The sequence below is a fragment of the Camelus ferus genome, chromosome 22 (assembly GCF_009834535.1).
Source record: "Camelus ferus isolate YT-003-E chromosome 22, BCGSAC_Cfer_1.0, whole genome shotgun sequence".
In the NCBI taxonomy this organism is placed as follows: domain Eukaryota; kingdom Metazoa; phylum Chordata; class Mammalia; order Artiodactyla; family Camelidae; genus Camelus; species Camelus ferus.
In genome coordinates, this window is record NC_045717.1 from 6,125,089 (window position 1) to 6,195,867 (window position 70,779).

General features: G+C 51.1%; 1 protein-coding gene across 2 annotated transcripts; it reads right to left on the reverse strand.

The window, feature by feature from the left end:
* Window positions 1-19,919: 19,919 nt before the first annotated feature.
* On the reverse strand, window positions 19,920-55,956 carry NEURL1B (neuralized E3 ubiquitin protein ligase 1B). 2 transcript variants are annotated; one of them, XM_032465092.1, is made up of 6 exons: window positions 55,764-55,956; window positions 35,864-36,409; window positions 27,279-27,998; window positions 25,099-25,224; window positions 24,678-24,755; window positions 19,920-20,132 (listed from the first exon to the last, which is right to left on the reverse strand). In XM_032465092.1, exons 1-6 carry the CDS (start codon window positions 55,792-55,794, stop codon window positions 20,119-20,121), a joined length of 1,515 nt encoding a protein of 504 aa, XP_032320983.1. In that variant the 5' UTR covers window positions 55,795-55,956; the 3' UTR covers window positions 19,920-20,118. The 2 variants fall into 2 exon arrangements, with proteins under 2 accessions (XP_032320983.1, XP_032320982.1); XM_032465091.1 differs by having other exon boundaries at window positions 19,920-24,755.
* Window positions 55,957-70,779: the final 14,823 nt, after the last annotated feature.

The following is a 70,779-nucleotide window of genomic DNA, read 5'->3' on the forward strand; positions in this document are numbered from 1 at the left end:
TAGTGATGGCCAAGTCTAGATTCTCACCCAGGTCCCTGGCCCCAGGGTGGGGCTGAGCAGTGTCCTGCAGAAAGGCGGAGGCAGTGAGAGGGCGGGCACGAAAGGCAGAATGGAGTGTGGGCTGGGGTGTAGAAGGCTCTGGAAACTACAGCTGGTGTCCTCCCTAGGAAAGCTCACTCATGGCTCCTCCCTCTCGGGGCGCCCATGCTGTCCCCAGGCTTTGCTCTGAGCCCTCCTCACGACCTCCTTCCAGGGCCCCTGGGCGTGCCCTCCCTCACCCAGCACCACACAGGGTGGGGAGCCTGGGCCACGGCCCTCAGGGAGTGTGGCGCAGGGGTGAGACTGACTCCAGGCGCTGAGCTTGTGCTCCGGGGGGGTGCAGGTGATCAACCTGGAGGAGGGGAAGCACACCTGCACACAGGTTTTGATGCTCTGTGTCAACCTCGTTACATTCCAGGGGCCTGAAGTTCAGGCTGGCAGAGTGGGCAAGAGCCCTCGATGGGGTAGGCTCCCCAGCACGCTCTGAAATGACGGCCTTGGTATGGTCAGGGGCCCTGGCTGCTACTGTCAGGAGGTCTCCCCATTGGAGGCCACAGTGCTGACGTTAGGAAGACCAGCACTCTTGTCTGGGCTCTGCTGCTTTCGAGAACTGTGATCTTGGGCAACTTCCTTTACCTCTCTGAGCCTCACTCTACCCTTCTGCAAAATGGGACCAATCACAGTTCCTCCCTGTTAGGACTCAGTTGGGAATCAAGAGAAAACATACATGTAAAGCCCTGAGGGCATATGAAGGATCCCCCCACAGACAGACACATACCAGCCAAGCCTGCGGCCTCCGCGAGGCTGAGAAGAGGTGTCATGCGATGCCTCTGCAGACTTGGGGAAACTGAGTCACTGAGCCCAGAAGTGCCTGCGCCCAGGCTTCAGCCTGAGTCACAGGCCTAATGCTGGGAAACCTCCTTGGAGCCACCTTCAGAAATGCTTCAGGCCGCTGTCTGCTGGCTTCAGTGACCCCCTCCCTCCCTGCCCCATCAGCCAGGCCAGGCTGGGTCCCATAATGTCTCTGAGGAGTGAGGGATGCTCTGAAATGCACACTTACCCCCCCTTACAGCTGAGGGAACTGAGGCTGGGAAGGGGGGTGATTGCCCTGGGTCCCGCAGCGGTGTTGGGGTAGGACCCTGATTCACCCCCTGGCTAAGGGTGTTCATCAGAAAACACTAGGGTGGCTGGACTACCCCGGGGCCGGCTTCCACCCCCAGCTCAGCCCGTGGATCAAAGGCAGCACTGCAGGAAGCCCTTCCCATCCCGACTTCCCCAGAACTAGGACACACTTTGACGTCAGCACGTCCACATTCCTGCCCTCCAGCCCCAGGGCGGGGGCACTGATTTCCTCCCACCAGCGCTGGCATCACAAACAGGAAGCCAGGTCATGTGGGCGGGTCAGGGCAGGGCACCGGGAGGTGGGGGGGCGGGGGTCCCATCCCAGCATCAGTTCCCAGCTGGCGCCTACCTGGCTCAGGGCACCCAAGGAGGGCCAGGGAGTCATGCTAGAATGTGTCCCCAGAGTCATACAGTTCCCAAGGCACGTACGAAGGCCCTCAGCGACCTTGTCCCTTTTGGGCTTCACAAAGGACCGCGCGCACTGATGACAGTGATCTCGCCGATGAACAAGGACGGCTCACGTGGGCTGAGGGCTTACTCCAGCCGTGGGCTTTATATGGGTTCTCTCACTTAACTCTCAGAAATGACCCTCTTATCTTCATTTAACAGATGAGAAAACAGGGGGCATTGGCAGGTTAAGTCCAAAAAGTCTGCAGCAGGGGCTGGAGGTACGTAGCTCAGTGGTAGAGCATGTACTCAGCATGCGTGAGGTCCGGGGTTCAGTTCCCAGTACCTCCATTTAAAAAAATTAACACCCCCCCCCAGAAAAAGTCTGCAGCAGTGGGGAGTGGGCAGGCCAGGGATTTGGACCCCGAGTATTTTGGCCCGGAGCTGCTGTATGGAGCCCCGGCGGGTGCAGCCTCCTCCTCATCCCAGCCTCTGCCAGTGCAGCGCTGGAAAATGCCAACCTGACGGTGCTTCTCCTGGGCTGTTCCTGTCCGGGCCCTCCTTTACCCCAGGGACAAAACTCCATGCTCTGACGATGGCACCGTACGCCCTTTCCCTCCTGCCGCCCCCACCTCCCCGGCCAGCGTTCCTGCTTTCAGTGTGCCGAGCCACTTCTGGTTCTCGAAACCACTCTCATCTTTCACTGTGACCGCATTTTATACAGGAGGAATCCAAAGGTCGACGAGGGGACAGAATGTGGATCAGGTCACAGAACCGATGAGGGGCAGAGTCAGAACTCACACCTGGCCTGGCGGGTCCAAGGCCTTCAGTGCCGGAAGTTCCCAATGTCACAGCGCAGAGAAATGGCCCAGGGCCTGTTCCCACGGCAGCTTCCTGGGCCCAGGCTGGGAGATGCAGGGGATGGGGGCCTGGGAACCTGCATGGTTAGTGATCTCCCTGGCGAGTCCCTGCTGAGTCTCTCCCACAACCCTCTGCAGCCCCCAGGGCGGTCTGAGTGACCCCAGTTGTCATAGGAGCAGTAAGACATGCTGTGGGGCTTTTCAGGCTGGTGGGTCCTGCCCTCTCAGGGCTCACGTCAGCCAGAGGCCACCTCTGCCCTGGAGCAGCCCTGACTTCCCTCTCCTCTCTCTTGGGTTCCCAGCTGGCCCGTCCGTCCGTGCTTCCCTCATTACGGTCCTCCCCTCCCCTCCCTGCAGGGGTGTTCCCCGCACCTAAGGAGGGGCTGCTTCAGCCTCCAGTTCTCACCGATGGTTGTGTTTCAGGACGCCTGGACGGCTTTCAGACACAGGCTGCCAGGCCCACCCAGGATTCTCTGATTTGGAGGGCGGGGCGGGGCGGGGGGGACGGCGTCTCCGAGCGTGCATTTTTGTTTATCTGTTTCTGTGATGTCATCTCACATCCCTATAATTCCTTCAGCTAAAGAACAACTTCTCCAGACTCCTAGACAAGGACCTGTGAACTTGTTGTATACCTTTAGCAATATCTGATCACCAACTGTATTCAGGATTTATTCTTGAGTCTTTTCTGGAATTTTCAGCTTAGCCTCTTTCTTGAAACTTTGATGTTTCATACATATTCGGGCCTTCTCATAATGATGTGCAGGGACCCATGCTGCCCTGCCGATGGGAGGATATTGTCCCTAACCTGACTGTATCGCTGATGGCATAAAATGAAGTCATCCTGGGTCCTTCAAGGTTACCTTTAATATGGGACGCTTTGGGTTAGTTAAACAATCTGATTTGGAAAAATGAGCAGAGGATCTGAACAGAAATGTTTCCAAAGAAGACATACAGGTGGCCAACAGGCACATGAAAAGATGCTCAACGGCTCTAGTTATTAGGGAGATGTAAATGAAAACCACAGTGAGATAGTCCTCCTGCCAGGAGAACGGTGACTCATCGAAAAGGCAAGAAAGCACAAGTGCTGGAGAGGGTGTGGAGAAACCGGAACCGTCATTCATTGTTGGTCAGAATGCAAACTGGTGCAGCCACTGTGGAAAAAAATATGGGCTCAAAAACTCAAAAAACTAAAACTGGAATTTCCATATGATCCAGCAATCCCACTTCTGGGTGTTTATCTGAAGAATAGGGAAACATGAATTCAAAAAGATACAGGCACCCACTATGTTCATAGCAGCATTATTTACAGTAGCCAAATGTGGAAACCACCTAAATGCCTATCAATAGATGAACAGATAAAGAAGCTGGGGCATACGTATATACAATGGAATATTATGCAGCCATAGAAAGATGAAATCTTGCCATTAGGGACAACATGGGTGGACCTTGAGGGTATGATGCGAACTGCGGTAAGTCAGGTGGAGGAAAACAAACACCGCGTGATTACATTCATGTGTGAAATAAAAACAAACAAAATAAACAAACCAAACTGAACAAAACCAAACACATAGATACAGAGAACAGAGTAGTGGTAACCAGAGAGGAAGGGGGGCTGGGGGGAGGGCAGAATGGGTGAAGGGGTCAACTGTATGGCTTCCTGCCCGTGCCCCCCTTTCTCGGCTCATGTCTGGCTATCTGTCTGCTCATGGGGACAGATGGAAACTAAACTCTTGGTGGTGAGCACGCTGTAGTGTATACAGAAGTCGGAATATAATGTTGTACACATAAAATGTGATAAACCAGTGTTACCTTAAAAAAAAAAATCTCATTTGGTGGCACGCAGTGTCTCAGAAGGCTTACGTGACCACCAGCAATCACTGCGGATATCACTAAGTGAGGCAGTTTGGGAAGCTGAATGGGTCCAGACAGACTATACGTCTGTGGCTGGAGAGCACGCGTTTCTAACACGTACCCAAATCACACTTTGAGGAGCACTGGAGAGGAGGAGGCCAGCTGGAGGGGTGGCAGCTGGCAGGCAGCGGGTGAGCAGGGGCTCAGCGTGCTCCACCAGCTTCAGCCGTGCCTCAGTTTCCTTGTCCATCCAACATGGGGAAGAACAACACTCACCTCTCTGAGTTGTGAGGTTTGAATGGCACGAGAGAGGTGGGGACCAGGATTTATTTTTCTTGCCTACTCAGAAGTCCTTTTTCAGGCTGGGTCCTTCCACAGATGTTTCTGAGCAAATACATCTGTTCCCCCCCACCCCCACCCCGAGGTTTTTGGGCTCTGGTTCCCATGAGGGAAGTGAGGGTTTTGCCATCACCCTGAGGTCCGTGGGAGGTGAAGCACAAGCTCCGTGGGGCAGGGGCTGCTGGTTCTCCAACCCCACTTGACAGATGGGGACCCAGAGGCTGAACGTCCACTGCTCACACAGCGGGAAAGCGGTAGGGAAGGGAATCAAACCAGGTTTTAGTTTCCAGCTGCTCCAAGTGCTTCTTAAGGAGGCCACCACTCTCACAACTGAAGGAGGGGACCCCAGGAGACCGTCCTCTAGGCGATTTCTCAGTTGACAGCGCCCCCTGGTGGTCGGTGTGCAAAGGCATGGAGCCTGGCCCCAGAACCCAACAGCCTTCCTCTGCAGGGATTCACTCCTTCCTTTATTCATCCGTCCATTCCACAAACACTTTGAGAATGCTTACTGAGTGCTCGTTGGGGATGCTCTGGGACCAAGACACACGGGCTGCTCTGGCCACTCTTTCCGTCCCTCTGGGAGGACAGAAGTTATTCACATACCCACGCAGATGTAGAAATACAGCTTGTACTGAAAGTGCAGGGAGGAACAATTCCGGGTGTGTGAGCGTGGGTGCTGGAGGGACTGGCCTGTGGTCAGGTCGGCCAAGGCCTCTGGGAGGAGAGGTTTGATCAAGAGTTAAGTAGGATAAGAGGGTGGGGGTGGGGGGCAGCCTTCTTTTGAATTAAATACTTTTTATTACCCTGTTCTCCTTCCGTTAATTTCTTAGTTACACATTCTGTTACTATGCTTCTGGTGATTATCATAAAGATTGCAATTTGACTTCTATATTTATTCAAGTCTGGTATTAATTAGTGTTGTCGCCATCTTGGACAATGCAAGGACTTTGGAGCCCTTTAACTGCATTTTCTGTCATGCTTCTTGTGCTACTGATGCAAGACATGTTTTAACTCTACATACATTTAAAATTCCATGAAATGTTATTCTTGTTTTGTATAGTCTACCTTCATTTACATAAAACCTTATAATTACCCTTTCCTTGTGTAGCTTTCTCCCTCTGATGTTTCCATCTGAACTTACTTTCTTTCTGCTAAAGAAATTCTTTTAATAATTCCTTTACGGGGGATCTGGTGACAAATGGTATGTTTTAGTCTGCCTGTACCCAAATTTTGTCTTCGTTTTGGAAGGCAATATCCACAGCATAAATTCCAAGCTGCAGGTTTTTAAAAGCTTTTCACCCCTTTTAAGGCATTTCATTGTCTTCTATCTCTGTTATTACTGTTGAGAAGTTAGCTGTCAATTTCAGTTTCCTTTGAAACTTTTTTCCCTCCGATTGCTTATAAGAGTCCCTCTTTGTCTTTGGTTTTCAGCCATTTTTCTGTGAATTGCCTAGGCGAGTTTTTATTTGTGTTTGTTTTGCTTGGAGGTTCTTGGCATTTCTTGAAACTTTGGCTTGACGTCTTTCATAACTTTTGTAAAATTTCAGCTACTATCTCTTTGAACATTCCTTCCACTCTTTTTCTCCTCTCCTTTCGGGACCAGATTTCATATACGTGCTGTGGGCTGAATTGCCGTACCCCACCCCCATCCGTATGTTGAAGCCCTAACCACAAAGTACCTCCAAATGTGACTGTTTTTGGAGATAGGGCCTTTAAAGAAGAACTTAAGGTAAACTGAAGTCAATAAATGGAGGTTCTCCTTTACAGGCGGTCCCAGGAAGATTCCAAGATGACTGTTGTGCAGAGGCAAGGATGAAGATGGCTGGCACACAGTAGGTGCTCAATAAGTGGTTACTGGACAAGTGATGGGAAGCAAAGGAAGCAGGAAAGAGGAGTGTGAAAAATCTCTTGGAAAAGTAAAGTTCAATCTGGACTTCAAGAGTTAAAGCAAGATACATTCTAGCTGATTCAGTTACCTAAATATTAAACTGTATAAATGTACTGGAAGATAATGCGGGTAAATATTTATATCATCTTTTTTTATTTGTTTTGTTTTGTTTTGTTTTTTTGAGGGGGGTAACTGGGCTTATTTATTTATTTTTATGGGAAATACTGGGGCTTGAACCCAGGATCTTGTGCATGCTAAGCACATGCTCTACCACTTGAGCTACAACCTGCCCCTAAATCATCTTTCAGTTGAAAAATTAAAGCTTCACAGCAAAGGAAAAAACATACAAGAAAAAACTGGATAGCTTTGGCTACATCAATTAATTTTTTTCTTCTATTAAAAAAATCTAAATAAAAATTGAAAGTCAAATAATAAACGAGGAGAAATATTTTCAACATATATGGCTTGCAAAGGATTATTGTTTTTAGTGGCACTCTTATGAACCAGCAACACTTTGACAAGGGAAAAGGAAAATTAATTCACAATAAAATAGCCCATACTCAAATAATAAAATGTATGTGCTTGCCAGTAATGAAAAAACTATATATTGCAACATCAGTGCGATGTGAAATGTTTAAAGTATCTAATGGATCAAAGATGAGAAATAAATAATACCCAGAGTTGGTGAAGTTACCAGAAAGCGGATATTCTCACATTGCTGGCAACGTAAATTGTTTCAATCTTTTCCGATAGCATTTGACAGCTTAGATCTAACATCTTAGATCTCTGTATATTTTTTGACCTAGCAATTTTTCTTCAAGGAATTTATCCCATGGGAGCAGTTGTGAGATGAGCAAAAGAGAGCTTCAAAGACCTGCGTGATAGGAAGTAACGGAAAAATTTGCATTCAATCAAAATGCTTATTACTAGGGGAATGATGAATAAATTATGGATCTTCCAATCAGTGCAATACTGTGAAATACTTAGAATAAATGGTAAACACGTACAGTAGCAATTCAGAAAACACTAATACATGGTATGGACCCCTGAGGAGCAGTTGCCCCTAGAAGCCACCACTCAGCTGAGGAAGACTTAGGGCCACAGGAGGAGAGCAGGGCGAGAACCCGACCTCCCCATCCCCGACCCAGGGACCCTCAGGATAACGCCATCATTCCTCAGTCATCTTCCAGGCTTTCTCTCATCCTTGTCCAGCCCCTTAGCTGACCAGACCCTTTCCATCTCCCCTCTTCTCTCTCCCTCCCTGATTGCCCTTTCCCTTCAATTCACAGACCAAGCCATTCTCACTCACACGCCCACTGACACATACACACACCCACACTCACTCATGCTCATACACACTGTCACGGACACACTCCCATAAACTCACATGTATTCCCACACACTCACCTTCAGCCCACACGCACGCCCACCCACAAGCACACACTCACACACAGTAACCCTCGATACTCGCATGCAAACACTTTCACTATATCCCCGTGCTCACACTGGCCATATCCACACGCACCCCCACACACTCACCCACGTTCACTCACACACACGAATGCTCACCCACCCACATATCCTCGCACACACACTACAACAAGCCGTCCGCTCACACTTGGAGCATTCATACTCACACGCACCCATCCACGATCACTCACTCACATGCACTTACGCACACGCACACTCACTCCCCACGTCCCCCACCCCCACCCCGGCCTCCGGTCCTCTCTGAGGTCCACAAGCCCGCCTCTGTCCCTGGCCAGCAGCCGCTCTGAGCCTCCCTTCCCCTCCCGCCTGACTGGACCCTCTCCCCTGAGGAGACGGCGCCCTCTGGCATCTGAGGTGGAAGATGTTTCCGCCCTCATGCTGGATGGATTGGCAGATTCCTCCCTTTCCCCCTTTGAGACTCCGTCATCTGGCTCTGTCGCCCTCTCCCTCCTCAGGGCTGCCATCGCCAGTCCCCTGGACGTCCCCTAATTCACAGATGCCTGAGCTCAACTGGGGAGACGCTGATGCTCACGGGAGTGAGCGACCCACCCAGATCCCGGGCCTCACAGCTTCAGCCCTCCGCCTGCAGTGACATCCCCGCCCCTCGGCCCCAGACACCCACCCCACTGCACGCAGCAGATGCTCATCTCAGAAACCCCTGCATCTCCGCGGACACCTCAAGTTCAAATGCCCAGCTCCCGCCACCACCTGCCAGCTCTCACACCCTAGAACCTCACCGTCCCCATTAACCCACAGGCCTCAGCCTGCTGTTGCTCTCACCCCCACCCTCACCTCCTTCCCTCCATCCCCGGCTTAGATTTCAGGACCATTGCAGGAGCCCAGCACTCCCTCTGCTTGGCCTCTCCCCAGCCTCACTGTCATTGTCCACAGCCCTCTTCAAAGACGGAACACCTCCCATGTGCCAGGTGTCAGGGATAAAAAGGGAATGAGATAGCTGTCTCTGCTTTCACCCTTACCTTCTAATGGGGTGAGGGAGAGACAGGAAACCAACAAAATGTGATTAAACGCTACGGAGACACTAAACAGCGTGCTGAAATAGGCAGGAGTCTGCATCGCACAGTCATGAAGGTATTTCTGAGTAAGTGACATTCAAGCTGAAACTTTGAAGTGGTAAAGCCTTGTGGGCGCCCGTAAGAAGCTCTGGGCCCGAGAGGAGAGTCTTCGAAGGGTTTTAAGCAGACTTATATAATCTGGTTTATGTTTTAAAAAAAATCCCTCCAGCTGCTGTGTGGATGATGCCCTAGGGTGGGGTGAGGTCAGAGCGGGTGGAAAGCACTGACGGGTCAGACCGTGTGCACAGCTCCCAGCCAAGGCGGTGAGAGCCGCCAGCATGATCCAGGGGGACGGGGTGGGGTGGGCTGGGGAGGGTGGCTCCCCTGAAGAAAACTGAGGTGCTGTTTCCAAAATAAGGGGGAATAAATCTGGGCAGGAAAAACGTAACAGCTGTCCACTTCAGGGACGAAGGTGGGGGATATCACAGGAAATATCCTGCAGATGAAGAGCATGAGGAAGTAAAGGGCCTTCTACACCTGGGATAAATGGGGCTCAAGAAAACTGCTGGGGGGGAGTTACAGCTCAGTGTAGAGTGTGTGCTTAGCTTGCACAAGGTCCTAGGTTCAAGCCCCAGTACCTCCATCAAAATAAGCAAACAAGCCTAATTGCCTCCCCCATCTCTAAAAAACCCCCAAACAAAAACAAAGAAAAACAAAAATATAAGGAGGGAAAAACCCTATAAAAAATTTTTTTTTAAAGAGAAAGCTTTATTGAAGGAAGGGCTAACATAGGTCTAAAACATGGAGGGGTGTGCAAGCCAGGAAAGAGACATCTCCCTTCCTTTCTGCTGATGTGGGAGGAAAGTGGAAGGAGAGGCAGGAGCTATCTTTCATGGTTTCTTGAGGATGTAATGGCTACAGAGCTGTGGTCCACGGGGTCCAGTCTGAGAAAAGCCCCACAGGGGATCAAGGACTGGAGTCCAGCAAGCAGAGAAAGCAGTGTCAGCATAGTGTAATTCCTCCACTTGTGTCTCTCAGTCCCCATGGGAAGGACTCACTTCCTACCTTCCGAGAGGAAGACCTCAGGATGGGAGAGCCTCTGGGTGGGGACCCTCCAACCCTGTCTTTCAGATTCCTCCTGCATGTCTCTTGTGCGTCCCCCTACTCTGCCTTTCTTCCGAGAATCCTCCCCAAAAAGTGGAGCAGGGAGACATGAGACGAAGTCAGCAGCTGTAGGCAAGAAAGGTTCAGAGCACACTCACAGAGGGGGCATTGTCCCATGTCTTCCTCACCCACCATGTAGTCATTTGCTTAAGTGAACATATACCTGTGGGTGCCTATCTACCAAGAGCTGGCACTGTTCTGAGCATCAGAGATTCAAGAGTGAGCTAGATATTGCCCCTGCCTTTGAGAGGCTAATGGTTCACTGAAGGTGACAGGGAAGTAAGCAAATTCTTACAGATTAACTGAGCCTGGTGGTGTTGGGGTGAGGGGCAGGGTCTGCCAGGGAAGGCTTTCCGGAGGAGGTCATTGGAAACTGTGAGGTTTGAATGAAAAGCAGGTGAGTAGGCGTGATCCAGGCAAAATGTGTGTGAGTGTGAGTGTGTGCCCTTGGGGTGTGGGTGGGGGAACATTCCAGACAGAGAGAGGAGTGTGTGTACAGAGTATAAGACTCTCAATCCATAAACCCAAGCATGCATGAAATGAGCTGATTTTCCCCACAACTTCATTTCTGTTTGCAGACCCCATTCCACTGGGGTTCCCTCCCTTTGCCCCAAGGTCATGGCCAAGTTCCAGGGGTTTGTGTCACTGCAAGATGTGGACGAGGAGCAGGCGTAGAACACAGACGATTCTCAATTCCATCTGTCCACATTGTAACCCAGAATGGTCCGAAGAACATCTACTGTGCGCTGAGTCCTTGTACCCTAGTTGCTTCCTGCCCTGTGGCATCTTTCCTTTGAGTATGGAGGGAGGGAGAGATCCCAGGTAAGGGAAGGAAGTGCCAGGGGTCAGGGAGACTCAGTTAATATTTAAAAAGTAGAAGCCTTCCATATTCGTAAGGCAGTTTACTCTGGCTAGCGCATAGCAAAGTCTGGGGTGGTGCTGGTGGAGATGTAAGAGGGGAGCACAGTCAGGGTGGACCCCACACATCCTTCATCCATGAAGAAGCGGGTGGCCTGAGCCTGACAGGTGTCACTGCTCTCTCGAGGTGGGTGGGCTCTTTAAGACCACCTGAGGGTCTCATAATTTCACTCTACCCAGATCATGCCCTGAGAGGTCTTCTGGGTGGTTTGGGGTTATTATGTACCTGTTCTGTTATTAGAGAAGCCAAGAGTAACAAGTATCAGTGACTTTGCTGGGGTCATAAAACTAACAGAGCCCAACCCAGGGCACAACTTCTTCCCTGGCAGACAAATAAGGAATGACAAACAGCCCTTGGAGACACCCCCTTCTGATTTAATGGAACTTCTTAGCATTAGCTGGGCAATTTTGCAATGTATCAGGAAAAAAACAGCTCTAGGGAGAGGTTTAACAGGTGAATCAGAGCTTAAATGTTTTTTCTTTTTGTTTTCTTTTCTTCTTTCTTTCTTCTTTCTCTTCTTTCTTTCTTTCTTTTCTTTTCTTTTCATTTCTTTTCTTTTTTGTGAAGCAGGAAGGGAAAATAAAAGGGGCTATTTAAAAAGAAATATTCAAAAGCTATCCTCAAGGTGGAGTATAACATCCTCTCCAAACTGGCTCCTTCTCATACCTTTAATGGTTTTGTTTGTTATTGGTTTGATGAGTCACTCAGGCTGGAATGAAGCTGCCTCGGAGCCTTTGCACATACTGTTCCTTCTGCCTGGCAAACCCTTCCTCCTCTTCTTCACCTGGAGACCATCTGTTTCCCCTTCAAGGTGCTCCTCCAGGGTTCCCTCCTCCTGGAGGCCTCCCCGACCTTCTCAGCCAGGATCAGAGTTCCCACATTCTCCTGGGCTCATCCCAGTCATAATGCTGGCCACTCTTGTACCATCTGCTTCCATTTCCGCCTCTGCCCTGTGGCAGTGAGGCTGGTGAGGGCAGAGGCTGTGTTGCGTTGGGTGCTTATCACTGGGCTCCACTTTGCCCACTCGCTTTAGAAGATCGTCTCGCCTTGCCAGCTCTCTTCTTATGCCCACTGTCCAGATCCTTCTTGCATTAAACAATTATAATAGTATTTTTCTTATCACAACAGCAATGTGTTCCTGATAGAATTTTTTTTTAAACATGCAGAGAAGCAAAAGAATATAAAGCCACTCAATTCGCCACCATCACCTCTTCATCGAGATAACCACAGTCCACATTTTGGCATATTCCTTCCAGCTCTTTCTCTATGTCAATCATTCATGTATATTTGAATGTTATCAAGTTGCTTAAAGGGTCTGGAACTCTTTTTATTTCCCCCTTAATAACTTATCAATATTCTTCTTACGCTAAACTTGTTCCAGGGAGAACTGAGTCGCAGGTCTGGCGCTGTACGGAGGGGAAGAGGAGCTCTGACAGGAAGCTGGAGGATGAGGCCCAGGGCTGTCAGGGACGCCGTGCGCAGAGGCAGGGCTAGAGCCACCCCTGTCCAGCCTCACCCACGGGCTTTCCACTCCACACCTGGCCATCAACCAGTACCATCCCCTGCCTCCACGATGCAGGCTACTCGTGCTGGGATTCTGCCACGTCCACCCGAAAGATGGCTGAGTTTACCATCTACAGAGCCAGGTCACAAGCGCAGACCAGACTTCCTGCATCAGCTGAGTAACAATTTCCTCAAGTTGTTATGGACTGAATGGTTTCCCCGCCTCCATCCCCACCCCAAATCATATGTTGATGTTCTAACCCCTTCAAAGAGACTGTATTTTGGAGAAAGGGCCTTTAGGGAGGTAATAAGGTTACATGAGATCATAAGGGGGCCCCCTCCTCTGATAGGACTGGTGTCCTTATAAGAAGGGGAAGAGACACCAGAGCTCTCTCGCTGTGCACGCATGCAGCGGAAAGGCCATGCCAGGACAGCCAGAAAGCAGGAAGAGAGGTCACCAGACAACCCCCCACCAGACGGTACCCTCACGGACTTCCAGCCTCCAGAGCTGTAAGAAAACAAATCTCTGTGTATAAGCCACCAGTGTGTGGTGTTCTGGTTATACCTGGTCATTCTGGTTACAGCAGCCCCAGCAAACTAAGGCACAAACGCAAGGGCATCACCCCGATGGCCAAAGAGGCAGTTTAAGAAGCACTGCCATTTCTTGTCTATATTTGAGGGGGTTTTTTTCTTTACAATTTAAAACACTGTGGTAAAATTACAGATAAACATAATATTTACCATCTTAGTAAGTGTATAGTTCAGCGGTATTAAGTATATCTACACTTTTGTGCAACCGTCACCACCATCCATCTCCAGAACATTTTTCATCTTCCCAAACTGAACCTCCCTGACCATTAAACAACAGCCACTCCCCCATCCTGCCAGCCTCTTACACGTTCTGCCCCCATGAAACTGACTACTCCAGGGACCTCACGTAGCAGAACCATATGTCAGTGTCTTTTTGTCACTGGCTTCTCTCACTAGCATAATGACTTGAGGGTTTCTTTTTTACTGCATTTTCCTGTATTTTATTTTAATTTTCTATTTTAATGTGCCTAACATAGGATTGCACGTGTGGGTTAAACGGACCTGGTCAGACCACTGGCCTGAGGTGGGGACCAGAGTTAGGAACTATATACCATTCCACCAGCGCTCTGGTGTCTGCGGAAGGAAACTGTTCGGGTCCCAGCCCCGGCTCCAGCCCAACCCCAGGCTCAGATGCAACCTCAGTGTCAACCTAATATGCCCTCCTCAAGCTTACTCAGATCTGCAGTGCCATTTACAGGAGCCTGGCTTCCCAGGTCATCTGGTGACACCCCGAGGATCTGCTGGGGTGGGGGAGGGGCGGTAGGTCCATCCAGCACTTGGACCTCGACTAACCGTCCAGCGGTTTCTTTCTGCTTTGGTCTCTGCTGCCTCTCACTGAGGCCACTAGAGGGCGAAAGTGCTCCATCTTCTTGGAGAAAAGGCCGATCCCTCCTAAGGAGCCCAGAAAGCCCTCTTCTCTGGACCTCAGGACTTCCAGGTTCACTGCCTAATGGTGGAAATGAGCGAAAGGCGGTCCCCAGGGGATGGCGCCCTTACTGAGTGTCATATAGTCATCCTTCCTCCCGACCCCCTGCCCAGGCTACTTCACTGCCCTTTGCCCATCCAGTTGTCCCTTCTGGAGCCTGGCCTGCAGGAGGAAGGCTGCCCAGGAACCTCCAGCCAGAGGAGTCGTGGGAACCTCTTGGAGGAAGAGAGGCTGGTTCATAGCAGGAGGAAAATGTCTCTGGGGACCTCTGCCCCACCCTGGACAGCTCCTCCAACATGCTGCCCGGCCGTCTCTGTGCCCATGTCACTGTCTTCCGCAGCCCGTGCTCAGGCTGAGCCTCTCTGTCGGCCAGCTGCTGTCCACTCCCCAAGGCCCAGCTCTTGTGTGACCTCAGGGAAGCCTCCCCCAGGACTGGCGCCTCCAAGAACATTTCCAGCTAAAACAACCCCGGGGAGGGGAAGGCAGCAAGGCTGGGACGGGAAGGAATGATGGTCCTGGAGTCAGCTCTAGACAGCCTTGGGATGACCAGTCAGGGAGACAGAGGCTTGAGGGGGATCTGAATTGCTCAGAATAATGGAGATTTCTTTTTGTGTGTGTGTGGGGGGGGGCAGGGATGTCATCATAAAAGGGAGAGTGTGGAAACTGGGGGTGGCTGGGGAAGGCCAGAGACCTCTCCCTGGGAACTTCCCTGAACATATGTCCCACGGTGGCCTTGGGCACCTTCTCTCAGACCGCTGTCTCCATCCCTCTGTGATGGGGTGGGACTCCCTAAGGGAGGCCACCGAAGGTGCGGGCCAGCACTGAGGCTGCGCAGATGGCCAGGCTGCAGGCGGCTCCCTGCTCAGCTCAGCCGGGGGAAGCCTGGCCCTTCCCACGCCCCTCCTGGAATGCAGGGCTGCTCCGGGGAGTTGAGCAAAAGTGTGACTTTCCCTCTGGAGTCTGAGGTCAGTCAGCCTCCCAGGCCTGGGCCAGCATTCTTGACAGGGAGCCAAAACAAGCAAGGGGCGAGGGGCAGGGACCAGCTCAGAGGTCCGAGAGTCCCCACCGTCTGGTCGCCCCTCACTCTCATTCCTTGTGGGCAGGAGGTGTGCTAAGGCCAGAAATTCCACACTGTGGGGAGGGAGATGTAGAAACCAAGGTTCTACTATTTGGGAGACGCTGTGCTGGTCACTTGTGGATGCTGCTAAAGGTGTCACGGGGCTGATTCCTTGAGGCAGTACAGGGCCTGAAGGGAGGTGCCCAGGGGGCTGTTGGCCCGGACCCAACTGGGGGTGGGGAAGTCGGATGAGGGAGGGAAGTGGTGTGGCAGACCTGTAACACTGGTAAAAACAGCAACCACCATCACTAGCGCCTCCTAAGTGCAGGCCACATCTTGACATCCTTCACCCTCCACAACCCCCCAGGGGGCTGATGCCCTCTCACCTCAAAGTGCCAGAAAATGAGGCTCAGTATCTCAGCCCACAGCAGAGGCTGGCCCGGACCCCAGGCTTGTCTGTCTCCTGAGCCCGCCCTCTCATTTCCGCATGTTTGACTGCATCACGCTAGATACACCTGCTCGGAGCTGAGACGCCAGGATGCAGCCTCCTCAGGACCTGGGGAGTGGTCCTACAGCTCCACCTAGAGGCAGGGAGGCGAGGCGCAGAGAGCGGGCCTCCCCATCACACAGCTCCAGGCGACACATCCACGCAAACTTTGGGGTGAACGGCACTCCCTAGAGGCACCTTGGGGAGGCCGAGTGTCCCCGCTTGTTGGGGTCAGAGTGAGGACATGAACTCTGGCCTGTCCGGTTGACTCCTAAGCAGACTCCTCAGAGGATGGCTGAACCCTTTCCTGGAGCCCTGGGGAGAGGCAGGAGGGGCGTCTCAGGCTCTCAATTCAGAGAGGAAGGTTTAGAGCTGGGCAGGTCAGAGCCAGCAGGGGAGCGGGCTGAGGAGGGGGGACCAGACTCTGATGCAGCTGCCCCAGGGGCTTCTGGAAACTTCCCGCTGGGTGCCCTTAACAGCCAAGGTTGGGGCTCTGTTCCCATAGCTGGATGCCTGGAATGTTCATGTTTTCCACATCCCTGTGTGGGAGCCAAAACCAGCTTCCAAGAGCCAGGAGAGTTGCGCCTGAAGGGAGAGGCACAGATTCCCTGTCCCTGGAAGTCAACTAATAGATATTATGTAAGTCGAGGACCCAGCTTGACAGCCTTTCTCTCCTTTTCCTTCTAGGTGCTGAGTGTGGCTTCTTCCCCTTCCCTTCCCTCTCCTCCCCTCCTCTCCCACGCTTCCTTCTCTTTCCTCTTTCCCCTCCTCCTTCCCCTCTTGACAATTTACTCACAGACGAGCTGTTATGCTGTGGGAGCCAGACCTGGTTCACACCCTGGGCTCCGCAGCTTGCAGGCTGTGTGATTTAGGCAGGTCACTTGCCCTCTCTGAGCCTCTCTTCCCTTATCTGTAAAATGGGACCATCATACCTGCCTGAATGGCTGTTTGAAGGGTCAATGAAAACACAAATGCATAGCTCCAGTCCCATTTGTCCTTGAAAATCACTGGGTCTAGATTCTGGGAAATAATTTCAAAAAGAAAGAGAAGAAATACTTTTGTCTTTGGGAGCCCACATACAGGGGGGTAATGTTACTTAATCGCGCTGAGTCTTGGTTTCCTTTCCATAAATGGAAGTAATGATGGGCTCTACCTCAAAGGGCTGTCATGAGGATTCAGTGCATGTCCTTAGCACATAGTAAGTGGTCATTAAATGATTTATTTATTATTATTATTATTATTATTACTATTATCATGGACTGTTTGTCCTGCAGGAACCCAGGAGATGAGGGAATGAGAAATCTCCATGCTATTTTTGCTAGAGTGAAACTCCTCTGAGCTAGTTGCATTTCAGGCATCAGGGGTTGGTGAGAGTCAGGGGATGGTGAGGGTCAGGGCAGAGGCTTTATATACTGAAGCAACCGACAAAAAGATATAATGTGCCAGGGAGCATGACCCAGGCATCCATAAAAGCCTGAACAACCAGGAGAAAGAAGGATGCCTAAATTATATCACTAAAGTACATCATTACATCCAGAGCCTTTTTGCCTTGGATTTGATCTGTCCCAGCAGCCTCAGAACTACACTAGTCTGAACATGTCTGTTCTTGGGTCTGCCTTCTCTTTCCAGATTGGTTGATTTCTTGAGGGCAAGGGCAGGTCATACTGTATCCGGTTCTGTATCTGGTGTGGCTATGCGACAAAAATTGGTTCAGGGACTGAGCTTTTCATCTAAGGAGTCAAAGGAAAGACAGGCAGCCCTGAAACTTCTCCTAAAACTTTTAAAGAGCTTCTAAGCTGGCATGTTGTAGGTTAGGAACCATTGAAGGCTATCTTGGATACCATAAAGGGAGACCCTGCCTGAGAGTGATGTCAACCCAGAGGAAAGCAGAGCTGAGAGACAGAGGCAGGTGCCTTTTAACGTCATGTGAACACCTGGATCCCGCCATACCTGAAGCCAGAATGACCTGTTTAGTTGTGAGTCATTTCTTACGGTTAGGTTTTTATTGAATTGGGTTTCAGTCTCCTGTAACCAAAAAAGCCCAGGTAAGTATGGTCTTTTTTCCTCCTTTATTAACAAAAAAAAATTCTTGATGGTACTTATGAAAATATCTGCTGGCCCCATAGGAGTGGATGCTGTCAAGGGCAGGGCGTCGAGGAAGAGAGAAAGAAGCCTGGGTTCTCGGAAGACTCTGTCTCTGGGACCGAGGGAAAAGGGTACGAAAGGTGCCTCTGAAAGATTTTGCCTTTGTTCTGGAGCAAGTGCACCTGGGTACTCCTACCTTGGAGGGAGCCAGATCCCCTCCCTGTAAAATGAGAAGACAGACATTGTTGTGAAGATTCGTTGAGAAAATATGTGAAAATCATGGTTTCTTCTGCTTGATAAATCCTGGTTCACTTCCCTTACCCTGTTGTTTCTAAAATCCAGTGTCACCAGGCTGGGCTGTTCCAACAAGCCAGGAGGAGCAGGCCTGGGCAGCAACTTCACTTCTCCCTTCCCCCAACTCCTGATACCGCTGTGAGGCTCCATCTCAGAAATCCGGGCCCTAAGGCCTGGCCTGGAGGAAGCCCAACCAAACTGGTCAGTCTGGCCTGGCCTCCACTAGAACCTTCCAGGCCCTTATCTCCACCATGACTAAATTTGGATCTCAAATGCAGACAATCAGCCTGGGAGTTCCTGATGAATTCCAGCAAGGGCCAGCTGTTCCTGTGGGTTTTTGCAGAGCAGGGGGATAATTTTTCCAAATAAGTTTAAATTAAAAGTAGTAATTGGTCATTTTAGAAAAACTGGAAAACAGAGGGGGAAAAGTTACCAGGAATGCCATCACCAGGACGCAACCCCCATTTGCTTCTCTTCTGTTGATCATTCCAGGTTTGGGGGCTGTTGGTTGTTGCTGCTGGGTTTTTTGTTGTTGTTGTTTTTCATCCATGAGATCAGAGTGTATGTGCAGTTTTATACCTTGATTTTTTCCCAGCTAATTTTTAATATAAACAAGTTCCCCTGTTATAAACTCTTTGCTGAGTGCCAGACAGTGTGCCTAGCACATCACCAGCATGATCTTAATAATGCTCACCCTCATCCTAAAATCAGGAGCTCTTAGTGTTCTTGCTTTGCAGATGAGGAGACTGAGGCACAAAGAGGTTAAGTGGTGGTGAGGACCAGCCTGTCTGGCTTCACAACTCACACGATTACCTAGGGATGTATCTGATCATGCTTTATTCAACCTTTCTTAGAGAGAGATCCACTGTTTCTGCCTGCCCAGTTTCCCTTCATCATTACTCCAGTTTTTCCCTGGGGTCCCTGGTTTCCCCACTCTCAGTTCCACAGGTGCACCCATTGGCTGGAGGTGAGCACTTGTCTTGGGACTGTCCAATCAGAGCCCTGCATTTCTCTGGCTTCCATGATTGGTTAAGGAAGTGTCGCATGATCCAGTTTGGTCCATAAAGGCAGGATGTAGCCTGGACATGCTGCCAGCTGTCTTGAGAAACTGCCTGGGGATGGGGGACAAAAGACAGCAGAGGAGGACAGGTCAAGTCCCGCTGCAACCTTTCAGAGTCTGGATCCAAATGCACCTGAAGGGGGTTCTTGGGTCCTGGTACCGGACTTCTCAGTTTCCTGAGCCTTTTAATCCCCTTAGGCCAGTTTGGGTTGTTTCCGTTGCTTGTAACCAAGAGTTCTGACAAGTACAGTTGGCCCTCCATAATCCCAAGTTCTGCACCTGCAGATTCAACCAGCCTCAGATGGAAAATATTTGAAAAAAAATTCCAGAAAATTCCAAAAAGCAAAACTTGAATTTTCTATGCTGGCAACGATTTACATAGTATTTACATTGCATTAGGTATTATAATTACCCTAGAGATGATTCAAAGTATACAGCAGGATGGCATAAGCTACATGCAAACATTACATCGCTTTATATAAGGGACTTGAGCATCTGTGGGTACTTCGAGGTGGGGATGGTCCTGGATCCAATCCCCTGATGATGCGATGAGGGCCAACTGTAAACCCTGGTTGTTGGACATTAGGGTTGCTTATAATTTTTAACCTTTATAAATAATGCTGCAATGAACATCTTTACATATAGAGATTATCCTCAATTAGAATTATTTCCTTGGGATATTTTCTCAGGAGTTATTTGGCCAAAGGCTCAGATATTCTCAGGGTTCTATAGGCATTTTGTAAATTGTTTCCTCAGAAGCTGGCAATGATTTGTATCCCTCACCTCCACTCCCCAGCAGTGTATGCAACTGTGATTTTTAAAACGGAGTCCTGAAGAGACTTTCTTTTTTAAGAAGCCAAAGTTGTATTTTTTTTAACAGGTAAATCATGTTAATATAAAACAGATAAAAACAGACAAAAATCAAAACACACAACACACAAAAGCACAACACACAGGACCAGTGCAAACCCTTCCCAACCCATCCCCCCAGGTTCTGAAATCTTTATTACAGATTCCCCAAAGATTAGACTGTATTGGAGAGGTCACAGTATTGAATCTGAAAAATAAGAAAAAGAGACATTTTTTAAAAGGTCTGTACACAGGTAGTGAGGGTGGGGTGGGGGACACACACTTCATCACTCCAACGTCAAATACACAATGCAGAAAGGTTTCAGCGATGATCACAGATTTCCAGAACATTACCATCTATACCAGTCCCCGGTCCACTTTTTAAAGTTGCTTTTAAAAGGGATTAAAAGTGCACAGACACTTTCATAAGGCACAGACAGATTGTTGTACAAGTCATCTCATTAGGGACTTGAGACAGTGGGACAATTAAATACCGAGAAATGCCAGGAGGCCACGTTTTCCTGAGCCGGTGTCCCTCTGCCAGAATCAGGGCAGAGACGGGACTGAGCCGTGGAAGGTTACTGCCTCTCACTCACCGAGACTCCGCATGGACCTCATGCTCAGCTGGAATGGACTGGGGGTTCTCTGGCGATTTTCAGCCACCAGTCTCAAGGCCTGAAAGTAGCAGGTAGCCATCTCCCCATGTCTCCCTGGCAAGACCTGAGGGCGATCATTGGTTGGTAGGGCCTTTGAGGGTTCTGCCCAAGGCTGTTTTGGCAGCAGCTCCCTGACTGCAAGGTGCCTGGCATTTCTAATGCAGAGAAGGCTTTTTGAGGCACGCAGGAGGCTCTGGGTCAGGTAAGCAGTTGTGCACTCACTAAGATAGACCCCCAAGGCAACAGAATGGCCAAGAAAGCCCAGTGGATTCCGCCCCAAATGTCTCATGTCACTCTCTCTGACGTTAGAGCTGGGGCCCTGTCCTCTCAGTTCCGTCCTCCCAGCACCCCACCCTAGTAGGCACTCAGCAAATGTTTGTTGAATGACTAGGTGCATGTATACATGGTGTTTTACCAAACTCCTGAACACTCATCACTCGATCTCTGATTTACTCAGTAAAGCTTTAATGAGGACCTACTACATGCTAGCACAAGACCCAGCACTGAAGGAGCCAAATACAGGTTTACAGATCTGCCCACCTCCTGCTCTGGACCGTGAGCTCCCTGCAGGCCTTGTCATTAGTCCCAGTTCCCAACCTTGCATCCAGAACACAGGCCATGCTGACCAGTGTGTTGAGTGACGGAAAGGGAGCAGCTGCCCCGGGCAGCAAAGACTCAGAGGACGCCCAGTTCTGGGAGTGGGCTAGAAAGAGGCGTTCTCCTTGACTTGGAAACAGCCCAATCTCTCTACGGGTTCAAAATGAATAGGCATCAGACCACAACAAAGGGGGCATCCTCTTGTCTCCCTTGTCCCACCCCTGGGGGCCCTGCTTAAGGGGGTGGTGGTCACGAGGCCCAGGAAGGTGGGGGCACAAGGCCCTTAGCCTCTCCCCAAGGTTGCCCCACATGAGCGCCACTATGTAACAGGAGGAGGCGCTTGGGTTGGACCCAAGCTCTCACACAGCTCAGCTCCACTGGGAGGAGGTGGGTAGTGCGCAGATGAGCCTAGAAAGAAGGACACTTGTCCTCCCAGGGTCCGGGCAGCAGTGCGGGGCTGCAGTCGGGGGCTGGAACCATCCACACAGGTGCAGGTGCCCAGGCCCTCTCTGGGGGCTGCCCAGGTGAGCTTCAAGGCACTCAGGCAGTCTGGAGCTTCCTGGGCTGGGGACCAGGCAGTGGAGCGTGTGGGATTTGGCAGCAGGCACTCCTGGGGTTGAACCCCAGCCCTGCTGCCTCCTGCTGCGTGATCTTAAGCCACTCGGCTTCCCAGGACCTCAGTTCTCTTACCTGCCAAATGGGGAGAATACTGTCTTTCATTGATTCTAAAGGGCACAGTTTTTCCACATAGCTTGTCTGAATAAAATGAATTGTGGAGCCGCGGCATCTTACAGTTAAAACTGGCCAAGTTTTGTTCCTTAGTGGCACATAGGATGATGCGTTTTGTAATTGGCAGTGTCTCTGATATGATTCAATGTGGTTCTAAGACCCACCTCGCGGGACTGACGTGTGGACACAGCTCCCTAGCCCAGCGCCGGGCACGTGGTGATGGAAGATAAAGGAGAGTGGTCTCCTTTCCTGCCGCTCCTGCCCCTTCTCCAGACAGAACCTAGAGGGCCATGTGGGCAGCTCCTCTGCAGCACTAACTAAATCAGTTTAGAGCATCAGGAAATGTCTGGTTTTTAGAAGATAAACGCCCCCTTGGAAACCAAAAGGCTATTTATAGCGGCTGCAGAGCAAGTTAAACCGGCCACCAGCTCCTTCCTTCCCAGGTAACAGGGTGCCAGGTGCACGGCCTGGCCCACCCTGCGTCCAGGCCCTTGAAGGAGAGAGGAGCTGGCCCCCCGAGGCTGCCGGGACCACCGGAGCTTGTGACTGTGGCTCGATCCAGACAGGGGCGCTGCTGCCCGGAGAACCACGGTCCCAGGGGGTGAAGGGCCCTGTCACACGGGGCCTGTGTGTGGCCTTGCCCACGGCCAGCACGTGGGGGAAGCGGAAGGCTCCAGCTGCCCAAACTCAGCTGGGCACCGAGCACTGACTAGACTCTTAACTTGGCAAATGCTAGGGTTCCAGTAGTTCCCCCAAAAGATTCTGCTGCAAAATTCAAATGTGGGCGTGTTTCCCAAATTCACCAGGGAAGAAGAATCAATCAGGGGTTCTTCCAGGGGCAAGAGTAAGGTTTTCGAAGCTGAAATCAGGTCAGAACACCAGGCAGAGAAGAAACAGATGGTCCAAAACCTGAAGCATGACGAGGGCACGGAGAGACTGGACTTAAGGGGCTCAGTCTGACGAGAGGGACTCCAGAAACCCAGCAAATGTTTGTCACATGAATGCCTAAATTCTGAGTGTTCTCCGTTCCCTGCCTCCCTCGGCAGATGGACAGATTAGGAATTGTAATAAAAACTATGCCTGTTCTTCACAAGGTGCCTCGGGCTCTTTAGGACGTCCTTCCAAGAGCTCTGGAGTGGGCAGATGCTAGGCTTCCTCCAGGATACACCGGGAACTGAGAAACAGGCCCGAGGTCTTCCCGAAAGGCCTGGCACAAGACAGGGCAGAGGAGGGGCCCAGAACTCGGGCTCAGAAGAGAACTGCAGGCCTGCCAGCCGGTCAGCCCCGGTGTGGTCTGGGCGTCTGCAGAGATGGGCACAGGCAGGGGTGAGGGGGTGGGGGCAGGGCCAGGGTCTCAGGAACTGCCCAGAAAATAGCCCTGGGGAAGGGGGAGAGTCCCAAAGTGAGCATTTTCAGTAGGAGTCTCATCTACTAGTTAGCATCCTGATGATCAATTAGCATCCTAGTAATCTGTAGGGGAAGAGAAGCTGAGAACGGGAACAAAGACCAGTTACAAAGCCCTGGTTCCTCCTCCTACTTGGCCAGCAGGTCGCCCTGGCGGTGCCCACAGCCGCTGGTGAACGCCAGGCCCCGCGTTACAGCGGGAAATGTGGAGAGCGGCGGTGGCCCTTCTGCCTCCAGGGGAGTCATCTGCTAGGCTGCTGTCCCTCCCCCAGGAGAAGGGGACCTGCTGCTGTCTTATTCTAGGAGATGGCGAGGGTGGTACAGACTTAAAGCATCTAGGAGCCGAGTCAAGGGGCTGAGTGCTTATTATCAGGCTGCTTGGGGGCGAAGGGGTGAAAAGACTCTGGAGGGGACAGCCTAGGGCTCTCAGCCCCAGCACCCATCAAAACTCCTCTCCAAGACTGAGCCAGAAAGGGAAAAGCAAATTGTTCTTTTATGTTCTCCGCCCACCTATCCCCCCAGGAGTTGCCGCTTCTGGAGCTGTAAACAATGAGCTATTTTTCCCTCCCTTTAGAAAATCTAAGTGTCTCTTTTCTATACCATCCAAGGGAGGTCTGTTTAGGTGCAGGCTTCAGACATTCAAAACCAGCTGACGTCACAGCCCCAGAAAGCCAACAGTTTCTGGTTGCGCTAGCTACCGTCTGGGCTGAGCATTGCACATTCCTTAGTGTTAAATAACCTTGCAGAGCCAGGATCCCTGGATAAATACCTACACGTTCCCCCTCACTCGTTCCCTCACACGCCCCCCGCCCCAGTCTGTCTCCCTCCCTCCCCTCCCCCTCTCTCACACACACTCAACCCAACCCCAGCAAAAGCCATTGCACAGAGGATGCCGCCTCCCAGCGGAGAGGTCACTGGGGGATGGGTCCACCTGCCAGGCCGTTTCCGAACTTGCCCTCGGGACGGCCTTTTGGGGGCAAAGCACTTTCAAGCCAGAAGCAACCCTCGCTTGGACTCAGACCGCCCCCAGGGTGGGGGTGCCTGGTCTCCATGACTGTCACGCCTTGCCCACCACGGGAGAGCGGCAGACGAGATGGCTGCTGCCTTTGGACTCCCTGGTGGCCATGGTGGTTGCCCAGCCCAGGGGGGCTTCAGAAAGGGGACCCTGCTCTGGTCAAGGCCCGTGGTCGGTGGGCCAGGCTATGGCCTGTAGATCTTAATGACGTCCTTGATGGGCCGCCGGCAGATGGGGCAGCAGGCCCGGGCCTGCCTCTTGAGCCGCAGGCCGCAGCTGTAACACAGGCACATGTGTCCACACGTGTAGATGACCGTGTCCACTTCGCCGTCGAAGCACACCGTACACTCACCATTCTTGCTGCCCGCCAGCTCCGGCGGGGGGAACACGGGGGACACTGGCGGGCTCAGCGGGGAGCTGGGGGCCGTCACTGCAGAAAGGGAGAACAGGCAGACCCTAACATATGGTTCTCAGGTGGCAGAATCTGTGCGGGAACCACTTTGGGAAACACCAGTTTTGGTTTTTCTTCCGGATTTTGCCCCTTTCCCTATCTCCCCACCCACAAGCATCCAGCACCATTATCACCCTTTGGGATGCCATATCCAGATGTTTCTCCTCCCCTACAGTTGAAGGAGAGGATGCAGGGGGAAAGTAGCCACTCTGCTTAGCCCCAGGAAGGGCTGGCACAGCCGAAGGAGCCAGGCCAGCCACCAGCTGCCAGCCCCTCCCCCGCACCCGACCCACCCCCATCCCCAAGGGCTGCACTTCCTTACCCAGGGATGACTCAGATGCCGAGGAGGACTGGTTAACACTGAAGGCCATATCGGAATCGCTATCGTCCTGGGAGCCGCTCAGGGATCCTGATGGGGAGGTGGTCGCAGGGCTGGACTGCAGGGTGCCTGAGACCAAAGAGACCTCATCAGGGGCAGTGGCAGGTGGGCTCCGCCCTGCTAGTCCCTGGTTCTCCACTGTTTGGCACCTTCGCTTCCTCGGGTATCTAACAGGAGGACAAGAGCTACCTACCGGGTTCTGCTAAGAACTGATGGACTCATATAAGTGTGACAGACATCCATTCTTTGCCTGAGCCTCCATTCCTGTTTAATTCAGAAACAGCACAGGAATTTTGTTTGGGGCACTACTTCACCCTCACTCACATGATCCAGACCAGGCCAACCAGAGTCCCTGGTCTCAATGGTGGTTCAGGGAAGGGCACGTAACTCAAGCAAGGGCTGTGAGGCCACATTCTGTGACTTTCACTAGAACTGTTGGGAAAGAAGGGGCCCATCCCATTGAGAGGTAAGCCTGGTGCCATAGGGCCTGCCTGTGAGTGAAGCCAACACAGAGGAAAGTAGAGCTTTGAGATGGAGAGAGAGATGGAATCCTGTCACTATCTTTTCAACATCTAGATCCAGCTGTTCCTGAATCCATCCAATATATTCCCAGGCTTTGGAGGTACGTGTACGCCAGAAGATCCCTTTTTGCTTAGGGCACTGTGAATGGGGTTTTGTCACTTACAACTGCAAGATTCCTGACTAGTGTTCGACATGGATGAGTTTTCTTCCCTTAACTGACTGTTGGTTCAGATATTGATGGGTTATTTCTGAGGAGAAGAGAGCTGCCCCTCCCCTACCCTACTAGAGGACGGATGGACAGATTACGGTACCAAGGCTACTGCCAGGTAGGAGGCAAGTCCTTGGTTCCCAAAGGCAGTCACTTCCTTTCTGCCTTCTCCTGCCTTCTCTTCCTGACCACTCTAAGGCTCATCTGGGTTCCTATGGAGGTGCTGGGGAGGGGGAGAAAAGGACTCTAGGCTTGGTTCTTACAAAGCCCCAGTGGGAACTTGGGCAACTCATTCAGGCTGAAATGATGACTATGACGGTCCCTTAAAAAAAAAAAACCCAAACCAACCAAATGACAGCTACTGCCACCCTGCTCCTCCTCTGCTCTCAATCAAACAGCAACAGTCACTGACATTACCATTGCTACTTATTAAACGGGGTGTGTGTGGCAGGCACCTGCTGAAAGCATTATGTGCATCCCATCATTCCATCCTCACAACAACCCCACAAATGCAGGTAACTACTCCCTTTCTACACAGAAGGAGGCTGAGGCTCAGGGATTCTGTGCTTCAAATTTCTTATCTGTAGATGGGGATAATGGTATTAGTTTCATAGGGGTATCAGGAGGATAAAATTGAATGTGGTGACATAGGAAATGTTCACTATTTCTGTTATCATTGGGATTTTACTACTTGAACCAAGAAAACGGAGCTGCGTTCTCCACGGGTCGGGGCGGGGAACCTACCCTGATCACCACCCTGGCTCCACAATCTGAAGAGAAGCCCCCTCTGCTGTAGCAAACATCACCTTGGGCAAATCTCTATTTGGGTGCCTGGGAGCTCCTGACGTGCATCGTCTGTGTCCCGTCCTCTGCCGAGCCCCATCCCGAAGCTCACGGCCTGGCCTACAGCTGGTGAGTGCTCTTTGTCTTATTTGTGGCATGAAAGGGGCAAGATTGATCTCAAAAAAGGATGGTTCAAGCCTGCATCCTATTTTCTGTGGACGGTGTAATTTTTATTTCTTCTTTCAAGTGTAGTTGTATTACGTTTTCTCCTATGCTTAATATGCATTACATGGATATATAAATACATATGTAATAAATCATAACGATGGAAATAAAAATTGCACTGACCATGTACGTGCCAGGCCGTGACATCAGCGGGTACTTGGTTCGGTGTGGACAAAATGTGGTCCAGGGAGCTGCAACATGGGCATCCCTGGGGCACTGGTTAGATATGCACTGTCTTGGGGCCCACCCCTGCAGAATCGGGAAACTCTAGGTGGAAGCCAGGTGGTCCTGATGCGCGCTCAAGTTTGGGGACGGCCCGCTAGGCTTACCCAGGGGCGGCCCGGCTGCCCAGGCGAGCCCGCGCACGCGCGGTCGGGGGACTCACCGAGGAGGCGCAGCTGGCCGGCGGCGCCGCCGCGCAGGGCGAAGAAGGCCCAGAGCGCCTGCGTGGTGTCCACGCACAGCAGGCGGCCGCGCGGGCGCCCGTTGACGCCCAGGAGCACGTCGCCGCCGGGCCGCAGCGTGAAGCTGAGCGCGTCGCCGCCGCTCGGCACGGGCCCGGCGCGCGCCACCACCCAGTACTCCTTTCGGTCGAGCAGCGCGTCGGGGTCGGCGGGCAGCTCGGCGGGCCGCAGCGCGCCCGGGTCGCACGACGTGATGCCGAAAGCCAGCGCGCCGGGCGCCGCCAGCCCCGGGCGGCCCACCTCCACGAAGAGGCTCTCCCCGGGCCGCAGCGGGCGCTCGGAGAAGACGAGCGTACGGCCGCCGTCGGGCCGCGGCGCGCAGGCCACCTTGCGGTCGAGCGACAGGCTCACGTCGGGCCCGCGCGTCGTGTGGAAGCGCAGGTCGGCCTCGAGCAGCGCCGGCGACGACGCGGGCCGCAGGCGCTCGCGGGGCCCGCACGGGATGGCGGCGGCCGCGTGGTCGGCGGGCGGCGGGCCCGGGGCGCGGCCCAGCGCCAGGTGGCCCAGCTTGGCCACCACCTGGTTGTTCTCCAGCTCGTTGTTGTCGAAGTTGGCCGCGTCGTGGCTGCTGGGCGGCAGGCAGGCGCTGAAGCGGGCCTGGCCGAGGCGCGCGGGCGTCAGCGTGTCCGCGAACCCGCTCTCTGCGCGGGGGAGGGCAGAAGAAGGGAGTGAGGGCGCGGCGGCGGCCGGCCGGAGCCCTGGCCTTGGCCAACCCGCGCCCTCCCCGTCTTTTCCTGGTTCGTTAGTGAGCTTATTTAAGATCCCCAGGTGCACAGAATCGGATTAAGTGTAAACCTGAGTGCGGGTGACATGCTCTTGTCTTTGGGATGGGCAGAGGAGGCCCTTCTCCGTTCTTCTGCCTCCTTCTCCACTCCCATGCCTCCATCCTTTCCTCTTCCTCCTGTCTTTTTCTCTCCCTCCTTCCTTTTTTCTTTAACCCCCTCTTCCTTCCTCCTCCCCTCTCTCCCTCAGAGGTTTCCATGCTTTCGAAGAGTTAAAGGGCATTTAAAAATCCATTATTGTCTGCTTCTCCAACTAGAACATAAGCTCCATGGAAAAGCTCTTGGATTTGTGGGCTTACTTATGTGACAGGTTATTATTTTAAGCTCCTTTTCACACATTCTCTCACTTAGCCCTTATACAACCTGTAAGGGGTGCGGTGTACTTTTATTACCCGCCGTTTAGCAAAGAAGGGAGCTGAAGCACAAAGGGGCTAGGAAACATGACCAAAGTCACACAGCAATTAAATGGCAAAGCCAGGACTCGAACCCCGAGTTGTCTAGCTCCTCGCTGCCTCTGAAAGAAGGCGGGTCACGGACCTGCCCTCCTCACTGCTGTGTCTGCAGCGGGGATCACGGTACCTGGGTGCTACTCAGATGCTGAATGTGTAAGGTTTCCGTGAGAAATCACTGTATAGAACAGGAAACTAACTGGGAGTTTTAAAATCACAGTCATGAAAATATTTTTGAATAATTTTTAGTAATTAAAAAAAATTCTCTTGTTATATATTACAGCTAAGTAAAAAAGCAAACAAAATTGGTGTTTATCACTCAGGTAATACAGGTCTTCATACTTTGGTGGATTCCTTGTTGATCATGTCCCCGCCTAGAATGTGAAGCCCTGGAGGGCAAAGCCTGTGACTGTCCTCCACCATGTTTCAGAGCTCAGCAGAGTGTTTGGCAGATAGCCTTCATTATTATGTGGACTATTGGATGAATAAATGAATGAGGTCTTTAGAAAAGACTGACTGCCACTCTGAATAACAAAAATCAGGGAAAGAAAGTATTTTGAAGTGGTTTTAGTGATTAAAATAGTCTTGTTAACCATAACAAGTAAACGAAGCAAGAAGTGTTACTCAAACTTTTAAAACCAGACCATTCTAGCTAAGATTTTGTTAAATGTTATTCTGTAACTTATGTCATGGGAAAAAAAATATTTCTCCCTCTTTAGGTTTCCAAATTTAAAATTAAATCATAATAATGAACATGGGTTTTCAAAAAGCATGCCCTAACCCCTGGTGTGAGCCTCATGCGTTACTGCCCACCTCCGCTCCCTCCATCCAGAGTTTGTAAAGTGGCCATCCAAGTTCAGATGCTGGCTCACAGATATGATTGGTTGGCCTACTGCTGGTTTTTTTTTTTTTTTTTCTTTCTTTCTTTCTTTTTTAAAAGAAACCTTTATTTTTGAAATATAAACATATACAAATAGTATCATGAATGCTGTTTACCCAGATTCAACAATTATCAATTCATGGCCAATCTTGTTTCATTGACACCCCATCAGTTCTCCCTCCTATGTTATTTTGAAGTAATTTCTAGACATACCATCTCATCTGAAAAAGTTCCAGTATGTCTCTCTAAAATGTAGAGACTTCTTGTCACATTGTGTGTGAGAATATGCTTTTCTCCTAGTTTGTTTGAATGAAGGTCCTTATAAAGTCCACTCATTGTCACTGATCTTCCTTAAGCTGTGGTTGCCTCTTCATGCTTTTCTCCTTATACTTGTTTGTTGAATGAATCACCACTTGGTCTTTTAAGATTTGGGTGGGGGGGGGGGCATTCGTGGCCCATACTTCTGAATCAGGAGGTTTCGCTTAAACAGGATTTATAGCCTTTCTTGGAAAATCAGGACTAGTAACATAGGGCCTGAATCCTGGCATGTCATCTGTGGGTTGAAGCTTGCCTTTCTGTTGGGGATGTGTGCTCTCCTTCCCTGTGGCCCTGAGCTGCCCCTTCACCTGTCTCAGCTGCCTGCTTGCGATCTGTGGGCATTTGAGTTTGTCTTGCATTAGAGGCTGTTTCCCCATAACTTGAGGGAAGAAATACTATTTCAGTTTGGTCCTTTCAAAAAGTAAATAATGTGTGCCTTAGTCTGTTTCTGTCTATAGTACTGTATTTATGCACATAGGAGGTCAAGTTCTAGAAAGATATAACAAAATGTTAACGGTTATTCTCAGGCAGGTGAGGTTATGAGGGACTTTTCTTGAGATTTTTGTGTATTTTCCAGCTTTTCCACAGTAAACATGTACACTACAAAGTTTTATCACCAAAACCCCCAATGTTTTTAAAAATCAAGTTTCCAATGAATATTTAACTGTGTGAGAAAATCCCTATGATAAAACATTTAAGTGAACAACGGAGGATACAAAACTGAACATATGACTTGATTCTAACTGTGTGGGAAATGCACGCATGGGACGCATAGGAAAGATACAGGAAGCAGATACATAAATATTTGGGGGTGGTTATCTCTGGGTGGAAATTTGCTTCTTTATAGTTTTTGGATTTTCTCTTTTTTCTCTAATGAACATGTATTGATTCTGTAATCAGAAAAAAAAAGCATGAATAGAAGTAGTCTAAAAACAAGCAGTTTTTGTAAAAAGGCATTTTAGACAAGTGGATGTTTCTGGGAGCCTCTTGGTGAAATGCATTTTCCCAGGGCTCCCTGCCCTACCCACAGTCCTCCTGCAAGGCCAAGCCTAAAGGCGTTGGCTGTGGCTCGCCCGGGGCCTGTGTTCTTGCCAACACCCTCTGCTTCTGTGCCTCACCCCCAAAGCTCCACCTTCTTGCCCCTAACACCCCTAACAGCTCCACATAACGGCCTGTCCAGGGGGTAGGGTAGAGCACATGCTTAGCATGCATGAGGTCCTGGGTTCAATCCCCAGTATCTCCATTAAAAAAAATTGTTCTTTTTTTTTTTTAAGAAAAAAAAAAGAGCCCATCCTTCAGTACAGCATCCTGATTAACAGCATGGCCTGGAGATGGGTGCACTTAGGCTCAAGTCTTGGCTTCAGCCCTTCCTGGCTACCTGACTTTAGGTAGCTCACTTCACCTCTTGGAGTATCAAGCGTCCTCAGTTTAACATGGAATTATGATGATAACTCTTCCCCACTCCCATGTTGTAACGGAGATTAAATTAGGTGCTTCTATAAAGAGTGTAGCACAGAGCACGGCACAAAGTAAGAGCTCAGAACATGTTAATTACTATTTCTTCTAGACTTATTAACAAAATGTATAGTGCACACACCATGTGCCAAGCACCATGCTGGGCACTAGATGAAGAGAACAGGCAGGCGTTCTGTGTCCATGGAGCTCCCATTCCAGTGGGAGAGACAGGTTTTAATGAAGCCTCTGGCAGAAAACTTAAGTTTCCTTACAAACTGTGGTGAGTGCCACCCAGAGTGACCATCTCGCATGGCTCTGAAAAATGGGCACATTCCAGTTGGGGAGCTCTGAGACTCTCAGAGCCGAGGGGAGTTACTCCAAGTCACACAGCCAGGAAGTGACAGACTGGGATTCTCTGAGTGTGTCCAAGGGGGACCTGGTCAGAAGTGGGGCCTGAGAGTGGGTCAGAACAGCCCTCTCTGATCACGGAGCTAAGGAACGAGGGCCGAGGGGATGGATGGTGGCTGGGAGGTGGAGCGTAAGCATTACCAGCAGAAGGAACAGCATGTGTGAAGCCTCTGGGCGGTGAAAGCTTGGTGTGTTTTCCAGGCTGGTGTTACATAGTATGTGACAGCACTTAACCTGGTACCTGGCACACAGTAGCCCGTCAGAAAAGGCTGGGTCTCCTTTAATATGAGGAGCTTTGTCCCCATCAGGCATTGTCTCTGAGTGGGACAGGCCCAAGATAGCATGGTGCTGGCCTCGGCCTGACACTTCAGAATTCACCTCTCAAAGAGCCTCTAGAGAATCAGCCAGCTACAGGCAGAAATCCAGCTATATCAAGAGGCCACCAAGGAAGCTTATCAAAACCTCCTGGCTTCTAACCTGTGACTTGTCTCCAAACCCACTCTCCTTATCCGCTGAAAGTATACACGGCCATTTACTTGAGCACCTACCAGATGCAACTCCACGCAGTCATTATCCTCATCAATCCTCACCCCAGTCCCATGTGGCTCCGTAAAATGGGCACATTTCACAGTGGGAGAACACTGAGACTTTGAGAGGTGGAGTGAGTTATTCAAGGTCACACAGCTAGGGGTCACAGAAATAAGACTGCATCTCAGGCTATGCAACTCCAAGGCCAGGGTCCTCACGACTAGCAATACTGCCTCCAAAATGCAACTGCCCAGCATGGGGACCCTGCCTCAGGCCAAGTGGAGTTGTGGTCCCCAGGGACCTAATATCCCTGAGAAGAAGGGTCCAACGGGCACCCCCTCCCTCCACGACCATCCACTAAGCACTATCACACAGCAGGGGCCGCAGGCCAGGTGCAGGGAGGCTGGCGTGGCTGAGACAGGCTCCCTGACCTCCCACTCCCCCTGGGCCACCTCCAGGGCCTGCCTCTGGCCTGGCATGGATCTCAGTTGTCTCTTTCTCTTCCTTAGCTCTCTCAGGTCAAATATGTCTGGGCCTGGAAGTAAAGCAGAATTTATGCCCCAGGAGAAACCATCTTTGTGTGAAGATGAAAATGAAGGCTGGAAGAACTGGAGACAGAGAGGACCATCCGTCAGTCACTTCACTGTCTCTGAAGGACTGCTTCAGGACATGTGCCAGAGGCAGAAGTGACAGGCATGTGGACAGAATGGACACAGGGTGAGGAACACAGGAGTCCAGCATGACTCCTGAGGTTTTGGACTGATTCACCGAGTGGGTGGTGCCACTCACTGACAGCGGGGACCGCTGTCTGAACTGTTCTGTGTGGAATGCCTCTCGATCACCAGGAGGAGATGTGAGCAGGCAGAGGGAAGCTTTCCTGATTATAAACCATTGTTGATAACTTGGCGGGGGGAGGGGAATATCCCCCATCATCCCTTTACCCAGACGTAACCAATGTCAATCTGCTCTTCCCTGGGGAAGGAAGCATTTATTAAGCCTTGATCACATGCCAGAAACTTCTCTATTATCTCATATAACCTTCAGGAAGGAAAATAACTTCATTGCTCTTTCTGATTGTAAAAGCAATATAAGCTCTTTACATATATATTAAAAAGATAACTCATAGAGGTATAAAGGAGGAGGTAAAATTCACCCACGATTCCATCGCCCAGAGATGGCAGTCCTTCTAATCTCATTTCCCCTTCTGCATGGATTTGGGAACATCTCCTGGGGCACCTGGGCCGGGCGCTCCTGGTCAACCACTGCAACCCCGCTCGCAGATAAGGAAACTGAGGCTCACGTCTGCCACATTACACTGACATCCCGGGGGCCCTGCCCTTGCCTCCAAGGGGTGCGGCTGCTGGAGGGGCTCAACAAAGGCTTGTCAAATGAACAAATGAATGGGGGCAAGAGTCTGGGATTCCTCCCAGGTTTGTTCAGTCTGCTTACATCATCAGAGGCTGCTTCCAATTTGAATTTTTTAAAAATCTGAATTCACTTGCAGTGATTATGCAGTGGCTGTGATTTCCTGACGGTTACCCTGAAACACGGGCTGTCTGAGGGAGCAGGTGAATGAGGCATGATTGTTTCCCTGCTCTGCAGGAATAAAGAGCTCCAAAAAAGAGTGACAGGTGATCTAGAGGAGGTTTTAGAAACCACATTTCCTGGAGGTGAAATACCAAAGCCTTCCACGGAGAAGAGTGGGGGAATGTGGTTAAAATGCCCCAGTCTGGCCCTGACTTGGAGGGGGTAGCTATTCATAATGGTCTGCTAAAGCCTGGATTTCAGACCTGTGCTTTGGCCCAGGTGCAAATGGGCAGAGATTCTCATTTCTGTTATTTCTTGAGCACAGTTCTATGTGCCAGGCACTGTGCTGCATCCCTTTCCTACACCATCCCCTGTCCCCCTGCCCGCAGTCCCGTGAGGTAGGTGCTATCATGAATTCATTTTACAGATGAAGAAACAGGCACAGATAGTTTCAGACAACTCGCCAAGGCCACACAGCTGGCAAGTGGAGAGCCAGGTATGGAGCAGAGGTCCATGTGACTCCCAACCCCCTGCTCTCAACTGTTTAGAAGTCTGCTGCCTTCCTTCTTCTGGGGTGGGGGTTGGGAGGACACAGCCAGGAGGCATGCATCTTCCCTTCCTGCCCAGTGGTGGTGTGGGGGGCGGGGCAAGGAGCCCGGGGCCAGAGTTTCCCCTCAATATGCAGCGCTGAGACCAGCCCAAACATTCAGATATACAAACTTGTACATCCATATCATGGAATACTCCTCACCAATAAAAAAGGGACAAATTTCTGATACACACCGCCACAACACGTGAATCTCAGAGATCCTGTGCTGAGATTAAGAAGCTGAACACAAAGGCAGACACTGTATGGTTCCGTTTATATGAATTCAAGAATAGGCATACCACTCTATGGTGAGAAATCAGAACAGTGGCTGCCCTGGGGAGTGGGAAGAGGGGGCTGCCTCAGAAGGGGCAGACTGGAATTTCTTGGGTACAGATGGATGCATAAATCTGTCAAAACTCAAATTTCAGATCTGTGCATCCGCTGCAGGTAAATGACCCGTGGGGCTGTGACCCCTGAGAAACCCACTCTCCTTTTACTGCCCCCAGAAGTGGAGGCTGGGTTGGCTCAGGTGCAACCTGTGAGTTCAAGAGCTAAGGTCACAAACAGAAAGCAGGTCCATGGTTCCCAGGGGCTGAGGGGAGGGAAGGGTGGGGAGTGACAGCTTAATGGGTGTGGACTTCCCTTCCGGGTGATGAAAATGTTTTGGAACTAGATAGCGGTGATGGTTGCCCACTGAATGCCACCGAGCTGTACACTTTAAGAGTCTCATGCTCCACTGACTGAGCTGGCTGGGTGCGCCCGAACTGTAAACTTTAAAATGTACTTTTATGTTACATGAATTTTACCTTAATTTTTAAAAAGTTAAAAAAAAAGAAAGAAAGAAGGTCTTAAGATAAGGGCAGCAGACTTCTGCCCCCATGAGTTCTCACCACCAGGATTTCAGCATTAGTGGCTGCTTCCTCTGTTAGAGCCAGGGCCACTCATCTGCCTGCCTTCCCAAAGGACCTTGAGCCCCTTAACTGTGGGCCTGGATACATCTGATTGCTCTCTGCCTGGGCAGTGTGCATTCTCGAGGATTAGGGCATATATCTCATTGCTGAGTGAGTGAGTAAGTGGGTTGTGAGTGAATGAATGAGCAAATAAAGACATGTGTGAATGAGTGACTATATGAATGAGTGAAAGAATGAATGAGCGAGCAAATGAATAAATACACACATGGATGAGTGAATGAGTGAGTGAGTGAGCAAATAAACAAGGCAGTGAAGGGATGAGTGAGTGAATGAGCACCTGAGTGAAGGAGTAAGTGGACGCACCTGGGCCAGACTATGGACTCTGGCCCCAACCCGTGTGTTCCAATCCTGGCTTTGCAATGCAAGTCATTTAACCTCTCCGTGCCTCAGCTTTCTCATTGGTAAAACGGGGGTGTCGGTGGTAGCGAGAAATAAATGAGTTAAAACGTGTCAATTGCTTAGAAGACTACCTGGCAAAGCGAGCCCTCCGTGTTTGTCAATATTAAAGAAATACACATCCATGCGCATGGGGACCCACCGCCCGGCCCAGGGGGCGATGCCCTGGCCCTCTTCCCGGGGGGTTGGGGGGGACGACCTACCGAGCAGCTGCACCTCGTCGGTGATGCCGTAGACGTCGATGAGCGCCCAGAGCGGGCCGCCCACGGCCACGCCGCAGTGGAAGAGCACCGGCTCGCCGTCGTTGACGCTGTAGAAGACGCGGCCGTGGCGGTCCGCCCAGTAGGCCAGCACCGTGTCGCGCAGCGCCAGGTTCTCGGGCAGCGCCTTGGCCCAGTAGCCGGGCCGCGTGACGAGGTCGGGGCAGGCGTACTTGGGGATGTCCTGGGCGCTCATGAGCGACGGGTCGTGCGCCGTGAAGCCAAAGCGCAGCGCGCCGCTCCAGCCCGGGCGTACGGCCACCAGGCGCAGCCGCACCTGCTCGTACAGCCGGATGGGCCGCTGTGTGAACGTGACCCCGTTGCAGAAGCTGTTGCGCCGCGTGGCCCGGCGTGAGTGGCCGTCCAGCCGCACGTTCTTGCCCTTGGCCTGCGTGTGGAAGCGCGGCGCTTCGCCCAGCACTGGGCGCCGCTCTGGGCCGGGGCCGCAGCAAGGCCGGGTGGCCAGGAGGCGCGCGGGCGGGCTCGAGTCTGCGGAAGGACAGAGACGGGCAGGAGGGTTAGGCCCGCTCTCAAATTCCATCTTAACTAGGCCGGGAATTGAGAACTCCCGTCTGCCCAAGGCTGCCACAGCAAGGTCGTATCCACTTCGCAGATGAGCAAAGTGTAAGGCTTAGGGGGATGTGTGTGTGTGTGTGTGTGTGTGTGTGTGTGTGTCCAGTGAAGCACTGCTCACGACTGTTTCACTCACAGAGGGGCCAACACCAATGAGCTTGTCACAGCAGCCAGGCTGGGGTCGTCTGACTTCTCCCTCCCTGTCAAATCCCTCCATATCTAGATGCCTCCCCCAAGGGCTGCTTCTGGGCTGCAAAGTGCCCCTAAAGGCAACAGGGGCCTTGGATTCTTCGGGAGTACTGGGGGTCTTTGCTTTTCTCTGTGTAACTTTTATTAAAGAGTAAGGTCACTTGAGTGCACTCTTGGGATCCCCCGTGCAGCCTGGAATTGCAGCTCTCTGACACTTCCTGGCAGTGTGATAAGCAGTAGACCACGTCACTTTTCTAGCCTGCTTCCTTGCCTGTAACTTGGGGGCATTGCTTAACTCACACAGCTGCTAAAAGATCATGTGGATGAAGTCCCTAGAATACTGCCCAGCACAAAGCATGTGCTTAACAGGCAACTAATAACACGATCATAATACTGAGGTTCCAAAGGAAACCCAAGCCGGGATTCTGCCTTGCCCTCCCCTTTACTCACAGCAAATGGAGGCATTCTTTATAAGCAAGGTTGGCTTTTCTAGAACATACACATTTCATAATTCATTTCTATGGGAATTCTGCCCCAGAGGACCTGGAGAATCTTGGGGCAGTCTCCTTTCAAAGGATCTGGCTGCAGGCCACAAACCCAGGCGGCTACCCAGGCGGCCTGGATCTGGAGGTGGGGGCTTCATCCTTCCCACCTTCCCTCCTCCATCCCAGGGGCAGTTCCTGGGAGGCTCTGGCACCCAGGGAGGGGGCAGGGTGGGTAATTACTGCACAAGTCTCTGCTGCTTGCTCACAACAGCTGCTGAGTACAATTTTCACAGCAAATGCGCACACACCACAGGCAGCCCCGGCGCACAGTGGTACGTAGAGAGGCCACTGCAGGAACACTCTTCCTACGCCAGCCACGGGGTTCACTGTGCTCCGGGCACATCGTGGGGTTCAGTTAATACTGAGGCTAATGGGGAGTGAGGACAGGAGGAAACGAAGAAGGAGATGCAATGACGAGGCAGGCACACCATGACTCCCCTCCCCAGGTCCTGGAGGAAGGAAGCCCCAGTCCCTGAGGTAGGGAGTCCTGCTGGGAAGCTGCGAGATGTCTCTCCAAACAGAAGCCACTGACCCATAAGGACAGAATACAAGGAATAAAGCCAAGAGTAAATAAGAAGAAAGAAAGTTAAGGGACTTTAGTCATTTATCTGTTCAACAACCATTTAGTGAGCACCAAATATGTGCCAGGTGTCATTCTGGGCCTGAGAAATACAGCAGTCACCAAGGCAGATAAGGTTCCCACTTGGATGGAGCTGACATTCCAGTGGGCAAAGTCAGGTAATAAATAAAACATACTCTGCCTGGTGGGACACATGCAGCCAAGGGAGGGAGCAGAAAGGAGAGTTATGTTAGGATTTTCAGGGAGGGCCTCTCTGATGAGTGACTTTTGAGAGACTTGAAGGAGGTGAGGGAGTGAGCTGTGAGGGTATCTGGGGGAAGAGCATTCCAGGCTGGGGTAACTGCAAGTGCAAAGGCCCTGAGGTGAGAATCTGCTGGTGGGGCTGGAATGGTGGGAGTTGAGTCAGGAGTGGAAGGAAATGAGAGCAGAGGTGGAGCAGTGGGGGGTGGGGTTTGGGAGGAGATCCTACGGTTGTGGTTTGTTTTTTCTTTAACCATTTTACTCTGAGTGAGATGGGACATGATTGGAGGTTTAGAACAAAGAAGTAGGAATGCTCAGGTCACTGTTTGGAGAGGGGACTGTTGGGCGAGGCGGGTAGGCAAGGAATCCGGGGGCTAGGACAGGACTGCTGGATTGTTACAGCAGAGATGATGGTGGCTCAGATCGGGAGTGGGGTGGGTATGAGTAAAGGCGATGAGATGGGGCCAGGTTCTGGATATGTTTTGAAGGTAGATTTGGAGGTTTTAGCTTCTAATGAGAGAAGTAAGAAGCATTCAACACACAGTTGGCCCTCTGTGTTTTGGGGTCTGTGTCAGCGGATTCAACCAACCATGGATATTTGGAGAAAAAAAGACTCTAGAAAGTTCCAAAAATCAAAACTTGAATTTGCGGTGACCCAGCAACTACTTACATAGCATTTACATTGTATTAGGCATTATAGGTAATCTAGAGATGATTTAAAGTATAAGGGAAGATGTATGTAGATTATATGCAGGTACTACAGCATTGTATACAAAGGACTTGAACATCCATGGGATGTTCCGTCCACTCTTGGGATTCCCCCGTGTAGCCTGGAATCGCAGCTCTGGCGCTTCCTGGCAGCGGGATAACCAGCAGACCACGTCACTTTTCTAGCCTGCTTCCTTGCCTGTAACTTGGGGACACTGCTTAACTCACACAGCTGCTAAGAGATCATGTCCTGCCCTTGTGGAGATCTGAGTTTCTCCAAGGAGGAGAAGACACACTGATGGGTGGACAGTCACAGCAGGGGCCAACAGTAACAACAGAGACCACATTAGGCATCAGTACCAGGAGGGCTATTAGGCCAGGAGGAGACCCCAGACTCAGCCGGGGACTGAGGGGCAGGGGGTGATGCCCACAGGGCGAGATCTTCAGGGAGCAGAGGGAGTATTCCAGGCTGATGCCGAGGGAACACCTCACAGGGACCAGACGGCAAGGCCCTGAATGCCAGCCCGAGAGGCTCAGAGCGCACAGCGTAGGGGAGAGGGAGCCACACGGGGGCTTCCTGCAGAGCAGGCCCCTGAGACAGAGAGGAGGGTGGGCACAGAGCCAGGCTGAGGGCCATCCCTGGAACCACTGGGAAAAAAGCAAGGGCCCGCCGGAGAGCAATACCAGCAAGACAGAAATCAAACCAGTGGGGGAGATACCACTCAGGAGAGGCCGAGGACTGCGGAGCCTGCATCCTCCACGCATGCTGCACCACGGCCTTGTACCAGCCACCCGACTCGGGGCTGCAGCCTCCTCCTGTGTCCACCCGGCCGGATCCTCTCCAAGGTCCCCACAGCTGGCAACTCTCCGGGAAACATTAAATATGACCACAGATCAAAAGCCCTTCTGAGCACCGAAGACCACAAGCCATCCTTATTTGATTATTTTTATCTCCCCTCCCATCCCTGTTGTTTGTCCAACCTTATCTCTCAATCAGACTTTCGTGACAAGATTGGCTTGGGAAATCCTAAGCAGATGCTCCTTCAGAGTGGCCTGGCGACGTCACTGAGGGCTGGGGCGGGGAGAAATACTGCTTTGTTACTATAAGGGGAAGTTTCCTGCAAAACCAGCTATATGTTAGGGTAAAATGCAGCCAAGTAAGCAGCAAAATTTACATATTTGTTTAATCTTGATTATAGAATCCAGCTTCCTTTAGAAATGAGGGATAAACACTATTTTTTTCCCCCTCTGAGGACAGAGTCCTGATGTGAGATAAAGAAAACAAGAGTGAAAAAGTTTCTAAGGGGACGTGTTAGTTACACAAATTGAAAATGCTTAAAATAAAAGACCAACAAGAAGCCCTGTGCAAACTGTATACCAGCGTCTGCTTTTAGCTCAGCTCAGGGAAAGCGGCTTCTGCACGGAACAGAAAAATATGGCCACGGCCTCGGAGAACATCTGAGTTCAGAGATGTCAATGGAAAACCTGAACTTTGTCATTTAAATTGCTGCAATAAACACTGGAGCCACATTACAGGAGTTTGTGAAGTAGGAGAAACATTCTCATATCCCCAACATTCACACCTTAACTAACATCACATTTTTTTATTGCTCCTGCCTGGCTCTTACCCTCGGAAGAACCACTGGCTATGCCCTCACTACTTGCCTTGTGCTGAATCAGCCCTTTCTTTCTTTCTTTCTTTCTTTCTTTCTTTCTTTCTTTCTTTCTTTCTTTCTTTCTTTTTTCTTTCCTCCTTTCTTTCATGGAAGTACAGTTGGTTTACAACATGTCAATTTTTGGTGTACAGCATGATGTTTCTGTCATACGTATACATACATATATTCCTTTTCATATTCTTTTTCATTATAGGTTACTACAAGCTACTGAATATAGTTCCCTGTGATGTTCGGTAGGACCTTGTTGTTTATCTATGTTATATATAGTAGTTTGTATCTGCAAATACCTGAAACACCATCCTGGATGTCTTCAATACATGATTATGGTTAATTCACAAAGCAAATCTTTACCTACAGGATTACTGTCTCCATTTTCCAGAAAAAAGACACATCCTGCAGCTACAAGGAGCAGTGCTGAGATGTAAACCCAGCTCTGTCTGACCCCAAACCGGAGCTCTTTCCTCCTGGCCCACCTTTTTTCCCTAAGTAGCACAGGAGTGCTAAGCATTAAGTAGTGCTGATTACCTTTTCTGACTTCGTTGCAATCAGAGCACACATTGTTTGGCTTCCTGCCATTTCTTTTCTAACATCACATAAAAAACATTTTTCCCATGGCTTATGTTTGTGACTGCAGAATGTTCCACTGAGGGCCAAAATGTCCCCTGCTGTTCCCCTCCTGGTGATCACTTCAGCTGCTCCCCCAAATGGCTGAGTCCATGGGCACAGAGGTTCCCCGCTGCTGGCACCAGGGCTAGATTCAAAAGGACACTCTGTCACTGGTGAGAAAACCTTCTGCCGGGAAGAGGCCCCCACACCCCTCTCTCCCATGCAAGGCTGGGTCCCCGCTGGCCTTGTGGGGGTGCTGCCTCTGGCCAGTGAGCCCCCTCCTCTCTGGCCAGGAACTGGGTCCGGGAACTCTAAGAACAAGGCAGGCAAGGGGCGGGAGTTTCTGTGCAGTGGGAGTGAGGGGAGATCTCTGTGGTCCCTTCTTGTGCAGAGGAGGGAGGAGACATCCTGGCCCACCCCTCGTGGTTAACCAAAGTCTGCTCCTGCCCCACCAAGACCAGAGGGGAGGGTCTTTCTAGCGCTTAGTGAAGGAAGCAATGCCCCAACTCGAAAACTTAAGGGTAGAGATTCTGGGGAGTGGGTGATGAGTGGCTATGTAGTTAGGAAGCGGGGGCTCTGCTATGGCTAGACAAATGCTGCCACCTCCAGCCTTGGGCTAGTCCTTTGGGAAGGCAGGGACACATAAGAGATGCTCCAGGGGCTGCTCGGTGGTTTACTTGTATCCGTGCTTCCGAATCCCCTCACGGGCTCTGGGTTCGAGTCCGTGCCTTGCTGCCCATTTGTCTGTGGGCCTTTGGGCAAGTCACCACCTGCAAACGGTGCGTGATCTCAGACTCCGCCTTAGGCTGCTGGGAGGGGCGATGAGACCACAGTGGGATCTGAGCACACATCCCGGCACCCGGTGGACACTCACTGAACCTTTATTCCCTCCGCTACGGGGAACATCAGGTCCGACCTCGGGGTAAGCCCCCCTCACCTCCATTTCGCCCGTGTTTTTATTTCCTAAATCTCAGTTTGAGAGGCAGTTAAAAAGAGGACAGGCTTGGAGTCAGACAGATGGGGGTTTCAATTCTGGTTTTGTTGTTCCGTAGCTGTGTGATCTGTGGTAGACGCTTAACTTCTCTGGGCCCCCCAGCCAGACCTAGAAAACTGTTAAGAATCATCTCCAACCTGCACAACTGCTGTGAGGACGAATGAGCCCAGAGTAGGCACCTAGTAGGTGTTCACTTAAGACTTGGTCCCTCCCTTCAGTTGCCTTATTTAGTTCCTTTGATGAGAAAAGTTTTATTCCTGGGTCAGAGACGGTTTCTTAGGGGTCTGGGGAATACATCCTGAACCATTTCTCCCATGGAGGGCTGGCGACCTTGGCCAGGAAAAGCCTCTCGAAACCCTGGGGTCGCTTTCCCTGGGTGTCCAAGGACAGAGACCTATTTTTAAGCCATGCCGGCAGCATCCCAAATGTGCACTGTGCCACCCCCTGAATGATGCCCGCTCATCGCCCCAACCCAGCTTTTCCTTTGATCTAAAAAGAGCCCAAGGAAATGGCATTTACCGCCAGGAGGATGGCAGGAAGCAACAGCTCGGCTTCTCTGGCCGCCGGGAGTTTGGCTTCCAGCGTGCTGGCATTCAGCAGATGGCATTCTGGCTGAAATTTCCAGCAGATTCCGCTCCACCGGGAAAGAGAATTGCCAAGCGGGAGGACAGTCACTTCTGCCCCCTCCTCTCATAAGAGGATTTAACTAGCCTTTTACCGGGCCCCTGTTACATGCCAGCACGGGCTTCTGTGTATTGAGTTTACAGCCTTAAACAACCCTGCAGGGTTGGTTTACCGCCTTCATTTTTCAGATGAGGAAACCAAGGCAGCAAAGCTGGGCAGTGGCAGGACAGGGCCAGGCTCAAGCCCTTCCTCCCACACCTGACGCCCCCTCTCTCTCCAAGGCAGCCACCTGTGGCCTTTGGGGTAGGGCTCGTGGGCCTTGTTAAGTGGGACGAACGCTATACCAGCCTCCCTCCCCACCACACGCCACTCACACGCTCTGATGTACAACTTAGGGGGCTTCCCAAACCCACACAGCATCCAGCCTGGGGCTGGGGACCTCCAGCGAGAAGTCTCTGATTCAAGCGACAGCAGGAGGAAGCAACATGGGGTGTGTGTGTGTGTGTGTGTGTACATGTGTGTACGCACACACATGTGCTTTTGAGAGGAAAAGGAAGGCTGATATTTGGCAAGGCTTCCTGCCACCCAAAGCGGGGCAAGGATACTGGTCTCCTTTGGTAACAGAGAGCACCTTTTCTATTGGTGGGTTTGAAAGTGGGCTAGAAAATAAATAACCACCCCTCCCTCACCGCTGCCAAACAGGGCAGTGGCACGCGCCCAGGAGGCAGACACCAGCCTGATGGGACTTTGTGCTCTGTTTCAGAGGCCTGGTTGGCCAGCCCCCGGGATGGAAAGGGCCAGCCCACACTGGAAACCACCACCCTGCTCCTGCCCACTTCTATTCTTTGCAAACAGAACCCGGTCACCACAGTGCAGTTGGGAAGGCCCCACACGCCTGTCAACAGCTGCGAGGAGGCCCGGGAGGGAGGCCGGAGGTCACGCGACACTGCTCGTTGGGAGAAAAGCCCGCTCTTTCCAGGCCTAAGTGGCAGCCCTCTTGGCTCAAGTTGGCTTGGATGCGCTGAGTTCCCGGGAGGTGAGGTCATCCCGACGCCCCCCTAAGTGTGTTCAGCAGCGTGGGGATTCCCAAGCTGGCTCCGGCCCCCTGCTGGGCCCCTCGGCCACCTCGGCCACCTCTTCTTGATAAAAGGACCCAGGACACTCCAACTTCAGAGGCACCGGCTCCCAGGGTTAGGGCCCCACTGCTGCAGAGGGAGGGGGGAAACGTGCCCTCATTCTTTCTCGAGTGCATCACTTCCTCCTCCATCTGGCATTTACGGAGCGTCCGCTCTATGCCAGGGCTGCACTGGCTGCAGGGCCACTTGCACTGACGAGTCACACACAGTCCCCGTCCCCTAGAGCTGAGAGACCAGCAGGGGGATGGACATGGACACCATGACTGCACAGGGCGGACAGCATGGAGGGCGGGGCCACGGGGATGCTTCTCAGAGGGCCCACTCTGCAGCCTGAGAGAGAGGTGGCTGGGAAGATGACAAAGGACAGGGAACTGTGTTTTCAGGTAGAGGGAGCGGCACAGGCAGTTGGAGGTGAGAACAAGCTGAGGGCACTTGCGAAACTGCAGGGAATAGAGTGTAGAAGGGAGAGGGAAGGGTAGAGAGGGAGTCAGGGGCTGTATCATAAGGATCTTAAAGGCTGAGCAGAGGAGGTGAAGGTCCTCAAGAAGGCTCTGGGGGCCACTGAAGTGTTTGGAGCAGAGAAGGAACCCCTGACGATCCATCTCTCCAAAGACTGAGATTCAAGTCCTGGGTCTTCCCATTGAAACCATCCTTTTCTCTCTTCCCTGCCTGTCAAAATGACCCAGCACAGCAGGAGTGGGAAAACCAGTCCAGGTTTCAAACATTGCTTCCAACGGCTGGCACAGTCCTGCCCCTCAGCACCTGCTTCTCCTCCAGGCAGCTTCTGGCAGCTGCCTGCTGATAAGCCAGCTGATCTGCCAGCTTTCTCCTTCTCTCTGCCCTGAGAGCAGCCACTCCCCTAGCCTAGGTGGTGCCCAGAAGCCTGGCTGTTCACTAACTTCCGCCCCAGGGGGGCATCTGCAGGGCCCCTGTCCCAACTTTTTGGAAAAAAATAGATCCACTGATCCTGCTTTTCAGGGTCAAAAGCAGTGCTGGGTTCACTCATTGAACATCACTGTTCTCACTCCTGGAGCAGAGGAAATGTTCTTCCCACGCCCCACGCTGGGCAGTGTTGGGGCCCCCGAGGCGTGGGAGCCCAGCTCTGTGGCACTCCCAGTGTGTGCCAGGGGCTCACTCAGCCCATCCTCTCATGGCCACACCCTGCTAGGTGGCTGCCACAGGAGGAAACTGAGGCCCAGAGAGGCACAGGCCCCGGCCTGAGGCTGCCCGGCCTGTGAGGGCAGTGCCTGTATCCCAGCCTGATCCTGTCTGACCATGAAGGTTGCTCCCTTCCTGTTTTACACCTCATTCCTCCTCAAGGTCTCCTGCTTACCCCCTGCCCTGCAAGAGAAAAAAAACTAGACTATGTACAAGATGCTTAAGCCACCCTCTGGGAAAGAGGTGGAGTGAGGCCCGGCGTGGTCTCGGGGCGGGGCAGGGGTGGGAGTGCATGTCATCAAATAGCCTGTTTTGAGCAACTCAAAAGCCGGGTTTGGTGGAACTTGGGACAAACAATAAGCAGCATCTAAAAAAGGGAAGTGGTGACAAATTACAGCAGGAGGATAGAGCCCCAGAGCCTAACATTACTACGTTCTGAGAAGGGAGGTGGGGGTGGGGCATGATCAGAGAGGCAGACCTCCCAGGGGCCATGCAGAGCCTGCGACTGGCCCTCTACTCAACCAGACTGCCTGGGATCCTCCTGACAGCGCTGAAGCTACCAGACCCACTGCGGGTGAGAACAGGAGGCTCAGAGAGGTTGGGAGAGCTGCCCAAGGCCACACAGCCAGGAAGTGATGGAGTTGGCACTTGAACCCATACCAGCCTGGCTCCCAAGGCTAGGAAAAAGATGCTTATGGGTGCTTTGGGCAACGTGTAGAAGTTCTCCCTACGGGGAAAGAACAGAGCACAATGCTTGGCACACAGTAGGTCCTCAGTTAAGCTCAGTTCTTTCCCTGTCATGTTTGGCTCCGAGGCTCACAGAGAAGTGACCCTGAAGGATGCCCCTTCCGCTCAGCTTCCTTCTCCAAAGATCCACCTTTCTCCTTCCTCTCCCCTTCATCTGTCAGGTGGCCTTCCTTCAAATGCTGAGGGCTCCTGAGAGCTGGTGAGTGTGGACTGAGGACTCCTGCAAGGGCTTCAGCCCCCTGACCCGAGGTGAAGGATAAATGTTGGAATGCAAACTCTGGAGCCCAGATAAGAATCTCCATTCCATATGTCCTAAGCTCCAATGATCTGAGAGTTGTTGGCCCACTGGGGCCTCGCTACAGCCCTATGAGCCCATTTCACAGATGAGGACATCAAGCCCAGGTGAGGCGGGCCGGGCCCAAGGCCACAGTGCAGGTAAACAGCTGGGTCCGGATTCCACTCAGGTCTGAATCCAAAGCCCATGCATGATTTTGCCCATTATGTGGAATTGCTTCTCTAGCCAACCAGTGGGGACTTTAGGAATCCATCGTAGGGACTTGAGAAGTGCGACACAGCAGGACTGTTTGGTCCTATTGCTCCTCTCCCCTTCATCAATTTCAGGAGCATGGATTCCTTGCCTTCAAGGAATCCAAAGTCATCTCTGGCAAAGAGTGAGGTATGCCCACTCATGCAGTCCCTGTCTAATGCTGTTTCAGACTTCTCATAGTCTCCTCCTTATCCGAATCACAACTTCATGAGGGAGGTACCATCATTATCCTCATACTGATGATGGGAAATGAAGGTTCAGAGAAGGGAAGTGACTCTCCCAGGGTCACACAGCTTAGAGATAGAAGAACTGAGATTTGAAAACGAGACTGCTTCCAAAACCACTGCTCTTCCCACTGCCTCTCTTGGGATTCCAGCCAAAGACCCCATCTGTAATCTCTGTGTGACCCTCTGCATGGCTCTGGGTCTCAGTGTCCTGATCTGCCACGTGGAAGGTGAGACATGGTGATTCCAAGCACTCTCTGGTCCTGGGAACAGAGTCCTTGAGGACCCGTCTGTAAGAATGAAGGTCAGCCCCATCCCCGGAGACAGGGAAATTCCGCTCTCCCATCGCCTGCCCTTGAATCACCCAGCATCTTACGGGGAAGGGAAGCTCTTCTGATGGGTGAAGATGCACTCCTGCAGAGTGGAAAGTTACCAAGCAGACCTGGCTTTGGAGACCCAGGGCATGCAGGTGCCCACCCATCTCATAAATCCATCGTCCTTGGGGAAAAGGAAAGAAAACACATGCCTGAGGGATGTAATTATGACATAAACAAGGTATAATGTTGAGGATGTAAACAAAACACATTTGTTAATGGCTGTGGGCATTCTGCTCTCTGCCAGCACTGCCCTGGACACCCCCACCCCACCCCTATCCCCATATGGTTTACTCATTAACAAACCTTTCCCCCTCAGCCCAGAGGTGAGGCAAGAGGCCAGCTCTGAACTGCCCTGAGTCCTGGTAATAAGAAGAATGAAGTGGAAGGGAGGAGAGTGGGCTGAGGCTGACATACAAGAATGGCTATTCCGAATTCCACTCAGAAACACCTGCTGCTGAGTCTGAAAAAGTGCTGAGGGTGGGAGGTCACAGGGTAGGGAAGAGACCTGGGTGGGGACAGGTGGCTTTGTCTTTCTGTGCCTCAGTTTCCTGATCTGTAAAATGGGGCTACACCTCCCAACATGCAGAACAGGCAGGGGGGATTATATAAGAGAAAGCTTATGAGGGCCCTCCAGGCACTTCCTATAAGACCCCAGGGTAAAAATGCACCTTAATGGACAATTCATCTTGGATCCATCTGATACTCCAGTTGCCTCTACAATGTTCATGTCAAGTCTCAACTGGGCTAAACACCAGTGCCACTCCAGCAAAGGGCACTTCCTCCCGCTCTGCCCTCATTCTACGCCCAGATAGCTTCCACAGTTAGAAAGTTCTTCCTTTGACTTAGCTAACTCTCATGTGACGTCCATGCATGTCTGGTCATGTCTGTGTTTGGTTCCACAGTGCTCTACCTGCCCCAGCTCATGGATCTGCAGGCAGCTTTCAGGTCCTAGGGGTCCCCAGGCTATGTTGCTGGGGCTCCTTTGCCCTTCTGGGATTGACATGGCCCTCGCTTTGCTTTCCAGAAAACCCTCAGGACATCAGCCGTCCCTTAGACTGCCTTGAAAGGGGGATGGAGATCTACACACCAGACTCTGGGAATATCAGCACGCAGTGAATCCATAAGCCACCTGGAGCATGCCCCGACCCTGCCATTCCTAGAGGTGGGGTGTGAGACAAACAACTAAAGAAATAGGTGGGTAACTAAAAGCAAACCTGCCAGGCAAATCTAAATGCTCACAGGTGTCTGCTCAATACTATGAAGGCTTCCAGGACAAATGTGAAATGCCCTTCACCTGACCCCCTGCCCCAAGCCAGCAGTCATCCATCCCACATCAACATCCCTCCCTTCTAGGTGGAATGCAAGCTGTGTGCCCTTAAGCAAGTTACTTTCCCTCTCTGTTCTCTCAACAGTTATAAGAGACTAAAAATAGTAGCTGTCTCACAGGGCTTGTCCTGAGGGCTGAATGCAGGTACCTGCTGAGAACAGTGTCTGGCACAGACTGGCTGCGAGATACAAGCTAGTGGCTATTATCATTCTTTTGTGTCTGTCTCCCTTGGGAGCGCCAGGCTCATCAGGGAGCAGGGGCTTGTTTGCCTAGTGAATACATAATCATAACAGGTGCCCCCATGAGCACTCACTATCTGTCAGACGCCTTGCAGGCCTGAGATGTAACATCATTATCTCCTTTCTGCAGAGAAGGGAATCAAAGCTCAGAGAGGTCAAGTCGCTTGTCTGGATGATAAGGGGCGGGGCCAAGACTCAGACCCAGGGATGGAGGGCCCAGCCTGGGCTGTCACCAACTCTGCTAATAATGACAGCACAGCAGGGAGACAAGATGCTCCTCATCTGCAGGAAAGCCTGGGTGCGGGGTGACAAAGGGCAGGTGCAGCCTGGCCTCACGTCCTTGCATACCCGCTGGTAGGGGTGCCTGGGGCTCTGGGTGGGAAAGGACTTCGAGCAGCAGGCTCAAGGGAAAGGATGTGGGTGCACGGTGACTCTCCCTATTGGAAGGGTGGGGGTAGCCGAGCATGGGCCAGCTTTTACTAGGCAGACATGTCAGGAGCCTGAGCCCTAGTTGAACAGGAGGAAGGGGTGTGGAGTTCTAGCTCACCCCTTCTCCAGGGCAGGATCCCCAGAGGCCACCTCCACCTTTTTAGAGTCTCCAGGCCTGGGGTGGGGTGGGTGGGGTTGGGGGAGGGACATCTTCCATGGGCCGCTTTATTCTGGCAGCTGGGAACAGAAGTGAGTCACCTTCCCAGGACAAGAAGGTGACAAGGTGCGCCTACCGGAAGGATAGCTGGGGGGAGAGGGGCCCCGGGAGCTCAGGATGAGGACACAGGGCAGCAGCCCCGAGAGGCCCCAGGGGGTCGGAGAAGGGGCTTTGGGGTCTGGGAGGCTTGGGATCAAATTCTGCTCTGCCGCTTCCTAGCCACCCGACCCAAGGCAGGTCTCATGACCCCTCGGAGCTCAGTTTCTTCATCTGCGAAGTGGGAGACTACTCCTGGAAGGCTCGTCCTGATTATGTGAATGGGATGAAACAGACCAAAGGCCTGTCCTGGGGCAGGCGTGCCGCAGCTCTGACCACAACCCACCGCGTGCAGGTCCCCTTCCCCTTCCCTCCCTGCTCTAAGCTCTCACCACACACCTGGCTTCTAGGCTTCTATTTTAAGCTCTCACAGAGCACCACTAAGTACAGAAAACCTTTTGGTCCAAAAGAGGGCATAGCTGACTCTTCTTGTCCACAGAGAAGATTAAACAGCCTGTTCTGAGCAGCTCTCGCGGCCTGGCCCAGCAAACACAGCACATCATCCCGGCAGGGAGTGTGGCAGCTGAGAACGCTGTCTCCTGACTGCAGGCTGACCTGCAAGAAACCCCTCTTCCTCTGACCTGATCTCTACCCACTGTCCTGACCTCATATGCCAGCCCCATTTGCACTGGGACCACCCCCACACACCAGAACTCCGCAGCTCCCCGCAACATACCCTGTTCTCCTTTCTCCTCAGGCTGCTGCACGTCAAACCCTCTGCCTTGAACAGCCTTCCCCATTCCCTTGTGGCTAACTTGTCTACTTTCTGGTCTCAGCTGGACAGCACCTCCTCCAGGAAGCCTTCCCTGCACCCTCCTCTGGGCTCCCCCTCCCTTGCTTACTGTAACTGCCCTGTCCTTGTTGGTCTCTTCCACTAGACCTGGAGGTTTGGTAAGCCAGTGCAAACTGCAAAATGCAACCTGCCAGGCAGATTCTTCTCATCAGAGATCAGGTGTCCTGGACAGGGCTCAAGGGACCCTCGGGAACTGCTGTCAGTGCTATGTCAGTGCCTCCCAATCCAGTCCCTCAGTCTGAAGCTCACAGTCACCTAGGTAGGGCTTTCAAGGCAGGGAGTGAAGGGCGTTTGTCAGCCAGCCCCGTCCAGGTACTGCAGGGGCAGGCCTGAGGCTTCTTGCCACGGTGGCAACAGTAACCACCCCAGTGACCTGCCCTGGGCACTGTGCTAAAGCCTTGGCCTGCTCTATTCCATTTAATGCTCACCCCCGCCAGCCATGAGGAAGCTACCCATTCTCCCTACTCACAGTGAGGAAACCCAGGCACCGAGAGGGAAGTCCCTGCTCAACATCACCCCACGGGAAGTAGGCTGAGCTGAGATCTGACCCCAGGCAGCCTGGCTACAAGGTGAGTGTCTAGACTCGGACACCAGACCTCTCTCCACTGTAGACCAGTGAGCGGTCTGCCCACAACTCCTAATTAACCATGGCCACCCGTGGAGAGAAACCCATCTGACACCGTGACCCACGGCCCAAGCACGTGCACACACACAGGCACAACAGACACAAACGTTGCAGAGGCGAAAAGAGTGTCCCTACATGAATGCTCTCGAAATTTTATTTTTCATTCTATGTCATTAAAGATTTTTTTAAAAGCTGGTCACACACAGCCTACAGGGGACAGACCACTTGATCTGGTGGCCAGGCCTTGTTTGGGGCGCTGGGCACTGGCCCCTCCCTCTCTGAGGCACGGGGTAGCAGCACCTTGTGCTCGGCAGTGATGTAACCAGCTACTTGGCCCGCTCTGCAGAGCGTTCTATTCCTTTCCCTTCAGCTTCGCGGGGGCTGCCGGCGGCTGTCCATCCCATTCATGGCTGAACCCCAGTGCCCAACAGATGTCAGCTATATGAACGAGGGTGCACACTCCAGAAAATGCAGACAAGGCACACCCCAGGATCAGTCCAGCCCCGGTGCACGGCACTTAAGCAAAGATCAGGCTGGCCTTGGGACAATGAGCCATAAAAGACTGTAAAGTCGGGCAGAAAAAGATGATATTCCAGTGCAGGAGGCAGACATTCAGTTGGAATTTCCTTCAGGTGTCACCTCCTCCAGGAAGCCTTCCTTACTCCCATAGCCCCAGCCCTCCTCCTTTCTTGCCAGGAGAGACAGAGAGGGAAGGAAGCAGAGGTGGGAGCAGGAAGAGAATAAAAACAGAGGGAGGTCCTAGTTCCTTCTGTTTTTACAGATTTTTTTCCACGGGTAACGTCTCCACATTTCCTATGTGCTGGACAGACCCACTGCCTCGTCTCACTTCCACTGATGGATAAGATGGCTCCTCCCTTGCACCCCAACCCCAACCCCCAGCATCCTCGCAGGCCATCACTAACGAGCCTTGACAAGTCAGGGTCCCTGACCATGTGCTGATAGCTTCATAGGTTTCAGGGCAGTTGGAGGAACCACTGTCACTTCGAGAGGCTCAGACTCAGGCCACTTGCTCAAATGGGAGGCTATCAGAGTGATTCTTCATGACCTGGTGGGAGGGAGGCAGACGGGGCCAGATAAGGCAGGCAAGCCCAACCTAACTTTCTGCTGTGGCTGGGTAAAGGAGGGAGACGCAGGGAGAGGGGGATGTCACTGCTTAGGTCATCCATGCAGCCACCGTGGTGGCTGTAAGGGGAGTGACAAAGGCTGCTGTCCTCCTAGAGCTGAGATAGTCCAGATCCAGGGAAAAGAGTGGCTGCCGGGCTCTTGGAGTATCAACACCCACGGCCGGAGGGCGGCAGGTGGGTCCACCACCCAGCCGGCTCTGTTTCCAGGTCAGATAAAGGAAGAGGCTCTGCAGGGAGGGCATCCGGGTGGCCCGGGAGGAACAAGTGCTTTTGGTCGGGACGCAACATTTGGAGACTGACCATATAGGCCCGGAAGCCTGGTTCTCCCCCTCACACCGGTGTGCCTTGGTCCTTTACCTCTCCAAGCCTTCATCTGCCTCCCCATAAAATGAGGATGAATATAGCCCCTCTAAAGCAATGCTACGAGGATTTAAAATAGGTAGTGTGGGTAAAGCCCTTGACTCAGGGCTTGGAATAGAGCAGGGTCAACACACTTTCCTCCCTCCAGAGCTCCAGGATGCCGCTCGCTGACCTAACACTAAAAACAGCCGTTAAATTGGTCAAGCATGGACCGACTTAATGATTAAACCCAATCGGCAGTTTGAATTCAGCCTCTTCTCCAACCAAAACTACAGGTGAGCCCCAGAGGCACACTGAGGGTGGGGACTGAAATGAGCTGGTGGAAGAAAGGGGAATGTTCCTCCTCCCTGTGCCCTCTCCCTGCTGGAATTCTGCCCTCCTCTCCCCCCACCTGTTTATGCTTTTTTTCCCCCTCCCTTTTCAAAACTCAGATTAAGGCTAACAGAGTGCAGAGGAAAGGATCGTGTGGTATGAGGGATCAGACCTAGATCTTCTTCTAAGCCCAGCTTTTCTGCTGCCTAACAGTGTGAGTTGGGGCAAGTGTCTCAACCTCTCTGTGCTGAGCCAGGGCTGAACTGCAACTAGAAAGGGAATGGGTAATGCACCCAGTAGGAGCTTAGCCAGCACGAGTTCCCATGCTGACCCCTGTGCACTTGTTTATAAGGCACTGATCTGAATTTGCTGATGCCCTTTGCAAGGGCCACCAAAGGGCTTCCCCTCAATCGATCATAAAGGACATTCCTTTTCTTTGACATTTCCTTATTGGACACAACAGCACACCAGGTGTATTGTGGGGCAGCCCGTAAATGGTATCTGAACCATGGATTGGGAGGATACTGCATGTCGAGGGAAGCATGCAGGACTTTGGAGCTAAATAAACCTGGATTTCGATCCTGATTCTGCCAACTGCATGAGCCATGCAAGGTGGGATGAGTCATTTTATTTCTCTGAGCCCTGGTTCCCTTACTGGTAAGATGGAGATGATAATCCTTGCAGGGCTGTGGCGAGAATTAAATTCGTGCATTCATTCAGCACATATTTACTGAACACCTACTATGTACTAGCCACTGCTCCAGGGGCTGAATCTACAGCAGCGAATAAAACAAGCAAAATCCTCCCTGGGGAGACAGACAGTCAACAGCTAACCACACCTACACTGTGGCACGTGGCGCTCCACGCGAAGAAGGAACATAAAGCGGGGTAGAGGGAGTGGGGAGCATTGTGGGCAGGGGTCATGGCAGGAGCTTTGTGGAGCAGAGACCTAAAGGAAACAGGGGGAAGCCATGCGGAGGCCTAGGGGAAGAATGTTCAGGCAGAGGGATCAGCAAGTGCAGAAGCCTTAAGGATGCTTGGCATGTAAATGAAGGCACATATGCAGGGAGCCTGGCACAGAATCCAGGTGCTTGGCAAATGCCAGCTCTCTATTTCAAGTCCCGGAGAAGGAACCCCACGCATGTGTCCTTTTCCTAAGAACGAAAGCACAAGGGTTTCTCCAGGGCAAGACTGAGCCAAGTGTTCTTTCAGCCTAAGATGCAGGCAACATGTGAGTTCCACCACCAGTTTTTGGTTCCCTGCCAGGCACCAGGCTCTGGGCTGGGCAACCAGGGATACAAGATGATCAAGACGTGGGCTTTGTCCTCAGGCAGCCCCAAGGCAAGTTGTGAAGACAGGTGACGACAATGCAAAGCGGTCCATGAACAAGCAGAGACAAGAAGGTATTTAGGTAGCAGAGTGAAGGATGGGATTGGGTGTGGTTGGTCAGGGAAGGCTTCCTGGAGGAGGTGACAACTGAGCTGGACTTGGAAAGATGGACTAGATAATGAAAGGATATTCCAGGTATGGGGAATATCATGTCCTGAGCATAGAGGTGTAAAAAAATGGCACAATGTATGTGAGAAACTAATTACAGGCAGGTCAGAAAACAATAAATCGTTCTTTGTGTTCTTGGCACCTGTAGCCTGGTGTGGCACAGGAATTTCAGTTCTGTCTCCTTCCTCAAATTCAATGCATGCTTCAGCCCCAGTGGAGTTTGAATTTTCCACACTTAGCTACTGCAGTGAGTAACTGACCTTAACCCCAGGCTCCCAGCCCAGGGTGGCCCAGTCCACAGAGAGAGGGCTGAGTGGGATGGAGACGACATAAATATCCAGCTATATTTAGCCTTCCTGGCCTGTGTCTGTCCCTTCATCCACCCCAAGTCTGACCCACAGGTGGCAGAATGGCTTTTTTTTACTAGAACAGCATAAACATTTCTTAATTAAGAAATCCTACAAAGGGGCCCATGTCTTTGTGGCTGGGAAGACATCTGCTGCTCTATTTGCCAACATCCCTGGACACCTCCGGACTGGGTGGGTGGGTTCTCCCCATCCTGGCAATAGCCCTGGCAGTAGGAGGTGGAGGCCATTCTCTGGTAAGTGGACCTGGGTTCGAATCCCACCTCTGCCATTGACTAGCTGGTGACCCTCTGCTGGTGACTTCACTCCTCTGGAAATCTGGTGAATTCTGGGTGCAGTGGCCAGAAAGCTACCCAGGAGCTTATAAAGCAGAAAGAACTGGCTCCTCTTCCACAAGCCGGCCTTGGGAATTTGGGGCTCAGAACCATCCATTCCAATCCCTTCCAGGGGAAGAAATAATTATTTTCTGATTTTTTTTTAAATATAGTTTTCCTCTTAAAAACCTCACATGCGTATTTCTCACCTTTGGCCTAAAGGATGCTACAAATGCCCAGCCTTAAGTCAAATAAAGACTGATTTTAAAGACTTGGGGGCGGACGGTGGGTGGACAGACATGGGTCCCCATCCAGACCGCCTCTACTAGCAACATGACCTTGGGTGTGTCATCTCCCCTCCTCTAAGCCTCAATTTTTTCATTGTAAAATTGGGATACACACCTTAACCGTGAAGCTTCTTTGCATATCCGGCTGGGGTATGCAAAGTACCGGGCACAGAGCCTCTGACCGCCGATCTATACCCACAATTACCAGGTATTTTCTAGTAAGGCCTCCTCTGCCTCCCCACTCCCACTTCTTCCCGCTCTGAATCCCCTTATTCTGGCCATGGAAATTCTGGGGGTGGTGCTAACTAGGGGGCGATGTGCTCTGCAGCGGCGACTGCGAGGGGCTAGAGAGCCCCCAGCTGAGCGGACACCAGCGGGGGGCGCAGCCGGGGTGCGCGTGGGAACGTGGCCAAACCAAGACAGCGTGTGTCGCGGGGGCGCTGGGCGGCTGGGAACTGGGGTACCCCTGCAAGCACTCCCCCCCTCCACTCTCAGCCGCTGCAGTCTCGGGACAACGGGCGGCTTCTGGCCGTCGGAAGACCTGGGGAGCCGGACTCCATTCACCTCCCCCGGAACGCCCAGGGCTCCCTCATCAGCGCCCTCGGGCTGGAACAAAGGCAAGGGGACGCGCGGCATCGCCCCAACGGCTCCTTTGCTCATCTGGTCAAAGCCGGGAGAAGGATGACGGGGGTCCCCAAGGTAACCAGGACGCGGTACCCGCCCTCCCGGAGCGCAAAGCCCAGGCGTTCAGCGTGCCTGGAGTCGGGATTCGGGAGGCACCGGAGACTCCAGCCCGTGGCGCGCGCCGAGGGCTTCAAGGCGGGTGGGGTGGCTCTCTGGAAGTCAACCAGAGGGTCCCCCGAGGAGAGGAGAACCCCAGCGCCCGCCTCCCTGTCAGGGCTCCCCGGCGTACCTGGCAGGGTCCTATGCACCGTGTTGCCCATCGCTGCGTCGGGGCGCGGCGTTGGCGGCGGTGCGCTCCGGACGCACGGAGGCTAATTACGCGGTGGGCCAGGGACCCGGGACGGGGTCGGGCTCCAGGGCATCGCGGCTACACGGGCGAGCCGGCAGGCTGCAGCTGGGGCGGGTGCCTTAAGGGAAGCGGCGGCGACGGGAGAAGGAGGCGGAGCCTCCGGCCCGAGCCCGCCGGCTCCGCCCCCGCCTCCCGCCGCCTCCAACCGCGCGGGGAGGGGCGGGGCCGCGGCCGCCGCATCTTTTGAAAGTTTGCACCGGGCGGCGGGAGGGGAACTGCCTAGCATCCCGCCCTCGCCGCTCCCGCGCCCGGGTCAGGAAGGCGCGCTGGGCAGCTGGATGCCCTCAAGGTGCCGGGCTCGTCAGCCTGCTGGCCTTTCAGTCATGTAGTCCAATACTCTGAGAAGGCCTACTGGGTGCCAGGCGCTGGGCCACAGCGGGCCGAGCCCACGACCCGCAAAGCTTGTTTGCAGGGTGTTGGGGGCGCGGGGGTGGGGAGGTCTGGGACGAACAGAAAAGCACAAGGTCATCTCTGACAGCGTGAAGAACTTGAAAACAGTCCAGCCAGGGTGACTGGGTGGGATCTAGTGCCCACAAGTAAAGAAGCCTAGGCTGTGTCCAGTGGTTGGGGGGAGGGAACCCATATTCATTAATTTACTTACTTGTTCATTCATTAAAATATTTATTGAGCACATCCTAGGTGCCACACACTATGCTGGGCATTGCAGGTACAGGCAAGGCATATTAGTGGTGAAGACAGAAATAACAAGCAATTAAGATCATATAACTCAATGATCAAAGCCAGGAAGAAAATAAAACAAGATAAGACTGATGGGGTGACTTTATGGGGCCCAGGGAGAGCCTGGGGGGCATGTGGGCTCCATCTAATGGACAGCAAAGAATCAGCACGGGAAGAGCTGGGGAGAGGGAGTAACAGGCGTTCCTTATTGATTCATTCACCCCCACCCCCCACCCCAGATCTGAGCACCTCTCCTGTGCAGGAACCCAGGCCAGTCAGTGGGGCGGGAAGCCTGCTAGTCCCTGCCCTCACTGGGCTCCATTTTGCAGATCAGAACACTGAGGCTCAGGAGGTGCAATGACTCGCCCAACAAAACCCAACTCCAAACCAGCTTTTTTCTAGCTCTACTTTCCATGTTTTTGTAGCTCTTATGACCTTATGAAATATTATCCCCAGTTCACAGATAGGCAGATGGAGGGTCGGAGAGTAAAAAACAGGTGCCCAAGACTTCCCAGCTGGTAAGAGGCAAAGCTGGCCTGGAGCTATGTGAATGAAAGGGGGTATCTTAGAGAGTCCTCTCCCAATCCCCAAGCTCAGTTTCTCCGGTGCCCTCTGCTTCGAATGCCTGACCCATCACAAAGTGTTCTGGTTCTTCAAGGTCAGCTCAAAGCCTCCACCTCTGGGAAGCCTGCTCTATTCCCCATCATGCCCTGATTTATCATGTATGTCCGAATATCAGGTTGCCTGGTATTTGAGTCACTCATTTATCATATTATGGATGCTCTCTCAGTTACTTATTTTTTAAATACAAAGTCCTTTTTGGGAAAGTTACATTAGTTCCATACACCCTCAATCCATGTGAGTTTGGGATGCATATAGAGATCAGCATTATTATAAAAGGAGTCTAGGAAATTTTACTCATATAAAGCAATGCCGTGCAAATGGGATTTTGTGACTGCAAGTGTCACAAAGGAGGGTCACAAAGGACGACTACCAGAGAGGTTGTTGTAAGCAGGCCTTTTAAAGGTGACTTGCAGAGCACCCAAACAAGTGGCAGTGTTGTGCAGATCATAAATGCATACCTGCAAATGAAGCCCCAAGTGTCCTAATGTGATGCAGATGGTACCTGCAGAGGGGACACGGTGTCCAGTGGTCACCTGACACATGGATCCAAAAGGACTGTGTTTTAGCATTTTAGTCCCTGTGATTAAGATGTGCTCTCGAAATATAAGGAGACTTCCTCTCACTGCCACCCCCACCAGATGATGATGGTGACACTGGTGTCAAAGCCACACGTAAAGAATCTGAACCAAATCATTTCTTGAAATTTGAGATTGGACAAAAGCAGTCTTTCCAAATTAATATTTTATACGAAAGTGATTTAAAATATATATGTCTCAGTGTATACATATTACAAGTAGGAGTCTGACTATTTCGTTTCCATCCCTTAAAGTTTATATTCTTCAACCTTACTGTGCATCTTCTCATTGGGAGGATAGGGAATGCCCGTAACCTTTACTTGGGTTGCCTAATGTTGGGGCATGTACAGTAGTTGCTCATCCCTCTGAGGTCCCTCTGCACTTTGTCTTGTTGGCCAGTTACAGTCTCAGGGCAGGTGCTGTAGCTGTTCCCCTTCCATCCTCTCCACTGGCAGATGGGAAGCCTCCTGTGGACAGGACCCAGGTTATAATCACGAATGAATCCCTAGTGCCCAGAACAGGAGTGGCATGCACAGGTGCTCAATATATATTTGAAAAAATTGACTGTAGATATGCACTGCTCTGAAATGGAAGAAGAAAGGAAAGGATGGAAGAAGGGAAGGAAGAAGGGAGGGAAGAAGGAAGGGGCAGAAAAGGGTATGAAGGAGTGAGTTTTAGTTGATAGTTGCCCTGGACTTTGGTGTGATCAATAGTGATACGTGCGGAGAAGAACAAGCAAACAAAGAAAATAAAAAGAAACAAACAAAATAGGGATGCATTAACAGAAGTATAGCCCGTAGAACAAAGGAGGGGCTTGCTGCTCCAGTGCATGATTAGACCGTTCCAGAAATTGCTTTGGCTCTGGAGAAGCAAGACAAAGCTGCTCCACAAAGGTGGGGCTGGTGGCTTTGGGAGAGCGGGAGACCCCAGTCACAAGAGATGTGTGAACAGAAGCTGGGGATGGGGGGCAGCCTTAGGCCAGGACAGTAGCCTCTAGTCATAACCTTTCCTGGCTTTGACTTCCACACACCCTCGACCTTTAACCACATCTAGAATCGCAGAGACAATGCCACTCTCCCTTGGCACCAGGACCCGAGCTTGGGTTGCAGGGGCCCCTGGGTGGGGCTGCCTCTCTTGACTTGTGCACTGTTGGCACAGTCTCCCACTGCAGCGGGTAGAGGGAGGTCCCTGGCCATGCTCCCTGGCTCTGCTCCCTCTGGGCATGCCCTGGCAGACCCTGCCCAATGCAATGACAGGCAGTCAGGTGCACCTCATAAAAAAGGACATGCACTGAGCTAGTGGGGGTGTGTGTGCCCACTGCAGACTCCTGGGTAAAAGACCTCTTCCTCCAGGGAACCATGGGTCTTTGCACAGACTCCTCCTTGCACGTCAAGAACTGGGAATCCAGGCTACACTCATACCTCAAAACTCAGTTTTTAAATTGCTACAGGAAGCTTCTACTTTTCAGCAAACCCTGACCATCAAACCCTTGATTTCCAAACCCAGTTGTCTTCACCCACAAAAACAGTATTTTTCAGTTCCTGGTTACAAAGTGCCAACCACGCAATGAGCACCAGGCTGCACCTTTTGAGTGATCCTCCTCACAGTCCAGAAGCGTGGTCATTAACTGTTTGGCAGGAGAGGAAATTGAAGCATAGGAGAAGGAAGAGACTGCTGAGTTTAAATAGCCAGGAGGAGGGAGAATTCAGAAGGTTCTAGGTCTCTGTTTTTACAGAGGAGAAAACATGCTCTGAACACTGAACCCACTCTTCCAGTATCACCCAGTGGTGAGCAGAGGAGCCAAGTGTCTTGAGTTTTCCTGGCTCCAATACCTATGTTCACACTGTGTTGCCCTCAATGAGTAAATCATGTTTGTGTGGTACTGAATCTGGGTGCAGTGTACCTGGTAGCCAAGGCAAAAAGGGAAAGAAGCCCTGGCACGTGCTTTCCTTGTCCTGTTCCCTTGGTGCTGGTGTCAGTTCCAGATGAGAGCCCATGACTGGGGCACAGAAAGGCTGAGTGGGCAGAATCTTCCTCTAGAGTCTACCCAAAGACACACCAACAGCATTCAGATGGACAGGTCCCATGCTGGCCATCTGAAAAGGCCAAGCACTGACATTTCCCTGAAATCCAACGGAGGCAGCTCTGCCACAGGCTGGGGTCATGGGTGCCCTGGACTTAGCTTTCTCGTAATACTAGAAAGAGCTTAGATGCTCTGAGACACATGGTCATGATGGCCATGGAATGGAAGCCTGAGGCAGGGGTTGAATTGAAGTCAGTTCATGATCCCAATAGCTTGCATTCACCGTGCAGTTACAATGATAATCACAGCACAATAATAACTAACATTCATTGAGTGTCAGATGCTAATTCCTTTAGATGTAGTAAGCTCACGTCAACCCTAAGAGGTAGTGTTATTAATGTGCCCATTTTACAGATGGGGAAACCAAATCCCAGAGAGTAAAGATGGCTGGGCCCCAGTCACACAGGCAGAGATTCTGACCCTTGTAATCCTCACAGTCACCTTATGAGTGAGAAAAGGAGTTTAAGGTTAAGGAGTTGCTTGTATTTGTTGCCTTTTTTTAATTTTAAGAGTTTTTTCTTTTTCTTCCTTAATGGAAGTACTGGGTATTGAACCCAGGACCTCATGCATGCTAAGCAAGTGCTCTACCACTAAGCTACTTCCCTGCCTGCTACTTATTGCCTTTTCAAACCTTCATCTCCTCCAGCAGAGGAAGACACCATTAGCATCTCCATTCTGTAGGGCATGCTGGGAGGCTCAGAGAGGTCCAGCAATTTGCCTAAGGCCACACAGCCAATAGGGCAGGAATTGGACAGGAACTCAGCCTGCTCTGACCCCAGAATCTATGCGTTTCTCTTGGCCCCTCAGGTGACTGAGAGTTTGCAAAGGGCCCACACCATCCTACCTGGAGCCACTTGAGGACAGTCTTGAGCTGATCCATCCCAGAGTCCAGTGCCCAGCTTGGCCTGGCCCTAGGGGAGCCTAATTTTCCCTGCTGCCTTCCTAGAGTTGTGGAGATCCCACCGAGGGGGACATGAACTTTTATAGGAAAACAGGAATAATGAATGTGGAAAGGGCAAAATCCTAACTATATGCTACTTACTTGCTTACCTTGAACTTTGTTGGCTGTGTGTCTTTGCACAGTTACTTAACCTCTCTGAACACCAGTTACCTCATCTGTAAAGTGGGGATGGTAATAATGCCTACCTGATAAGAGCTATAGATTTTCAATGAGATTATGATTGGACAGTGCTTGGCACAGAGTAGGTGCTCAGTAAGTATTTAATGAATGCATGAAGAATGAATCTAGAGACAGACAAACCCCAGGGACAGGGGTTATCTCTCACCCACAGACGATAAAGTGCTGGCTAAGGGCTCAGGAACCAGACTATATAGTGTGGCTTCCCTCCTATCTAGCTGTGTGACCTTGAGCATGTTACTCAACTTCTCTGTGCCTCACTATTCTCATGTGTAAAATGGGTTAATAACAGTACTAGCCTCAGAGGATTGTTTTGAGGATGAAATGAGATAATACATGTCAAGTGCTTAGAACAGAACTGGGCACATGGGAAATGCTCAATAAAACGAAGCCACATGTTCTTTATTAATTTTTAACTATTGTTGTTCCTGGGGTCAGCTGCTTGGGGACAGGACATTTCTTCTAGAGGAGGAGAACAGAGTTAGGACATGGGGTGGGCCCAGTGGTGGAAGCCACTTCTCTGGGCCTTGAACACACATGGCAGTCTCCACAGAGCTGGGTCAGGAGCTGCTGGGTTTGGGGACCGTGAGCAGGGGACTGGAGGGGTGGTGCCAGTCTGGGTCCCAGAGGTACCACTTCAGTCCAGGTAATTCAGTCCAGGTGAGGAGTGGGTCACACTGGACAGGCCTGGGATCCTTGGCTTCCTGTCACCCTGGGGTCTTTGCTGCCCTGCACTGGCCCAGAGCGTCAGGGGAGTCACTGAGGCTCTGGGGATGTATGTACTGTAGCAGGATTCTGAATGGGGGACCCAGGTTGGCAAGGATTTGAGGCAGATTGGGGTCCTGGACGGCTGGAATGTGTGTCCTCCTGGACCCCACCTTAATGTGCAGGGCCCTATTTGTCCAGGGGGCCAGGCCACTGGCACCACCAATGGGTGCCAGTGGGCTCCAGGGTTGGGGGGCAGACCGAGGGCTTCCTCTGGCTCTGATGGGAGATGTTGCAGGGGGAAAGAGTCCAGCTCTGGGCAGCCCCCAGCTTGGGTACACACCCAGCCCACGACTGCCCCGCTGGAGGTCCTTGCACATGTCACATGCCCACTCTGAGCCTCAGCTCCCTCATCTGCAGAATGAGGACAATAATTCCTAGTCTGGGAATGAAATGAGAAGCAGCCTGGGAAGGGGTCGGCGCAGAGAGGTGGCTCAGTCCAGATGGCTTAGGTTAGAATTACCGCAAGTTTGGAATAAGAGCCCACTTTTTCTCCAAAACACATCTGTAGGGTAAACTCAATTTGGCTGCATTCTTGAGGCATTGCCAGGAGTCTGGTGAGGCTGGTAACAGCCGGAGAACAGAGGTGAACCTTGGCGGGACAAGCTAGGGGGGTGGGGGTGGAGCGGGAGGACGCCACCAGGAGCCACAGCAGGTGCAGAAGGGTGCTGTTTGGATCCTGGGGCCAGGCTGGCTTCTTCAAAATGCCCCTGTGGTGCCCTTCCTTGGCCATGTGGCTTCTTGTAAGCAACTTCCTTCACGGAGCCTCGGTTTCTCCCCCAGAAAAAATGAGGAGGGGAGGCAGGGTCTGTCTCCTTGATTACTGGGAAGGGTGAGAGAGGCTTGGTGGCTGCTCTGTTGCCCCAGAGTCTGGCGTGGAGACTGGCTCAGAGCAGGTGGACCACACTCCTTATTTATTTAGGGATCCAAGGAGCCACCCCAGCCCGTGCTGGAGGCTTCTCACTACGGTCCGGTTGATGCTCAGAAGTTTCCTCATCATCGTCTGCCCAGCTGGAGGGGAGCGGGGAGCTCGGGCACTGACTGGGACTTGGAAAGCCCAGGGTCAGCTTGGGGCTGCAGCACTGACCCTTCCAAGGCCTCAGGCAGGCCTCAGTGTCCTCATCTGCAAAATGGCCATGAAAAGATCCGTTTCTGGGTTGTCTGGGGATCAGATGGGATTCTAGTGGGACTGAGACATTCAGGCTGTGGGTGTTGCAATCCTGTAGTCAGATGCACAGGCCCAGGGTGGCAGTCCAGGATTTGGTCCCGCAGACCAGGGTTCAAATCCTGACTCGCCTTCTTACTTCCCCTTATGACTCAAAGCAATAGGGACTGAGTGACAGGCCAAACTCTTGGGAAACAAGGACCAGGAATACTATCAGAGATAGAGATAGAGAGAGATAAACACCCTCTTCTCTCTTCCACTCCCCCCGGCCCCCAACAATTACTGGCCCCTGCTTCCTCTGCCCCTACTGGTCCCATAACTGGGTGAAATCTCAAGAGAGTTCTTTAAAACTCTGCCCTATGAAGGTCACTGGAGCTCCTGCGCTGGCTGGCTGGAGAGAAGCAGCAGGTCCAGGTGAGGTGGGAGGAGCCACGTCCGGAGCCAGCAGAGGGAGGGGCCCTGAGAGCTGGGGCAGGTGGACCGGCAGTGGATGTCCAGCACCTGGGAGCACTGTTCAGTTCACAGAGCCATTTCCCTTCCCAGCTTCTGAGCTCCAGTTCAGAGAGGGGAAGGATTTGCCATGTCACACAGCCAGACACGGTGGGCTCCTGCCCGTCGCGGGGCCCCTGCAGCTGGGTCCTCCATCTCACTGACCCCTCACCTGCAGAGGGAAGAGGCTCCATAGGCTAAGAGGAAGGAGCCCATGAGAGGAGGCGTGGGTGTCTCCAATAACCAGCAGTATCCTCCATCCTCCCAGAGTGATTAAGAGCAAGGAGCCCTGGGGGAAAAGTGCCTGGGTTTGAATCCCAGCTGGGGCACTGGCTGCCTGTGACCTTGGGCTAGCCACATGATCTCCCTGTGCCTCAGGTTCTGTATCTGTAAAATGAGGCAAATGATACGGGACTCCCTGAGAGGGTTGTGAAGATTGAACGAGCAGATAAGCCTGAACCATTTACATGGGTGTCTGGTAATGGTTAAGAACACATGTCCCATGGGCAGCCGTGGTTGCAGATTCTAACTCCTCCTTTTAAATACATCATAAGCTTCTGTTCGTGGACTTTGGGTCTGAAATCAACTTCTAAGACTCTATCCTGAGGATGTAATCCCAGATATATAGGGACTAAGCTAAAAAATGTCCAGAGATCTTCAGTACACACTGTGTACACCAGCATAAAGTCACAAACACCTCCTGCCACAGGGAAAGTTTAGTTGACATGTGTCACTTAATGGAACCTTACAGAGCTCCTAGCCGTGATGTTTCCAAAGGGTTTAGAGTCACATAAGGAGGAGGCTTATGTTTAAAGTTAAGTGAGAAAGGCTGAAAATAGAACTCTAAACTCAGAATGATGTCAAGCTTATAAAAACAAAATAAGCGAATACAAAATGTGTATAAAACCAAGATGAAAGAAAACCCATCAAAATATGACAAGCCATCATCTCTGAGGAATGAGGACTATGTGTATATTTCCCCCTGCTTCTATCTGTTGGGAATTTTTAAGTGTTCTATAATGAGCATGTACAAAACTTTTCCAAAGGGAAAGAACTCAATAAGCCAACTTCTCAAAGACAGTTTTATCTGGGAGTTGAACCTCAGCACGACGGCATGGATTGATTGGGCTGTCAGTTTTCCAGCAATGAGCTGAATGCTGTAGGATGGGAGTGTGACAGGCAGTGATCACTTCATACATATTTACTAGGTCCCAGCACTGGGTCAGCTTCCAAGTGTGCAGGGGAAGTGGGTCTGGGGGTTGGGTCCGGGGTGTGGGTCCAGGCACAACGTGAAGTCCTCTTGATACCAAGCTGACGGGGGTACAAAGAAAACATTCTGGGAACATCACTGTCTTCATGATTTTGCCATATCCGAATGTTGCCTGTACTATCATTCACTTCAGAGTTTAAAAAAAAAAAAATTGGTTTATCTAAAAAAATACTCAAAAAATCATAAAATAATATTGAGAAAAAGTTAAAAACTAAATGGAAGGGTATAACATACTCACGGATTGAGAGATCCAATATTTTAAAATCAATTCTTTGCAAACTGGTTTGTAGGTTCAGTGCATACAACCCTAATCAAATTCCTAACGTGTGTGTGTGTAACTTGGAAAACAGATGGTAAAGTCTATTGGAAACATGAAGGGTGAAGTATAGCCATTTTTTGAAAAAGACTTTTTTTTTTTGATAAAGAAGAACGAAGTTGAAGGGTTTGCTCTACTGGATACAAAGACCAATTAGAAAGCTAAGTAAGTAAGACAGTGTGGTATCAGTACAAGGATAGATAAATAGACCAATGGAATGGAGTCAGATGCCAGACATATATGGACAAGTATTTATGACAGATGTCACGCTACCAGGCAGTAGGTGAAGCGGACAGACTTTTCAATGACTAGTGCTGGGCCAACTCATATCTATGTAGAGAAAAAAAAGACACTTGATCCCTACCTCACGCCATTTGCAACATCAATTTCAAGGGAACTGTAGATCTAAGTGTTAAAGGCAAAATAGTAAAGCTTCTAGGATGTAACATTCAAGAATGCCTTCATGACCTCAAAGTGGTGGAAAGATTCTTTACCAAAACACAGGACGTGCCAACCATGAAAAAAAATGGATTGATAAAATTGACTACATTAAAAGTTAACATTCTGTTTGTCAAAAGAGATGAATGAGAAAATTAAAAAGCAAATTACAGAGTGGGGAAAAATGTATCATATACATATAACCAACAAAGGAATTATTTGTTTCCAGAATAAACACCACTACAAGTCGTTATGAAAAAGACTAACAACTCAACACAGGCATGCCTTGTCTTATTGAGCTTTGCTTTATTGTGTTTCACAGATACTGAGGGGTATTTTATTTTTCATTTTTTTGTTTGTTTTTACAAATTGAAGCTTTATAGCAACCCTGTGTCAAAAAAAGTCTAACAGAGCTATTATTCCAGCAGCACTCTGGCCCAATTTGTGTTTCTATGTCATATTTTGCTAATTCTCACAACTGTTATACGTGTTACGGTGATTTGTGACCAGGGATCTTGGATGTTACTATTACAACTTTTTGGCGTTGCCACAAACAGCTACCAGATAAGATAGAGCACTTAATAAATGCTGTGTGTGTTCTGACTGCTCCACTGACCAGCCGGTCCCCTGTCTCTCTTTCTTTCCCTGGGCCTCCCTATTTCCTGGGACCCAACAATATTGACATTAGGCCAATTAACAACCCTACAGTGGCCTTTCTAAGTGTTCAAGTGAAAGGAAGAGTCACATGTCTGTCACTTTAAATCAAAAGCTAGAAAGGATGAAATGTAGGGAGGAAGGCATATCAAAAGATAAGATAAGCCAAACGCTAGGCCTCTTGTGCCAAACAGCCAAAGAGAGAAAGAGGAAAAGTTCTTGAAGGAAATTAAAAATGCTACTCCAGTGAACACACAAATGATAAGAAAGCAAAACAGCCTCCCTGCTGATATGGAGAAAGTTTTAGTGGTTTAGTTAGAAAATCAAATCAGCCACAACTTTCCTTAAGCCAAAGCCTGATCTAGTGCAAGGCCCTAACCCTCTGCAAGTCTATGAAACCTGAGTGAGGTGGGGAAGCTGCAGAAGAGTCTGAAGCTAGCAGAGGCTGGTTCATGAGGTTTAAGGAAAGAAGCCATCTCTATGACGTAAAAGTGCAAAGTGAAGCAACAAGTTTTAATGTAGAAGCTGCAGCAAGTTATCCAGAAGCTCTAGCTAAGAGCATTCATGAAACAGCAGATTTTAAATGTAGGTGAAACAGCCTTCAGTTGGAAGAAGATGCCATGTAAGACTTTCATAGCTGAAGAGGAGAAGTCAATACCTCACTTCGAAGCTTCGAAAGACAGGCTGACTCTCTTGCTGGGGGTTAATGCAGTTGGTGACTTTAAATTGAAGCCAATGATCACTTCCCATTTTGAAAATCCTAGGGCTTTTAAGAACTAGGCAAAATCTACTCTGCCTCTGTTCTATGAATGGAACAATAAGGCCTGGATGACAGCACATCTGTTTACAACATGATTTACTGAATATGTTAAGCCCACTGTTGAGACCTACTGCTCGGGAGGAAAAAAGAAAGATTTGTTTCAAAATATTGCTGCTCATAGACAGTGTACCTGGTCACCCAAGAGCTCCGATGGAGATGCAAAACAAGATGTCTTGTTCATGTTGTGTTCATGCCTGCTAACACAAAATCCATTCTGCAGCCCTAGGATCAAGGAGTAATTTTGAATATTCAGGTCTTCTTATTTAAGAAATACATTTCATAGGACTATAGCTGCCATAGATTGTGGGGGGTTTTTTTTGGTTTTTTTTTGTTTTGTTTTGTTTTGTTTTGTTTTGATGGAGCTGGGCAAGGACAATTTAAAACATTATGGAAAAGATTCACCATTCCAGATGTCATTAAGAATATTTGTGATTCATGGGAAGAGGTCAAAACTCCAGCATAAACAGGAGTTTGGAAGAAAGTTGATTCCAACCCTCATGGACGACTTTGAGGAGATCAAGTCTTTAGTGGAGGAAGTCACTGCAGATGTGGTGGAAATAGCAAGACCAAACTAGAATGAGAAGTGGAACCTGAAGATGTGACTGAATGGCTGCAATCTCGTGGTAAAATGTGGGTGGATGAGGAGTTGCTTCTTCTGGATGAGCAAAGAAAGTGGTTTCTTGAGATGGAATCTGCTCCTGATGAAGATGCTGTGAAGATTGTTGAAATGACAACAAAGGTTTTAGACTATTAAGCAAACTTAGTTGATAAAGCAGTGGCAGGATTTGAGAGGATTGAAACTGAGAAATTGTTTGGGAAAGGAAGAATCTATCGATGCAGCAAATTTCAGTATTGTCTTATTTTAAGAAATCATCACAGGCACCGCAAGCTTCAGCAACCACCACCCGGATCAGCCAGCAGCTGCCGACGTCGAGGCAAGATCCTCCACCAGCAAAAAAAAGATGACAACTCACTGAAGGCTGAGATGATGGTTAGCACTTTTTTAGCAGTAAAATATTTTTGTTTGCTTGTTTGTCGTTTGAGGGTGGAGGTAACTAAATTTATTTATTTTGTTTGTTTTGGTTTTTTAGGGGGAGGTAAATAGGTTTATTTATTTATTTACTTATTTGTAGAGGAGGTACTGGGGATTGAACCCAGGACCTCGTGCGTGCTAAGCATGCACGATGCCACTCAGGTGTACCCTCCCCCTAGTAATAAATTATCTTTAAATTAAAGTATGTACATTTTTTTTAGGCATAATGCTATCGCACACTTTATAGACTATAGTATTGTATAAACAAAACTTTTACATGCCTTAGAAAACCAAAAAATTTGTGTGACTCCCTTTATTGAGATACTGAGATGGTCTGGAACCAAACTCCCAGTATCTCCAAGACATGCCTGTATAAAAATAGGCAAAAAAACAAACAAAAAAAAACCCCCAGGCACTTCACAACAAGAATATTCCAACGGCTGATAAATATATAAAACAGTACTGAATCTCATCAATAATTGGGGAAATGAGAAATTAAAGTCACAAGATAACCACAGCGCTCCAACCAGATCAGCTAAAATTGAACGTTTTGACAACACCAAGAACCGGTGAGGATGTGGAGCAACAGGGACCCTCACACGCTGCTGATGGGAGTATAAAGCGGTGCAACCACTTTGGGAGACGACCTGGCGGGATACACCGCCATGATTCAGCAAAACCTGCCCTAGATACGCACGCATCGGAGATGCGCTCTTATGTGAACCTAGAGACCTGCTCATGAATGTTCACAGCAGTTTTATTCAAAGCTGAGAACAACCTGTCTTCCGACGGTAGAAGGGATCAGTACATTGGGATATATGGATGCGGTGGAACACCGTCCAGTAATGCGAATGAAGGAAGGGCAGCTACACACACCAACCTGGATGACTCAGCGCCGTCACGTCCCGGGAAAGAAACCAGGCACCCGAGAGGACACGTGACATGACTATTTATATGACGTTGAAAAACAGGTATGTGAAGGTCATAAAAGTGGACAGAAAAGCAAGATGAGACCATCATAAAACTTAGGTCACCTTTGTTCAGGAGGGAGCGGGTGCCAGTTGGGAAGGGTCCAGAGGAGGGGCTTTTGGAGAGCTAGAAATGTCCTGTTGGGGGACCAGGATGTTTGATTTTTCATAAATGATTGAGCTGCATATTTTAGTTTTGATGCAAGCTTTAGCTACACACAATGGGCTTCTCTGTTCTTGTTATATTTCACAACAAAAAGTTTAAAAGGGAAAAAAAAACTTTCAGGGCACCAAAGGGAAGGCAATTTGAAAGAATCCAGCTCCTGAGGGAGCATCTCTGGGGCAAGAAAGCAAGATAGTGTCAATAAGAAACACAGAAGGCACTGAAGCCTTATTTCATCTGGGCGTCAAATGCCTTACCATCTTAGAAATAGAATTCAAAAGAGAGAGGTTGATGCAGAGATGTGCCTTAGCATGTTTACGAACTGGAAAATAAACGCACCTAGTTTTCTGACCAAAAGTCAGGCCGGCCTGGCTGCGCAGCTTGGCAGAGATGTTTTGCCATGCTGTTCGATTTGTGAGGTGCAGTTTTCGGGAAAACGAATGAGCAGAACCTCCAGCTCCCAGGCTGTGATGAGATCTCATTTAAAGCACTTAGGTATGCAGCATGCTGGAAGTTACACCCTTTGCAATGATTTACCTTTACGATGAAAATGTTTAGGAGCCAACTAAAAGTGTTTGTGGTTCGTATGTAGTTTTCAAAATTCTTTTAGGGTCTATGTGAGCCCCCAGGGTGAAGACCCCTATCTGCTTGGGTGTTAGGAAGAGACTGACAGGTGCAGGGAGGCAAGCGGGCCCTCTAGGGGAGGAGAGGCATGGAAGGCCAGCTGTGCTGGGAAGGGGCTGGAGGAGGCAGAAGAGTGGGTGTCTGGTCTGCCAGGGAGCCCTGAAGGGTCACCCCTGGGGGACCGCAGGAGGGGGAGTAGGAAGGGGCCTAGAGCTGGGGAGGTGGAGTCTGGTGGAGCCAGAAGGAAGAAAAGGCGAGGGGCTAGGAGCCTTTTGAGGAACAGGTGGTCGAGCAGGTGTAGGAGAAGAAAGCAAAGAAAAGGAGCGTCCTTGGCCCCCTGTTGTGTGTGGCCACAGCTCTTGAAAAGACCCAACAAAGCAGGCCCCCTACTCTGGCAGCTGCCTTGAAAAAGCCTTGTGCCCATCCATCTGCCACCAGCTCCCAGCCCCCACTACCGCCAGGGTCTCCCAGCAGCCCTGGCATGTCCTGGCCAGATATGGGGCGGGGGGAGGGGGAGGCGAAAGGCCACCCTGCCACCTAGCCCTCTGCCCTGGGGGACAGAGACCTCTGGGGGTGACTCTGTCCTTCACATCCTCATCAGAAATTTGTCAATACAAAAGATAGTGGCTATCATAAAAATTAAAATTTCAGATAGTGCCAACACTAGCAGAAAGATCAAAGTGAAATTGTGCTCTCTCTGGAAGTCGCCACCGCAGCCAGTTTGCTGTGTCGTCTTCTGACCTCTTGTCAACTTCTCTCCCTTAGGAAATAGCCGGGGTCAGCCAGTTGGGATGCGCATTCCCAAGTCTGCCACTGCTGTGTGACCTCAGACAAGTTCTTTACCTCTCTGAGCCTTATTTCCTCACCTGCTACCTGGTGCTAAGTTTAGTACCAATCTCAGAATATTGAGGCATGGGGGGAAGGTATAGTTCAGTCATAGAATGCATGCCGAGCATGCATGAGGTCCTGGATTTAATACCCAGTACCTCCACTTAAAATAAATAAATAAATAAACTTAATTACCTCTCCCCCCACAAAAACTCGAAATATTGATGCATATGCTGGAAATTAAGCCCTTGTCGGTCACATCATT

What these genes read in the sequence shown, in the direction of transcription:
- NEURL1B (XM_032465091.1), bottom strand. Translation starts at nt 55,794, where the DNA reads ATGGGCAACACGGTGCATAGGACCCTGCCAG. An exon ending in CGACGAGGTGCAGCTGCTCG is followed by an intron (nt 27,999 to 35,863) that starts GTAGGTCGTCCC and finishes TCCCCCGCGCAG; the next exon opens with AGAGCGGGTTCGCGGACACG. An exon ending in CGGCCAGCTGCGCCTCCTCG is followed by an intron (nt 25,225 to 27,278) that starts GTGAGTCCCCCG and finishes CTTTGGTCTCAG; the next exon opens with GCACCCTGCAGTCCAGCCCT.